The sequence below is a fragment of the Hibiscus syriacus genome, unplaced genomic scaffold (genome assembly GCF_006381635.1).
Source record: "Hibiscus syriacus cultivar Baekdansim isolate YM2019G1 unplaced genomic scaffold, ASM638163v2 tig00111157_pilon, whole genome shotgun sequence".
In the NCBI taxonomy this organism is placed as follows: domain Eukaryota; kingdom Viridiplantae; phylum Streptophyta; class Magnoliopsida; order Malvales; family Malvaceae; genus Hibiscus; species Hibiscus syriacus.
Genome location: NW_024063004.1, coordinates 281,335 through 353,423, shown reverse-complemented (window position 1 = coordinate 353,423; position 72,089 = coordinate 281,335). Strand labels below are relative to the sequence as shown.

Below are 72,089 nucleotides of genomic sequence, written 5' to 3'. Positions count from 1 at the left end.
ATTCAAAATGTTAAAACAACAAGTTTGGAGTTCAAAGCAAAACATTGAATCACATATCCGGATCAGAAGAAGGTAAACGAGCTCGCATAGCGGCCATTTCGTTAGTGAGGTCATTAATACGTGCGTTGGTTGCTTCATTATTTGCACGCATTTCCCGAAGAATTTCTAATTGTTGAGCTCCCATTGTGGATAAATGGGAATCTATAGAAGTAAAGCGCGAATCCATAGTAGCGTATTGAAAATCGAATGTCTCCATAAAGGATTGGAAATATGGAGGCATTGGATGCGTTTGTTGTGCTTGCTCTTTGGGCTGCTCCTCGGGCTGCTCAGGTTCATCTTCGGCTTCATCGATGTCTTGCATTAATTGCTCAAGCTCGAGATCTTCGTCAGCTTCGGGTGGAGCTTGTGAAGAACTAGCTCTCGGAGTATTTTCAGAAGATCGAACCCATTCACCGGTTTGCTTATCCTTAATCCATCCCGCTCTCGTTAAGGAAAGAAGGTTAATTTGTTTATTAAGAGGAAAAACGGCATCTAGACCGACTCTAAGCCCAGCTTTGGAAAACAGATTACTCAAAATACAACTGTAAACAAGAGATGAATAGAGTTTTTTGTTAGGAACAAGATTTACGGTTTCAACAATTTCAACAAAAATAATCTGAGGTAGGTTGATTTTAATATTGTTTTCGAAACAATGTAACCACCAAAGATCTAAGGCTCTAAGAGTAGAATAACAACCTCCGGATGGTCGAAACCACCAAGAAATCATTAGATGAAGAAAACGTTCATGAAGGTCTAGGACACTTGCACTATCTCTTCTTTTATAACGAGATCCTAAAACCTGTTTTTCATTTGAAATCCCATCATTATCTAATCCAAATGTATTGGCTATGTAAGTCGAGTCAATATATAAGAATTGTCCTAGAAGGTAGGAACGAATTCCTATGGTTTCGGTTTCAGTTTGGTCTTTAACACAAACGGCATTAGAATAGAAAATACGAACAAGTTGATGGTAAACGATGGGTTCAAGGTCAAAGAGTTTATCAAATTTCCACTCTTGTAAAAGAGGAAGATATTTAAAATTGATAGCTAACATAGCTTGACGAGAAGGAATACGTTCTTCCCGGATTTTGTAAGAGTCGAAATATTGATAATACCAAAAACGATGATTTCTAGGACCAGGATGATTGAAACACGAATTTTGGATAGTCAAATTAGGATCAATAGGATTAGGATTAGAAATTAGAATAGGTGGAGGATTTGGAGGTGGATTTGGTTGACGGTGTGAACGACTAGATGAAGATCTAGCACGTTTAGGATTGGACATGGTTTAGGAAATCAGAATAGAATTAATAACCTGCAATTTAGAAAACACATGTATGCAATTTAATCAATCTCAAAACTCAATTGAGTCCTCAATATTTAAGGTTCTCTAAATCAATCCTAATGGGCAAAGTTTTTGAAAAACTTTTGAAAAATATGGTTTTGAGAAACAATATATGTATAGTTTTCATAACAATAACATAATTTAATCAAAACACAATAATTTGAAAATTAACATTTTTTTTAATTTCGAAAATTTAAAAAAAAATTGGAAAATTCTTGTGTTTTTGATGAAATTGGTTGTAATATCTAGTTTCTAATCACTAAACAATCAATGCCCGATCTAAAGTTCATCCTAGAACTAATTAAAACAAGTCCTATGTTCAAAATCAATAAAATAGGGAGTTTAGAAAATTTTACCTTGAAGGATGAGATTTAGTGGATTTTGATGTTGTTTGCACGATTTTAATGATGATTGCAAGTTTAGGATATGATATTTGAAGTGAATTCCGATTAAAATCGATGATTTGAGGAAAGAATGGAGATAGGGAGAGAGTTGAGAGGGAACGGCGGAAGAGAGAAAAAAAAAAAGAGATGTTTGAGCAAAAATAAGGGTTCTGCCCGTGTTTATCCAGAACCCCAGGGGGTATCGATTCCCCTGTGGGGGGAATCGGTTCCCCTTCAAAGGGGGAATCGGTTCCCTCAAGTGGGGGATCGATTCCCTCTGCACCAAAATGCTAAAATCCGATTTTAAACACCCAAAATGCTAAATTAATTTCCTCTAGTGGTATTGGCAACTCATATATTGAAAATTAATCATGTTCAAACAATTCAATTAATCTTTAAACGATATTTGAACATAAAATTAATTTTTCATCACGAATCATAAACTCCCCCTAACTAATAGCAATGAATGCAATCAAAAATTGCTATTATAAGCATTTTTCATTTATTATTAAAAGTGCTAAAATTATTTTAAACACTCAGTGAAGGTAGATTGGTCAAACCTAATTTCTCTCCTAAGTGTCCAAAATCGCTCCTTGTCTAAAGGTTTTGTAAAGATATCCGCTAATTGGTGCAAAGTATCAATAAATTCTAGAACTACATCTTCCTTAGTGACATGGTCTCTAATGAAGTGATGTCTTATTTCAATGTGCTTAGTTCTAGAGTGTTGGATGGGATTTTTAGTGAGACAAATAGCACTAGTATTGTCACACTTGATAGGAATGGTACCTACTTCAATTCCATAATCAAAAAGTTGTTGTTTCGTCCATAAAACTTGTGCACAGCAACTACCAGCTGAAATGTATTTGGCTTCAGTGGTAGATAATGCAACACAATTTTGTTTCTTTGAAAACCAAGAAATTAGCATATTTCCAAGGAATTGGCAAGTACCGGAGGTGCTTTTCCTATCTAATTTGCATCCTCCATAATCCGCATCAGAAAAAACATGCAAGCTAAAGCTAGAGTCTCTAGGATACCAAAGTCCTAAACTAGGAGTATCTTTAAGGTATCTAAAGATTCTCTTAACAGCTAGTAAATGTGATTCCATAGGACATGATTGAAATCTAGCATATAAGCAAACACTAAACATAATGTCCGGTCTACTTGCAGTTAGATAAAGTAGAGATCCAATCATTGACCTATATAATTTAACATCTACACATTTACCTTCTTCATCTAAGTCAAGCTTTGTTGAAGAGCTCATTGGAGTGTCATGAGGTTTCCCATTTTCCAGTCCAAACTTCTTGAGCATATCTTTGACGTACTTAGCTTGATTGATGAAGATGCCATCATGCTCATCTCAAACTCACTTTGCATTAGCTTAGAAAATTATTGGCAAAGAACATAATTAGTAGAACCAAATATTATATCATCAACATAAATTTGAACTACTAATAAATCTTTACCTTTATGCTTCAAAAACAATGTAGTGTCAACCTTCCCTTTTGAAAAACCTTTTTCAATTAAAAAATTTGATAATCTTTCATACCAAGCTCTAGGAGCTTGCTACAAACCATAAAGAGCTTTTGTCAATTTTAAAACATGATCCGGAAAATTTGAATCTTCAAAACCTGGAGGTTGTTCCACATACACTTCATCTTTTATAAAACCATTTAAAAATGCACTTTTAAAATCCATTTAATATAATTTAAATTCATTGAAACATGCAAATGCTAATAACATTCTAATTGCTTCCATCCTAAGTACGGGAGCGTTTGTTTCATCATAGTCTATGCCCTCTTCTTGAGTATACCCATGAGCAACAAGTCTAGCCTTGTTTCTCACTATATTATCACTCTCATCAAGCTTATTCCTAAATACCCATCTAGTACCTACAGTAGATTTATTACTAGGCCTTTCAACTAATGTCCATACTTTACTTCTCTCAAATTGATTTAACTCTTCTTGCATAGCCATAATCCAATGTTCATCATTTAATGCTTCTTTAATATTCTTAGGCTCTATGCATGAGATAAATGCAACAAAATTACAAATATTTCTAAGAGAAGATCGAGTTGTTACCCCTTTTGATGGATCACCTATAATTTCACCATCCTTGACATAGTTGTATTCTCTTGGATAAGATACTTCCCTTTCTTCAATGGTTGGATTCTCAAGAGGATCATGAGTTTCCTCATTTTTCGTTTCTTCCTTTGATGATGGTTCTCCAACGTCATGTCTAACGTCATTTGTATTTATAACACCTACATCCTCATTCACACAAGAATCCTTCCTCGGAAGGGGATTATCATCGAAAACAACATGTATAGACTCTTCTACAACTAAAGTTCTTTTATTAAATACACGATAGGCTTTAGAATTTAAGGAATAACCCAAAAAAATTCCTTCATCACTTTTAGCATCAAATTTGCCAAGGTTTTCTTTACCGTTGTTTAAAACAAAACATTTACATCCAAAAGGATGAAAATAACTAATGTTAGGCTTTTTATTTTTGAAAATTTCATATGGAGTTTTCTTTAAAATTGGCCTAATCATTACTCGATTTATAACATAACAAGCGGTATTTGTGGCTTCCGCCCAAAAATATTTTGGCAAATTATTTTCACAAAGCATGGTTCTAGCCATTTCTTCTAAAGTTCGATTTTTCCTCTCAACAACTCCATTTTGTTGAGGGGTTCTAGGTGCTGAAAAATTATGGCTAATACCGTTAGAGTTACAAAATTCAGTAAATCCAAGATTTTCAAATTCAGTTCCATGATCACTCCTAACACTAGTTATAGAGTAACCTTTTTCATTTTGGATTACTTTTGAAAATGTGATGAATTGTTCTAATGCTTCATGTTTAGTATTTAAAAATAGAACCCAAGTATATCAAGAATAGTCATCTACCAAGACAAATGCATATTGTTTTCCACCCAAGCTAATAGTTCTAGTTGGCCCAAAAAGATCTAAATGGATCAATTGTAAAACTCTATTAGTTGATACATCATTAATGGATTTAAAAGAAACTCGCTTTTGTTTTCCTTTAGCACAAGCATCACAGATTTTATCATTATCAAATTTAAGCTTAGGCAACCCTCTTACTAGGTCTCCTTGAATTAACCGTTGCAAAACACTCATACTAGCATGTCCTAGTCTCCTATGCCATAACCAACTATCATGTTCATCCTTAGTAACTAGGCATAAATTATTCATATCAAAAGAATCTAAGTGCACCATGTATATGTTCCCTATTCTATGACCAACAAGCATAATCCGATTAGATGCAATGTCAATGACTTTACAACCATTAATTTCAAATAAGACATTGAATCCTTTATCGCATAATTGACTAATACTCAATAGATTATGCTTTAATCCATTCACATATAAAACATTTTTAATTTGTATGGAAGAGGTATTACATATTGTACCAATACCTTCAATGTGACCTTTTGAATTGTCTCCAAAAGTCACTTCTCCTCCATTTTTGGCGTTAAGCTCAATGAACCGGCTTTTGTCTCCGGTCATGTGTCTTGAGCATCCACTATCAAGGTACCATGAATTTGAATTTGTTTCCTGTGCCTTGTAGCAATGCTCCTTTCCCTACAAACATAGATTAATTTTTGATTTTTGGTACCCAAATTCTTTTAGGTCCATATTCATTAGTTTCCAAAATCCTAGTCCCCCTAGGTATCCATTTGTGTAGGATATTTTTATCTTTAGTAGTAATGAGTTCTTTAGGAACCCACATACTTCTAACGATTTTTCTATTAGAGGTTCTTTGGGGACCTCTATGATTGTAGTTTCTAAAAAATTTTCTAACAAAGTTGGATTTTGAATTTCCACCTTTTTCAAAGTATTTTGTTCCAACTTTATCAAAAGAAGTTTTAAGATCATCAATTTTCTTTTGATGATCATCATTGATCTTTGAAAGTAAATTTTGCAAATCTAAATTTTTCTTTTCAAACTCTTCTAGTTTGATTTGCAAATCTTTGATTTTACTTTCAAGATCGTTGCTGGTTTTGGATATGAGTTTGTTTTCATTTTGCAACTTTGAAACATCATTTTTATATTTTAAAAATAATTTCTCATAATCCGAAGCCAACCCATTATATTCCTCTAATAACTCATCATAGGATAAATCATCAAAATCGGATGAGTTAGAGGTTACCTTAGAATCTTCCCCAAATGCCATCAAGCACAAGTTAGCTACTTCTTGTTCCTCTTCATCGGAACTTTCTTCATCGCTCTATGTAGCCACATGAGCCTTGTGCTTATTCTTTGATTGACCATTTTTCTTCAATTGTGGGCAATCATATTTAACATGCCATGGCTTTTTGCATTCGTAGGAAATGATTGGGTCCTTCTCTTTCGGTTCATTTTTGAGGCCTTCATTTCATTTGAATTTTCTTCCTCGATAAGGTATCATCATTTCTCTGAACCGTTTGGCAAACAACGCCATTTCCTCGTCATCGTCATCGTTATTCGAATCACTCTCATTTTTTGTGGATTTGAGAGCAAATCCAATGTTTTTCTTCTTCTCCTTCTCCTTTGATGTCTCGTCAATCTTGTCGAGGTCCACCTCATCTTCGAACATCATTTCATGAGTGAGGAGTGACCCAATTAGCACTTTAAGAGTTAAGGACGTTAAGTCCTTAGACTCGATGATTTTCGTCTTCTTTGATTGCCACGATTTTGGGAGGGAGTAGACTAACTTCCTCACAAGCTTTTCATTTGAAATGATCTCTCCATATGATTTGAGACCATTGACAATCGTTGAAAATCTATCCGTCATAGCTTTGATATCTTCATTTGGTTTCATCCTGAAATTTTCATAGCTATGCGTTAGAATACTAATTTTAGATTTCTTTACCTCATCGGTACCTTCATGAGTGACTTGAAGTTTGTCCCATATTTCTTTGGCGGTTGTACACGATGAAACTCTTCCGTATTCATCTGGTCCAAGAGCACAAAAAATGATATGGATGGCTTTGGAGTTGAGCTGGAATATTCTTGTCTCTCCTTCACTCCACAACCTTGGATGAGTGAGAGGTTTGATGTATCATTCTTCTACAGCATTCCATGCTCCCATGTCACTTGCTTGAATGAAGTACATCATTCTATTCTTCCAATAGGCATAGTTAGCTACATTGAAGAAAGGAGGCTTTTTGACGGCATCGAGTCGAGACCGGAGTCGAAGTTTGAAGTGGAGGCCATTGATGACTTTGATTATCGATATAACTCTTCCCGAATCGACTCAAGAGGCGATTAAGCCTTCAAATGAGTTAGGCTCTGATGCCAATTGTTGAGTTAATCGATTGACGGAATTGGCCAAGAGGGGGTGAATTGGCAATTAAAAATTTGGTGGAAGCTTTTGCAGAAAATTGAAAGTAATTGCACATCGATTTAGAGTGGTTCGACTTTCTCAATCAAAGTCTACGTCCACTACCTTAGCTATCCACACTAAGGATTTTCCAACAAATTCACTAATTTGTTCTTTCTTTTGAGGCCAAAGAGATAACCTTACAACACCCTCAAGAATATACCCCAATTCTTGAGAACACTCTTTCCCAAAGAGAAGATTACAAATTTGCAAACTTACAAGGAAAACCTCTCAAGGTAAGATGTTTGCAAAATTCTAGAACAAGAAAAGAACACTCAAAGATAATTACAAATGAGCACAAATGGTGTTCTTGAAAGCAAAATGAATATTGAAAGGAAAATTGGCTTGATTTGCACAAACTTGGTGTTTGATGCTTTCTCTCTTGTTTCTCTATAATTTCTTGTTGATCAAGGGCTTCAGTACTTGTTTAAATACACCTTGAATCACTTCTGAACATTGGGGATGATTAGTGAAGATCATATAGCCGTTTTAGTGTGAAAACAATTAATAAAACAGTTTGGAGCGTGGGGGGAATCGGTACCCCCTATGGGGAATCGGTTCCCTAAGTGTAAAATTCAAATATTTCGACCGTTATACAAGGGGGAATCGGTACCCCCTGGGGGGGGGGAATCGGTTCCCTCTGAGCATACTGGAATTCTCGGAGCCAAACCATTCAGGGGGGAATCGGTACCCCCTTGGGGGGGAATCGGTTCCCTCTGAGCAATCTGGAATTTTTGACTTTGAAATGGTTCGAAATACTTTGTAAAATTATTTTGAAATTGTTTTAAGATTAAAACTTAATTTTACACTTTGAGTAAGGATTAAAAATTATCTTTGAAAGATTTGGAGTAATGTTTTGATATTCGAATAATTTATCGAATATACTTAGAAAATCATTTGGAAAATCTTAAAATTCATTTAACTTAATTTGTTATATCGAAATATCAAAATGTTTTCAACAAAAATATTTCATAATAGAGTTCATATTCATTTTCTTTCAAAAATATTAGAGGTTGAATTATTGTAAGTCTTCCTTGTATCATAATAATATAAATGAATAGGTAAGAATTCACTCACCTTAAATGCCTCACTACCAGAACTTTAGCGTTGATATCCTTTACTTGTGTACTTTTTTCTTAGCTTTTGTTTCGCTTTGATCACGCTTTTGTTCAGAATCTATTCAAAAATTAGATTCACAACACATACATTTCAAATCATGTGTTAGTGACATACTAACATGGGTGCATTATAATAACAAAAATCATAAAAATTATTCGATACTTATTCGATACTAAATATACTTCAAACATCAATGTCGACTTAAACATTCTAAAATTTGCACTTCAAGTCCTTAAATATTCATATTCATCCAATAGCTTCCAAACTCAATTCCAATTCCATAATCTAATCATAAAATGAATTCTTTTAGAATTCATCTCAACATTTGTAATTTATTTAAAATGGTCCTTTTTGCCATTTTAAATTCCAAATTCAAGTATCATATGATATAATCAAACTTTCCAACAATGTATTCAAATCCTACTCATCAACTTTATACCAAATTCCAATCCGATCCCATAATTCATACAGTTTGCGATTTGGTCCCTAACATTAACAAACTTGCAAATTGATCCAAAAACAACATTCTAACATCAAAATCAACATTCCAATATTCGTTTTCAGCATAGTACTTCATCTATTGAACATTGAAACTTGAATTCCCAATTTTCCCTAAATACTTGAATTGGTCCTTAAACTTTTACCAAGTTTCAAATTGGTCCAAACAACTTTACAAAGCATGTAGAATCATTCTAATATTAATTATAATCCATAGGAATTTTTTTATATTTTTTCTCAATTTCTTTCACTTAGTCTAAATACTATAGGGTAGGGATTTCATGATTACCAACTTGGTTCAAGCATGAATTCAAGCTATAAACAATGTTTCCATGCAATCTCAATCAAATCCCTATAAAAACAATTTAAATTCAATCTTTTCATAAAACCTAGGTCATGGTCAAATCATTCTCTATGAATTTCTAATTGATTTTAACCATCATACAAGCTTGAAAACAACTCTACAACATCAAAATACAACTTGTTCTTCATCCACCTAACAACTAAACCAATGATCCAAGCAAGAAACCCATGAAATGAAATATTTATACCAAATGATAGAGAATTTGATGTAGATGAACATTGTAATCCAAAAAATGGCTTAAAAATAAAATTAAAAACTTCCTTACCATGATTATGGAGGTCACGAAATACAAGAAAGAAGATGAGCAAATTTTCTTGAAATTCATCTTAAAATATCTATTAATGCTTGTTAAAAATATAATTAAATGAATATAAAATTCATTAATGCTAATGTACCATTTTACCATTACTAAAACGTGATAATTTTCGCTTTGCCATTACCATGACATCATCTTCCTTAAATCATATTCAAAGTCAAACTTTAAACAACTTATTCTCAATTTTCAACTTTATCCTTGTAGTTTTCAAAATTTACAAATTAGTCACCAAAATTAAACAATCTTGATTTAACATGGAAAATTAATCTTAATTCCAATGATCTATGAAAAATTTCACCATTCTAAAGTATGAAAATAATATTTTTAAACCTTATTCTATATTCCTGAAAATTTTCCTAAAATTCCAATTCGATCCAATTATTTGAATATTTTAACGAATTTTATCGTTTTATAGCCTTTATACAAGCTCCATATCAAAAATCTGAAACCCACAAAATGTAACACCCCAATTTAGGGGCTAAATTTTAGAATTATAAAGTGGTGGATTTAATTGGTATTTTGGAAGAAATTAAGGATTAAATTGTAAAATTTCAAAGTTAGAATACCATTTTATAAAGTGCATGAAATTTAGTGACTAAACTCATGATTTGCCCTTTTTCTTTTGGAGAGAATTATAAACCTCTCCCCCGTATGTTCAGTAGAAATTTTTTCATTTTTCCTCTCCCCGGTCAACGATTTTAAACTCTGATCTACTCACCGTTCGGTCACCGTTTGACGAACCGAAACCACCATCGTATTCGTTATCGAAAGATGAACAAAACCCCTCAAACTTCTCGTCGTGAATCGGTGTCGTTCGTCATTAATTTCAATCGGAAGTATCATCGGTTTTAACTCAAATTCGTTGGTTTTTCGTCGCTTCACGTCGATCCGACCACCCGTTTTGTACACCTCCCGTACCATCGTGTTCCTTGCATCGTTCCGAGTGAACCGGTGGCCTTCTCATCTCCGTCGTCGCCGGTGTATGAAGGGAGTGAGGAAGTTAAAATTTCTGACATTTCAAAATCGAGCTCTCCACCGTTCAAAATTGTGAATCGAGCTTGGTAAGTGTCTCAAAATGCCATAAAATATTTTTTAAAAATTTTTCGGACACCGTAGCACTGTTCACGCGCCACCACCTGAGAGTGGGCTTCATCTGGAAGCCTGGTGAGCCAAGCCGAGCCGAGTCACCTGGACCGAGCCGTTTACTATTGACCGTTGACCGACCTTTGACCAACGTTGACTAGGCATTGACTGACCGTTGACCGGACCTTTGACCGACGTTGAACAGGCATTGACTGACCGTTGATTTTTTTCGGGTATACCTATCCTGACGTTTTTCGACATCCTGAGTTCGATTCCGCAGCCCATTTTGCCAAATTTGGACCTAAAAACCTAGAAATTGTCAGCCAAACCCGTTGACTTTAACTTTGACCAAAAAGTCAAAATTTTCGAAATGTCATATTTTTTGTTTTTCGACGTCCTAAATCCGAAACCAAAGTCTGTTTCGTCAAATTCAAACCCGGTAAGCTGGTTTTCACTGATTTATCACCAGATTCGATCTGTTTTACGTAATTAAGCTCTATTTTTTATGAAATTTCTATTGATATGTATCTAAGGAATTATTAGAAGTTGATTTCAAGATCGAGGGCATTTGAATAAAGTTTAATTGGTCGATCAGTATGGCATAAATATCGAGGTAATACATCACTACCTCTTTATGCTTTCTGGAACATGTTAATAATGAATAAATGCATGAATGTATATGATTGGTCTATTATGCATGCTTGATTATGGATGGACTCGAACCAGATACAGTTTAAGTGATAAATTAGTTAAGACTTTATTAAATTACAACTTCTATGATTAAGTGATAAAGGAATCAGTCTCGAATATGTAAATTATAATTTATCTCATTGAAGGTACTTGGATGATAAATTATGAGGATACTTCGATTAGGTAAAATTACTAAAATATCCTTATGATGTAAAAAGACAAGAATTGACCCTGGAAGTTGGATAAAAACTTTGTAAAGACATATTGATCTGATGAAACTACTGATGTGCATGGAAAATGGTAGTTTTGCTTAGAAAATCTGGTAACCGACTTCTAAACCCAAGATTGCTTGTACAAGATACTAGAAGTTTGATAATGAATAATTTAAAGTTTAAAAATTATCCGAAAAAGCGATTAACCCTAGAATTTCTAAATACTAAATATCTATGTTAAGAGTTTTAATACCGAAATTACATGGTTAAGAAATTACAAAATTACCCTTGAGAGGGAAAAGTAGCCCTAATTGATAATGAATGGAAAAAGTACTCAAGAATTCATGCCTAAATCGATGAATTACTAGTTTCATCGTTAAGTTCACACGTTTATACAGAAGTTCTTGATAATCCGTAAATCTTCGAGTTATGAGTAAATACCTGAAGAATAATTTATCGATAGTACTCTTTTGACATAATTGTTCGAAAGAACTAAGGTAAATGATAAATTTAAATTAAATAATAAGATCGGACGAAAGGAAAGGATTGAAATACCCTAGATATGTAAAATGACCAAAATACCCCTATAATGAAAATGACTCAAGAATATCACCAAGCTCAAGAATGAATAGTTATCACCAAGCTTAGGAATGAATATATATCCTCAAGCTTTGAAATGAATGGAAAAAACATTGAGCATTAAAATGACCAAAATGCCCTTATGGCCTATACTAAGTAAATGTCTTGGATTAATTAAGGAATCCAAACAAACATGGGTGTTGTACTACCCTTAAAAGTTATGGAACTCAACTTAAGTGAGTTGACTAACGCTAATGCTATGTCAGTACCTGAATAGCATATTTACCACTCGAATCCTGGTTCGTCTACTCAAGTTTAGATCGATGATAATTCTGGAAGTACTCAGCTCAACTCTAGATAATATTCGATACAAAGAAGTGGATATTCGTTAAACAAATCAACTACGAATACCAAATTGAACTGAACGAAAGTATAATATGTATCAAAATTCATAAACGTTTGAATTACTCTGGAAAACTCTGAAGTAACCAGGATAGACTTGACTACTAAGTGAACTAAGTAAGCTCAATGACTGAGGATTAAATAAGTGACTTGGATGAGTCTAGGAATGCTAATGAACTTACATGATGTACTGTCCTTATGGGTCATGAACTTCAAATCAAGCATGTCAGTATTTCATGATATTGTGGAAGCGTGGAAATGAAATAAAGACATTGGAAGATCTAATCAGCGATGATTTCGAATATGATCTATGGACAAGAATTTGTGGTATCAAAGAGTAAATACCCTGAAGAACAATGAATTGACCAATCGACAAGCATTAGTTCTGGGAACTATTCATCTAAGATTTGTTTGATAATATGATCAATCGACATAGTTTGTAAAGGTCTTGAATCTTCGTTCTTCCATATCAACTCAAATCTCTCTGGTCATGTATGAAAACACAAGTAACTCAGATGTAAAGGATTCTGAATACCCTTTTGATTTCGAATAGCTTCCGAAAAATGTCCGAATAAGATGATCCTGATAAATCATATTCTAAATAACTGATGATTCTGTCAGTTGATGAACTTTCCAATAGTGATTCTAACTTCTGACATTTTATCGGTAAACTGAAGATACGTGTTTCTCTGCCTGATAAGATTATCCAATATCTCTGAATAATATTTGTAAACACTAGTGTGTTCCCTAATCACATGAATGTTTTATCTGATTTCTGATTTGAATTCTGTTCTGATACCTAACCTAGATTTTGTTCTGATTTCTGATCTGGATTCTGTTCTGATAACTGATCTGAATTTTGCTTTGATTTCTAATATCTCCGCTAACTAACGAAAAAATATTTTATTTGGGAGGATTATTGTTGGAGGAATTATATCTGCAGGCTCCTCGGCTTTGTGCTCAAGGCCATACTGACTGTGTGGTTGGGTGTATGGTTCTGGGGAACCTACACATTATGATGTGTAGCGGTTGGAGGGATTATTAGGATTTTTTGAATTTTAAAAAAAATATGTTTTAAAAGATCTGTATCTTTTTACTGGTTTTATGGGAACACACTAGATAACCTAATTCGATCTCCTGAACCTAGACATCCAAAATATTTCCATCTGAACTGAATACTATTTGTTATTACCTGAGATATCAATAGGACCTCATCTCAGCCTAAACAAATATGTAAATATTTGAACCAATAAGGAAATATATGTTTATCTGTATCTACACGTTCTTTAGCATCATCTGGTAGTTCTGTATAACTGATCTTTCCAAAGCTCACTCTATTACTCACCATTGCAGGTTAAAAGAATTGTACCAGTGCAGCTATCAACTTCAGTAAAGGAGTTCTTCCGGTGTTGTTTGTAGAGTCTGCTACATGTGATTAAGGGGCATGTAATTGTATTTTGTTCTATATACGAGTATGAAAATTTGTTTTATTTCTGCATATTGATAAATAATTTTATAAGTTATATATTTTAATAAAAGTTTTATATTTTCCGCTATTTTTGAAGTGGGTTGTTTCAGTGGCCCTAATGTGACACTCCAGATCGAATCGGGTTACTTGTATCGGTCTGAGGGTATTATATTTAGTGGTATCATAGCTATGGTTTGAGTTAAAATTTTCATGATAGACCGGCCGGTCGAATATCAAAAGATGTTTGATCAGTATGTGCCTCTATACTACAATCGTACCTCTCTGAGCCGAAACTCTAAGGTTGAGTCCCTATTTGTAACGAACAAACCGAAGTTTCTATCTGTTAAGGCTCTACCTTTGCAAAAAGGAATACCAGTAACATATGTCTAAATTCTGTAAAGTACCTTACGATGCATGTGAGAGTTACTCATATGAGAAATTCTGATTCAACTCCAGAAATGAAATTGTGATATGTTACCACTCTATAAGCTTATTTTCATAACCAATGTTGAGTTGATTCCACACGGATAAATCTGTTCTGATTCTTTTATTGGAATGAGGGAGAGTTATGACGAAAATGTATACTCAGCTGGTTAAGGACTAGTAAAGAAACCATACTTCTGTAAAAGTTATTTGAAGATGTGAAAGAACTATTGGAATTTTCATTTCTACAATTATGTGACATGAATGAATTTCGAGGACGAAATTCTTTTAAGGGGAGGAGAATTGTAAGACCCCAATTTAGGGACTAAATTTTAGAATTATAAAGTGGTGGATTTAATTGGTATTTTGGAAGAAATTGAGGATTAAATTGTAAAATTTCAAAGTTAGAATACCATTTTATAAAGTGCAAGAAATTCAGTGACTAAACTTATGATTTGCCCATTTTTCTTTTAGAGAGAATTATAAACCTCTCCCCTTGTATGTTCAGAAGAAAATTTTTCATTTTTCCTCTCCCCGGACAACGGTTTTAAACTCCGATCTACTCACCGTCCCACCACAGTTAGACGAACCGAAACCACCATCGTGTTCGTTGTCAAAAGATGAACAAAACCCCTCAAACCTCTCATCGTGAATCGGTGTCGTTCGTCGTTAATTTCAATCGAAAGTATCGTCGGTTTTAACTCAAATTCTGTTGGTTTTTCGTCGATTCACGTCAATCCGACCACCCGTTTTCTACACCTCTCCCACCATCGTGTTCCTTGCATCGTTCCAAGTAAATTGGTGCCCTTCTCATCTCTATCGTCACCAGCACATGAAGGGAGTGAGGAAGTCAAAGTTTTCGATGTTTCGAAATCGAGCTCTCCACCGTTCAAAATTGTGAACCGAGCTTGGTAAGTGTCTCAAAATACCATAAAATATTTTTTAGAAATTTTTCAGACACTGTATCACTGTTCACGCGCCGCACGTGCCACCACCAGAGAGTGAGCTTCGTCTGGAAGCCTGGTGAACCGTTTGAGCCGAGCTGAGCCGCCTGGACCGAGCCGTTTACTGTTGACAGTTGACCGTCGTTGACCGGCATTGACCAGACATTGACTGACCGTTTACTTTTCTATCCTGACATTTTTTGACGTCCTGAGTTCGATTTCGCACTCTGTTTTGCCAAATTCGGACCCGAAAGCCTCGAAATTGTCAGTCAAACCCGTTGACTTTGACCAAAAAGTCAAAATTTTAAAAGTCATTTTATGTTTTTCGACGTCTTGAATCCGAAGTCCGTTTCGTCAAATTCAAACCGTGTAAGCTAATTTTCACTGATTTATCACTAGATTCGATCCATTTTATGTAATTAAGCTCCTCTTTTATGAAATTTATGTTGATATGCATATGAGGAATTATTTGAAGTTGATTTCAAGATCGATGGCATTTGAATAAAGTTTAAATGGTCAATCAGTGTGGCACAGAAATCGAGATAATACATTACTACCTCTTTATGCTTTATGGAACATGTTAATAATGGATAAATGCATGAATGTATATGATTGGTCTATTATGCATGTTTGATTATGGATGGACTCGAACCAGATACTGTTTAAGTGATAAATTAGTTAAAACTTTATTAAATTACAAGTTTTGTGATTAAGTGATAAAGGAATCAGTCTCGAATATGTAAATTATAATTGATCTCATTAAAGGTACTTGGATGATAAATTATGAGGATGCTTCGATTAGGTAAAATTTTGAAAATACCCTTATGATGTGAAAGAACTGTTGGAATTTTCATTTCTACAATTATGTGACATGAATGAATTTCAAGGACGAAATTCTTTTAAGGAGAGGAGAATTATAACACCCTAATTTAGGGGCTAAACTTTAAAATTATAAAATGGTGGATTTAATTGGTATTTTGGAAGAAATTGAGGATTAAATTATAAAATTTCAAAGTAGAATACCATTTTATAAAGTGTTAGAAATTTAGTGACTAAACTCATGATTTGCCCATTTTTCTTTTGGAGAGAATTATAAACCTCTCCCCCCATATGTTCAGCAGAAAATTTTTCATTTTTCCTCTCCCTGGTTAATGATTTTAAAATCTGATCTACTCACCGTCCCGCCACCGTTCGATGAACCGAAACAACCGTCGTGTTCGTTGTCGAAAGATGAACAAAATACCTCAAACCTCTCGTCGTGAATCGGTGTCGTTTGTCGTTAATTTCAATAGGAAGTATCGTCGGTTTTAACTCAAATTCTGTTGGTTTTGCGTCGATTCACGTCGATCTGACCACCCGTTTTCTACACCTCTCGCACCATCGTGTTCCTTGAATCGTTCTGAGTCAACCGGTGCCCTTCTCGTCTCCGTCGTCGCCAGCGCATGAAGGGAGTGAGGAAAAAAAAGTTTCTGACAATTCAAAATCGAGCTCTCCACCCTTCAAAATTGTGAACCGAGCTTGGTAAGTGTCTCAAAATGCCATAAAATATTTTTTAGAAATTTTTCAAGAATTTTTCGAACACCGTAGCATTGTTCACGCGTCACCACCTGAGAGTGGGCTTCGTCTGGAAGCCTAGTGAGCTGTTTGAACTGAGCCGAGCCACCTGGACCATGCCGTTTACTATTGACCGCCATTGACTACCGTTGATCGGACCTTTGACAGGCTTTGACCGGGCGTTGACTGACCATTGACTTTTTCCGGGTATACCTATCCTGACATTTTTCGACGTCCTGAGTTCGATTCCGCAGCCCATTTTGCCAAATTCGGACCTAAAAACCTAGAAATTGTCAGCCAAACCCGTTGACTTTAACTTTGACCAAAAAGTCAAAATTTTTGAAATGTCATATTTTTTGTTTTTCGACGTCCTGAATCCGAAACCGAAGTCTGTTTCGTCAAATTCAAACCCGGTAAGCTGTTTTTCACTGATTTATCACCAGATTCGATCTGTTTTACGTAATTAAGCTCTATTTTTTATGAAATTTCTATTGATATGTATCTGAGGAATTATTAGAAGTTGATTTCAAGATCGAGGGCATTTGAATAAAGTTTAAATGGTCGATCAGTATGGCATAAATATCGAGGTAATACATCACTACCTCTTTATGCTTTCTGGAACATGTTAATAATGGATAAATGCATAAATGTATATGATTGGTCTATTATGCATGTTTGATTATGGATGGACTCGAACCAGATACAGTTTAAGTGATAAATTAGTTAAGACTTTATTAAATTACAAGTTCTGTGATTAAGTGATAAAGGGATTAGTCTCGAATATGTAAATTATAATTTATCTCATTAAAGGTACTTGGATGATAAATTATGAGGATACTTCGATTAGGTAAAATTACGAAAATATCCTTATGATGTAAAAAGACAAGATTTGACCCTGTAAGTTGGATAAAAATTTTATAAAGACTTATTGATATGATGAAACTACTGATGTGCATGGAAAATGCTAGTTTTGCTTAGAAAATCTGGTAACCGATTTCTAAACCCAAGATGGCTTGTACAAGATGCTAGAAGTTTGATAAGGAATAATTTAAAGTTTAGAAATTATCCGGAAAAGCGATTAACCCTAGAATTTCTAAATTCTAATTATCTGTGTTAAGAGTTTTAATACCGAAATTACATGGTTAAAAATTATGAAATTACCCTTGAGAGGGAAAAATACCTGAATTGATACTGAATGGAAAAGTACTCAAGAATTCATGCCTAAATCGATGAATTACTAGTTCCATTGTTAAGTTCACACGTTTATACATAAAATTCTTGATAATCCGTAAATCTCCGAGTTATGAGTAAATACCTCTTCTGACAAAATTGTTCAAAAGGACTGAGGTAAATGATAAATTTGAATTAAATAATAAGACCAGACGAAAGGAAATGATTGAAATATCCTAGATCTGTAAAATGACCAAAATACCCATGTAATGAAAATAACTCAAGAATATCACCAAGCCCCGGAATAAATAGGTATCCCCAAGCTTTGAAATGAATGGAAAAACATTGAGCACCAAAATGACCAAAATGCCCTTATGGCCTATACTAAGTAAATGTCTTGGATTAATTCAGGAATCCAAACAAACATGGGTGTTGTACAACCCTTAAAAGTTATGGAACTCAACTTAAGTAAGTTAACCAACGCTAATGTTATGTCAGTACCTGAATAGCATATTTACCACTCAAATCCTGGTTCGTCTCCTCAAGTTTGGATCGATGATAATTCTGGAAGTACTCATCTAAGCTCTAGATCATATTCGGTACAAAGAAGTAGATATTCGTAAGACAAATCAACTACGAATACCAAATTGAACTGAACGGAAGTATAATATGTATCGAAATTCAAAAACGTCTGAATTACTCTGGAAAACTCTAAAGTAACCGGGATAGACTTGACTAATAAGTGAACTAAGTAAGCTCAAAGACTGAGGATTAAATAATTGATTTGGATAAGTCTGGGAATGCTAATGAACTTACATGATGTACTGTCCTTTTGGGTCATGAACTACAAATAAAGCATGTCAGTATTTCATGATATTGTGGAAGCGTAGAAATGAAATAAAGACATTGGAAGATCTATTCAGCTATGATTCCGAAGATGATCTATGGACAAGAATTTGTGGTATCAAAGAGTAAATACCCTGAAGAACAATGAATTAACCAATCGACAAGCATTAGTTATGGGAACTATTCATCTAAGAGTTGTTCGATAATCTGATCAATCGACATAGATTATAATGGTCTTGAATCTTCGTTCTTCCTTACCAGCTCAAATCACTCTAGTCATGTATGAAAACACAAGTAACTCGGATGTAAAGGATTCTGAATACCCTTCTGATTTTGTAGAGCTTCCGAAAAATGTCTGAAAAAGATGATCCTGATAAATCATATTCTGAATAACTGATGATTCTGTCAGTTAATGAACTCTTCCAATAGTGATTATAACTTCCGACATTCTATCGGTAAACTGAAGATCTGTGTTTCTCTGCCTGATAAGATTATCCAATATCTCTGAATAATATTTATAAACACTAGTGTGTTCCCTAATCGCATGAATGTTTTATTCGATTTTCGATTTGAATTCTGTTCTGATACCTAACTTGGATTCTGGTCTGGATTCTATTCTGATATTTGATCTGAATTTTGTTTTGATTTCTAATATCTCCGTTAACTAACGAAAAAAATGTTTTATTTGGGAGGATTATTGTTTGAGGAATTATATATGCAGGCTCATCGGCTTTGTGCTCAAGGCAATACTGGTTGTGTGGTTGGGTGTATGGTTCTGGGGAACCTACACATTATGATGTGTAGCGGTTGGAGGGATTATTAGGATTTTTTAATTTTAAAAAAATATGTTTTAAAAGATATGTATCTTTTTACTGGTTTTATGGGAACACATTAGATAACCTAATTCGATCTCCTAAACCCAGACATCTGAAATATTTCCATCTAAACTGAATACTATCTGTTACTGCCTGAGATATCAATAGGACCTCATCTCAGCCTAAAACAATCTGTAAATATATGAACCAATAAGGAAATATATGTTTATCTGTATCTACACGTTCTTTAGCATCATCTGGTAGTTCTGTTTTACTGAGCTTTCCGAAGCTCACTCTATTACTCACCATTGCAGGTTAAAAGAATTGTACCAGTGCAGCTATCAACTTCAGTAAGGGAGTTCTTCCGGTTTTGTTTACAGAGTATGATACATGTGATTAGGGGGCATGTAATTGTATTTTGTTTTATATACGAGTCTGAAAATCTGTTTTATTTTTGCATACTGATAAATAATTTTATAAGGTATATGTTTTAATAAAAGTTTTAAATTTTCCGCTATTTTTACAATGGGTTGCTCTCATGACCCTAATGTGACACTCCAGATCAGATCGGGTTACCCGCATCTATATGAGGGGGTTACATTTAGCAGTATCAGAGCTATTGTTTGAGTTAAAATTTTCATGATAGACCGGCTGGTCGAATGTCAAAAGATTTCTGATTTGTACATGCCTCTATACTACAATCGTACCTCTCTGAGCCGGAACTCCAAGGTTGAGTCCTTGTCTGTAACGAGCAAACCGAAGTTTCTATATGTTAAGGCTCTATCTTTACAAAAAGAAATACCAGTAACGTTTGTCTAAATTTTGTAAAGTACCTTACGAGCCATGTGAGAGTTACTCATATGAGAAATTCTGATCCTACTCTAATAATGAAATTGGGATATGTTATCACTCTATAAGCCTATTTTCGTAACCAATGTTGAGTTGATTCTACAAGAATAAATATGTTCTGATTCTTTTATTGGAATGAGGGAGAGTTGTGACGAAAATGTATACTCAGTTGGTTAAGGACTAGTAAAGAAATTGTACTTCTATAAAAGTTATTTGAAGATATGAAAGAACTGTTGGAATTTTCATTTCTACAATTATGTGACATGAATGAATTTCGAGGACGAAATTCTTTTAAGGGGAGGAGAATTGTAAGACCCCAATTTAGGGGCTAAATTTTAGAATTATAAAGTGGTGGATTTAATTGGTATTTTGGAAGAAATTGAGGATTAAATTATAAAATTTCAAAAATAGAATACTATTTTATAAAGTGCAAGAAATTCAGTGACTAAACTCATGATTTGCCCATTTTTCTTTTGGAGAGAATTATAAACCTCTCCCCCCCGTATGTTCAGCAGAAATTTTTTCATTTTTCCTCTCCCTGGTCAATGATTTTAAACTCCGATCTACTCACCGTCCCACCACCGTTCGACGAACCGAAACCACCATCGTGTTCATTGTCGAAAGATGAACAAAACCCCTCAAACCTCTCATCGTGAATCAGTGTCGTTCGTCGTTAATTTCAATAAGAAGTATTATCGGTTTTAACTCAAATTTCGTTGGTTTTTCGTTGATTCACGACAATCCGACCACCCGTTTTCTACACCTCTCGCACCATCGTGTTCCTTGCATCGTTCCGAGTCAACCGGTGCCCTTCTCGTCTCCGTCGTCACCGACGCATGAAGGGAGTTAGGAAGTCAAAGTTTTCGACGTTTCGAAATCGAGCTCTCCACCGTTCAAAATTGTGAACTAAGCTTGGTAAGTGTCTCAAAATGCCATAAAATATTTTTTTTTAAATGTTTCGGGAATTTTTCAGACATTGTAGCACGCCGTACGCGCCACCACCAGAGAGTGGGCTTCGTCTGGAAGCATGGTGAGTCGTTTGAATCGAGCTGAGCCGCCTGGACCGAGCCGTTTACTGTTGACTGTTGACCACCGTTGACCACCATTGACCGAACCTTTAACCGGCGTTGACTGACCGTTGACTTTTTTTGGGTATACCTATCCTAACGTTTTTCGACGTCCTGAGTTAGTTTCTGCACTCCGTTTTGCCAAATTCGGACTCGAAAGCCTCAAAATTGTTAGTTAAACCCATTGACTTTGACTTTGACCAAAAAGTCAAAAAATTTTAAAAGTCGTATTTTATGTTTTTCGACGTCCTGAATCTGAATATTAAGTCTGTTTCGTCAAATTCAACCCCGGTAAGCTGATTTTCACTTATTTATCACAAGATTCGATCCGTTTTATGTAATTAAGATCCATTTTTTATGAAATTTATGTTGATATGTATCTGAGGAATTATTGGAAGTTGATTTCAAGATCGATGGCGTTTGAATAAAGTTTAAATTGTTGATCAGTTTGACACAGAAATTGAGGTAATACATTACTACCTCTTTATGCTTTATAGAACATGTTAATAATGGATAAATGCATGAATGTATATGATTGATCTATTATGCATGTTTGATTATGGATGGACTCGAACCAGATACAGTTTGAGTGATAAATTAGTTAAGAGTTTATTAAATTACAAGTTTTTTTTGATTATGAATGTATATGACTGTTTGATGAAACTACTGATTTGCATAGAAAATGTTAGTTTTGCATAGAAAATCTGGTAACCGATTTCTACACCCAAGATGGCTTGTCAAGATACTAGAAGTTTGATAAGGAATAATTTAAAGTTTAGAGATTATCCAGAAAAGTGATTAACCCTAGAATTTCTAAATTCTAATTATCTGTGTTAAGAGTTTTAATACATAAATTACATGGTTAAAAAATTATGAAATTACCCTTGAGAGGGAAAAGTAGCCCGAATTGATACTGAATAGAAAACTACACAAGAATTCATGCCTAAATCGATGAATTATTGGTTTCATCATTAAGTTCACACGTTTATACAGAAAATTCTTGATAATTCGTATATCTCCGAGTTATTAGTAAATACCTGAAGAATAATTTATCGATAGTGCTCTTTTGACAGAATTGTTCGAAAGGACTAAGGTATATGATAAATTTGAATTAAATAATAAGACCAGACGGAATGAAATGATTGAAATACCCTACGGAATGAAATGATTGAAATACCCTAGATCTGAAAATTGACCAAAATACACCTGTAATGAAAATGACTCAAGAATATCACAAAGCCCAGGAATGAATATATATCCTCAAGCTTTGAAATGAATGGAAAAACATTGAGCACCAAAATGCCCTTATGGCCTATACTAAGTAAATGTCTTGGATTAATTAAGGAATCAAAACAAACATGGGTGTTGTACTACCCTTAAAAGTTATGGAACTCAACTGAAGTGAGTTGACCAATGCTAATGTTATGTGAGTACCTGAATAACATATTTAGCACTCGAATCTTGGTTCGTCTCCTCAAGTTTGGATCGATGATAATTCTGGAAGTACTCATCTCAACTCTAGATCGTATTCGGTACAAAAAAGTGGATATTCATTAGACAAATCAACTACGAATACCAAATTGAACTGAACGGAAGTATAATATGTATCGAAATTCAGAAACGTCTGAATTACTATGGAAAACTCTGAAGTAATCGGGATAGACTTGACTACTAAGTGAACTGAGTAAGCTCAATGACTGAGGATTAAATAAGTGATTTGGTTGAGTCTGGGAATGCTAATGAACTTATATGATGTACAACCCTTCTAGGTCATGATCTACAAATCAAGCATGTCAGCATTTCATGATATTGTGGAAGCGTAGAAATGAAATAAAGACATTGGAAGATCTATTCAGCGATGATTCCGAAGATGATCTATGTACAAGAATTTATGGTATTAAAGAGTAAATACCTTGGAAGAACAATGAATTGACCAATTGACAAGCATTAGTTCTGGGAACTATTCATCTAAGAGTTGTTCGATAATCCGATCAATCGACATAGATTGTAAAGGTCTTGAATCTTCGTTCTTCCTTATCAGCTCAAATTACTCTGGTCATGTACGAAAAAACAAGTAACTCAGATGTAAAGGATTCTGAATACCCTTCTGATTTCATAGAGCTTCCGAAAAATGTCCGAATAAGATGATCCTGATAAATCATATTCTGAATAACTGATGATTCTGTCAGTTAATGAACTCTTCCAATAGTGATTCTAACTTCCGACATTCTATTGGTAAACTGAAGATCCGTGTTTCTTTTCTTGATAAGATTATCCAATATCTTAAAATAATATATGTAAACACTAGTGTGTTCCCTAATCACATGAATGTTTTATCTGATTTTCGATTTGAATTCTATTCTGATACCTGACCTAGATTCTGTTATGATTTCTGATGTGGTTTCTATTATAATATATGATCTAAATTTTGTTTTGATTTCTAATAACTCCGTTAACTAACGGAAAAATGTTTTATTTGGGGGGGTTATTGTTGGAGGAAGTATATATGCAGGCTCATCGGCTTTGTGCTCAGGGTCATACTAGTTGTGCGGTTAGGTGTACGGTTCTAGGGAACCTACACATTTTGATGTGTAGTGGTTGGAGGGATTATTAGGATTTTTTGAATTTTAAAAAAAATATGTTTTAAAATATCTGTATCTTTTTACTGGTTTTATGGGAACACACTAGATAACCTAATTCGATCTCTTGAACCTAGACATCCGAAATATTTCCATCTGAACTGAATACTATCTGTTACTACCTGAGATATCAATGAGACCTCATCTCAGCCTAAAAAAAATCTGTAAATATCTGAACCAATAAGGAAATATATGTTTATTTGTATTTGCACGTTCTTCAGCATTATCTGGTAGTTCTGTATTACTGAGCTTTCTGAAGCTCACTCTATTACTCACCATTACAGGTTAAAAGAATTATACCATTGCAGCTATCAACTTCAGTAAAGGAGTTCTTCCAACGTTGTTTGCAGAGTATGGTACATGTGATTAAGGGGCATGCAATTGTATTTTGTTTTATATACGAGTCTGAAAATATGTTTTATTTCTGCATACTGATAAATAATTTTATAAGTTACATGATTTAATAAAGGTTTTAAATTTTCCGCTATTTTTACAGTGGGTCGCTCCTGTGGCCTTAATGTGACACTCCATATCGGATCAGGTTACCCGCATCGGTCTGAGGGGGTTACACAAAAAATCATTCTTGGGGGTGAACTATTCATTTACAGGGCCAAATTATATAACTTTTGAAAATTAATCTTTAGTCTCTAAATTTTTACAAAGTTTATACTTTAGCCACTAAACTTTCAAAATTTACATTTTAGTCACTAGCCAAATTTTTGGATATTACAATAAAATCTTGTTTTACTGAAATACATATTTATAATTTGGAACTATATGTATGTTTTCTCTGCACTTATATAACACACTAAACTCTTCAACTAAATATCTGAGATCTATATCTGTCTAACTTTTCTTATCTAGATACTTCCCGACTGTTACTTTGAGGATCAATTAATAAATTTTCAAGACTTTTCTGGATCTTGTAGAAACTTGTATCACTAAGTAAATTTTCATGTATTACAATATATTTGTTTGTCCTTTGGCATCTTTTGACAGTTTTGTATTACTGAGCTTTCCCAAAGCTCACTCACTCTATCACTTACCATTTCAGGTTAAAAGAAATGATTTTGTGCTTTTATCGACATCAGTTTTAGGAGTTCCTTTGGTGTTGTTTATGGAGTGTGACACATGTAATTAGGGGCATGTAGGTTACAATTTGTTTTCATATTAGAGTCTGAAACTTGTCTTTATATTATGTATTATTGAATTTTGTTTTAATGTCGAAAATATATATGAACATATTTATATATTGATATTTTTTACAATTTTAAAATTTTATTGGTTGAAATTTTGTTTTTCCTAGATTTTCAGAGTGGGTTGCTCTAGTGGCCCTAATGTGGCTCATTGGATCAGATCGGATCACCCGTATCGGTCCGAGGGTGCTACAGTATGACTTATTTGGTTCATTTTGAATCGAAATCTTGAATAATGCAAATAATTGTTTTACCCTTATTGGATTAATTTAGTAAGAATTCTTCAAGAATCAAAATGTCTAAAATGCCCATAATAGCCTAATCCATGAAATCACTCTTGTGTTATACTTGAGTATTAAAAATTCTGATGTAAAAGTTCATGAATACCTTTCTAATGCACTTAAATCCTAAATGGTATTGAATCATCAATTTTTAAATTTTTGATTATATCTATTAGTAATTGAACCCTTTTCATAGGGATCTCGTATATAAAATCCAATCAATTTATAGAAGTTTCATGTTTTCCCTTCCAGATAACTACCAAGTGTCTCAGAGAAATAATTGGATCCTCTAGTGTGTTCCTTGTGTACTATATGACTACTTTATATGTTCTGAAATATAGTTGTTTATTTGATTTGATTTACAAATGTTTTATCTGATCAAAATCTTGATTCCAGATTTACTAATACATGTTCTCTGGTTATTGGTTTTACTGGAAAATATAAATATGTCTAATAGTAATGTTTGTTATATGAAATTGTTTTAATGGGGTACTCTCTAGGATGTATTATGGAGTTATGTAGGTTCAACTCTGATCAAAATGGTAATTTCTTACGGATTTGTAGTATCCCTCAGGTTGGCACCTACACCCAATGGGCATAGGGTAAGTCTTTATGGATACAGTTCTGAGGGACTATATTTCAGTGTACAAGTAAAGGGTATTTATATGATTTAAATAAACATCACTGTCACTTTTATGATAATTTACTAGCTCTCGATTTTTTATATTACTGTTTACAATTTAAGTTGATTTATATTGGGGTCCTACATGGGATCAGTTATGGAGTCTCTATATGTTCAGATCTGAACAATCTAGTAATTCTTTATGGATCTAAGGTATCCCCTTAGGTTGTCTCCTACGCCCAATGTGCATAGCGTAAGTCCTTATGGATGCAGTTCTAGAGAATTGCATATCGATGATCGATTGGAGGGTATTACTATAATTTTAAACTATATGTACACTTATTTACGGTTTTATTGGAACACACTAGACACCCCAATTCAATCTCTTAAATTCTTCTCTCTAAATGTTTCCTCTGAACTATAGGTTTCATGATTGTTACTTGAAGATTTCATTAATGAACCATAATTCATCAGTAGAACATGTATAAGCCTGAATCAACAAGAAAGTTTTATGCTTTGCCATATATTTACTTGTCCTTTAGCATCATCTGGTAGTTCTATATCACTAAGCTTTCCTATAGCTCATTTTGTTACTTACTATTTTCAGGTTAAAGGAAGCGACTCTGTGTTGTTTGCCGTTGGTTTTGGTTCCTTCGGTGTTGCTTGCGGAGTACGATACTCATATAATTATGGGGTATGTTGGTCACATTTGTTTTTATGTTGAGTCTGTAACTTGTATTGATATTTGACATTATTTAATTCTATTTTAATATTTGAATGATTTTTCTGAATTTTTTTATTTATAAATTGTTTTACAATTTTAAATGGTTAAACAAATTTTTTTTTTCTTGAATTTTTATTGTGGGTCGCTCCGGTGATCCTAATGTGACATCACGGATCAGATCAAGTCACCACTATCAGTATAAGGTTGTTACAATATTAGTATTTATACTTTCTTGAATATATAGTGGTGCTACTCGAAGACTTGGACCTATTTCCCCAGCTAGTGGAACAAGAAAATCATGGTTCTATAAAGGATTTTCCCCAACAAGGAATTATCCCTGCTTTGTTTTCGCTCTGTTCGTCTTTGAAACTCCTTGTAGTAAAGCGATATACCAAGAAAAAAATGATTCATAAAGGGCATGAAAACCATAAAAATGAAAGCTAGTTACTAAAAAAAAAGTAGAGCCATAAATACTATCTGAAATACTGAAGGCTCCGGTGGTGAGGGGATGCAACGATGGAATGATTTTAAAGGCTGGTGAAAGGCGATGGTAACGGCGATCGGTGGTTTCGCACTAGTGAGGAGGTGGGTGGTTGATAGTAGGTTTCGTCGATGGTGGGAGGTGTTCACCAATAAAGACAAATGACGACGGTTGGCGTGCATATAAAAATTAAAATTAGTGTTTTAAAATTTTAAGATTTTTTTTAAGATTTAAGAAAATTTTAGGGTTTTAATATAATTTTAAATACTTTGTTTTAAATAATTTTTTAAAGTTATATAAATTCAATGTGTGTCACTTAATAGAATTTTTTAATGATTGTTATGGTTGAGTCACCTAAAATGATAATGCGTATAACGTTATACATCTAAATTGATCGAAAAAATTTAAACACCTAAATAAAAAAGAAATATAGTTTAAATATTTTTATATTAAACTAAAACTAAATAAACCATGAAAATAAAGGAAGATTTAATTTTATTAATTAAAAATAAAGAAATCTTAAAAATAACTACATAAAAATTTATCAATTAAGATATAATTTTATTATTTTAAGTTGAACATAGTTTTAAAAATTAATTAAAACAAAAAAAATAACTAAAAGGTAAATGTAGAGAAATTAGAATAAAAAAAAACAATTAATCAAATAAAGGAAGATCCCAGACCATGGACACTTGTATCATCCTTCATAAACCTGCCAATCATTCTCATTCCAAGCAAACTCCTGCAAGCAACCGACTCTCTTTTCTCCCTATTATCTTCTATTGAACTTTTCGATGCACAAATTTAATTAATTAATTTTAATATTATTGATATTAGTTAAAGTTTAAGATTTAACATAATAAATTGCAAAAGTTAAAGTTTAGGATACAAGATTTTAACTTTAAAGATTTAAAATTTAATATAAAAAATTAAATGAGTGTTTTAATGATAAAAGAAAGTGATGCTCTCTTTAAAAGTTTCAAGTTCAAAAAATTATATTTATAGAATATATGTGTTGTCAATAGATAAAAAAAACTATTTAAATATATATTGTCATATAAAAATTTAGATTATTTAAGAAAATTAAACGTAAAAATTAAAAAAATTAACTTTTGCTTTTGAAAAGTGTTTTTTAAGTTAAAATTACAAATTTATTTTTCACTTTGTTATCTTATAATGTGTTTATTTATGACTAATAAATTATTTTTTAGTATAAAAATTTCATATCTTATCCTGTCTATTTTTTAGATAAAATTATTTTAAATTATATATGTTTACGGACACGTACAATTATTATAAATTTATTTATTTTAATTTATCATAATTTAAATTAATATATAAAATATTAAAGAAATTAAAAAATTATTTAGATATACTTTTAACGTAAAATATATAAAATTATCATTTATTTTTCTTATAAGTATTTTTTTAATAGTAATACTATATACATAAAAAATGCTCGTCAAAATATTTTTTACTATAATTCTAACAAATAATGATAATTTATCTGTATATGTATATATAAATACCCAGTTTAATACATGTAATGTCCACAAATAAATTTTATTTATAATATAATGTATAAAATAGTGTGAAATACTTAGTTTAATATATGTATATATAAGAAGAAAATTATTATTTTTTTATCCTTGTGTTTGTTAAAGTGTCCAAAACAATACCAACTGTACTGATTTTGCAGAGATTGTATCAGATTCCTGGATTCATGTTTAAAGAAAGGGTTTTCAAAAAAACAGTTTTAAGAAAGGGTTAATTATATGATTGATCATTTATATTTGTATTTTGTCTATTTTTTATTGATTTTAAAAAAAATATAATATATAGTCATTTTCATTTTTATTTAATTAAGATGTGGTTACTAACGGTTAACTATCGTAAGATCATTAACGATTTGCTGAGCTGACACAGTAACAAAAAAAAATAGAAAATACATCATCTCCACGTGGATTAGGTTAACTACATGATTGATCACTTATGTTTTTATTTTGTCCATTTTATCTCACTGATTTAAAAATTATATATATATATATATATATATGTCGCAGTCGTCTTTCGGTTGGTCCCGGAATTGGGCTTCGACTTGGATAATTGGGTTAGAATCGCCACCGATCATTTTAAAAACAAATTTTAGGCTGATCAGACACCATCTTACCTGATCTTCGTTTTACCAGAAATGTGTCAGGTTCGGGAGTCGGTTACGGTCAAGGAAGGATTAACACCATTGAACCGCCCTTTTGGTACTAATTAATTTGTCGGTTATCTTAGTTGCTAAAAGTTAAAAATTTAAATTAGAATTTAAATTACCCGATTCAAATTGTTTACATTTGATTAGTTGGAATCACTACTAAAAAATATGTTAGATGACAAAATAGAAATAAACAAAAAAAGAGAAAAATGTTAATATAATAATGATAATAATATAAAGAAAACATATAAGTAAAAATAAATAAAACTTAGTAAAAAGAAGAATAAGAAAAATAAATAAGAAAAACTAAAAATAAATAAATAAATAAAAATGTTAAGAAAATAAATATTAGTCAAAAAAACCAAAAAATAAGTAAACAAAACAAAATAAGGAAAAAAAGGATCAAGATGCAAGAAACTTAAAATAACAGTGGCTAAATCACAAAAAGAGAAAAAATAGTGACTAAATTGAAACATGCACGAATTCCTAGGTCAGATTCAAATAAAAATAAAAATTAATGACTAAAACGTAAGCATAATAACATTTGAAATCCAAATTAAAAGTTGAAAATTTAATTCAGTGACTAAACTGTAACAAATACAAATTACAGGACTGAGGATATAATTTACATACAAATTCAAAACTCAGAACCCCTCCAAAACGACGTCGCATGGGGTATTTATAGCCCCAAAAACCGACCTTCTAAAGCCATTCCTCTCATTTTCCATTTTCCCCCTATTTCTCTAGAAATAAGATAACAACATTTCCTCTCGCCTCTCTCTAACCCTCCCTCATCGGAGGGAAACAGGCAATGGCCGGCCACCGTCAGCCCAAAGCACCCTCTCAACGTCCCCAACCCAAAATCAAATCCCAAACATAAAAAAAAACCCACCGGCGTAGATCTAAAGAAAACCGTTCGATTTTCTTACCTTTTCCGAAGTGGCTCTCCGACTCTCCGAGGACTTCTTCGGGTTGTTTTCTATGATTTGATATTGGGTTTTTATTATTTTGGGTTTGTTTCTTGTTTTGGTTGTTCTTACTGTTCTCGGGTTGCTTGTGTTTTTCGATGTGGCTGGTTTCGTTGCGATTGTGTTTGGTAACTTGTTGTCACCGTGGTTTTGTGTGTTGATGTTTGTGACTCGATCTTGTTGTTGGTCCTCTGGTCCCGTTGTGGTGGGGTATTTATACCCACCACCGATTGTTTTTCAGTTCCGCCCTCAACGAGTTGTTCCATTATTCTCGGCACCATGGGTTGTTTGTTTGACCGAATACCCCAGGATGGTTCAGTCCCGGGGATCTCGGCCAGAAAATGGTGGTCGTTTGTGCACATGGCCGCCACGTGCGTGACCCCTTGACTCCCTCCTGTGCGCGCCATGGAACATTACGTGAGAACCCTAATTGGTTTTTGGGCTGGGTCAAGCCCACCCAATCGGGCTCCTACTGGACTTTGGACTTAGACTCATTAGTGAACTTGAAAAAAATAAAAGGCATTAATAAAAAAGAAAATAATAAAAACATATAATAAATAAAAATAAATAAAATAATAATATTATTATTATATATAAAAAAATTAAAAACTATATAATATATATTTTCAAAAATGTCTTTAAAAATTATATAATATATATTTTCAACAATGTTTTAAAAACTATAATATATATATATATTCAAAAATATTTTAAAATTATATATTATATATATTTTCAAAATGTTTTTTAAAAACTATATATTATATATATTTTCAAAATGTTTTTCAAAAACTATATAATATATATTTCCAAAAACCGTTTTCAAAAACTATATGTTTTCAAAATGTTTTCAAAACTATATATTATATATTTTCGAAAACCGATTTTTAAAAAGTATATTATATGTTTTTCGAAAACCGTTTTAAAAAATATTTTCAAAAATCATATTATATTAATATATATATATATAATAATAAAAACAAGATAGAAATATATAAAAAGAAAATAAATAAAAAATAAATTCGGACGAAAATGAGTGTCTACAGCTTCTCCTTTTTGTCCCTTTTCGTGGAACGAAAAATAGGACAGACAAAAGGACACAAATTTTCGTTCGGTGGAGTTGAAAATTGACTATGATACTTCAATTAAGAATAACTCCCTGTCAAATTGAGTTACGGATGACTCCTCCATCCCGAAGTCGAGTTCATCTTGAAATGATATGAAATTGAAGTCGTAGTTCGGAATTTGAATCAGAATGTGGCTTCTTGTTGCCAAATTATAGTCAACTCCGGTCTTCTTCTCGGTTTAAAGACCTTGGTTCAAAATTCGACTGAAAAAAAGTTCTTGGGCTCCACCGCGTGGTTGGTATGCCCTTGAGCTGAACGAAATCGAACTCAAAAATCTTCGTTGACAGATAACTTTTCTCTACTTAAGATATACTGCTGAAAGATGGTTTCTTGTCACTAAAGCACAACTAACTCAGGTCTTCTTCTCGACTTAAAGACCTGGGTTAAAACCTTAATCCGAAAGTAGTTGATGCGTCATCTAGCTAAATGGAATCGAACTCGAAAGTTTCTATTGACAGATAACCCTTCTCGCCTTAAGTTATATTGTACTAAGCAGAGAGATTGCCTCAGATCTTCTTCTTGACTTGAAGACCTCGGCTTCAACCAGAAAGTAGTTTCTCGATGCTACCATGTGGTTGATGTATCATCGAGCTGAATGGAATCGAACTCGACAGTTTTTATTGATAGATAGCTTTTCTTGACTTAAGTTATACTGTGAATTTGGCATTCCCTTGAGCTGAATGTAATCGAACTCAAAGGTCTTTGATGACAGATAACCCTTCTCGCCTTGAGTTATACTGTAAATTTTACATGCCTTTGAGCTGAATGTAATCGAACTCAAAGGTCTTTGACGATAGATAACCCTTCTCGCCTTGAGCTATACTGTAAATTGGATATGCCTTTGAGCTGAATGTAATCGAACTTGAAGGTCTTTGTTGACAGATAGCCTTTCTCACCTTGAGCTATGCAGTAAATTGGATGTACATTTGAGCTGAGTGTAATCGAACTCGAAGGTCTTTTGTTGGCAGATATCCCTTCTCGCCTTGAGCTATGCTGCAAATGATGTGCCTTTGAGCTGAGTGTAATCGAACTCGAAGGTCTTGGTTGACAGATAACCCTTCTCACCTTAAGTTATGTTGTAAATGGGATGTGCCTTTGAGCTGAGCGTAATCGAACTCGAAGGTCTTTTGTTGGCAGATAGCCCTTCTCGCCTTGAGTTATACTGCAATTGATGAGCCTTTGAGCTGAGTGTAATCGAACTCAAAGGTTTTGGTTGACAGATAACCCTTCTCGCCTTGAGTTATGCTGTAAATTGGATGTGCCTTTGAGCTGAGTGTAATCGAACTCGAAGGTCTTTTGTTGGCAGATAACCCTTCTCGCCTTAAGCTATGCTGCAAATGATGTGCCTTTGAGCTGAGTGTAATCAAACTCGAAGGTCTTGGTTGAATGTGTTTTTGAATCGAGTATCTTACATTTTATAGTCGAAACTTGACTCTAAAAGCTATAAAACATTATGTACGTGAAAAAATAACAAATGCGATGCTCTTAAGTATGCCTGAGATGCATGCAACATGAATTGGCTCTGTTTTATCTTCTGGATGGAGCCTCATTTTGTATGTCACTCTTGTACTCGACATCGACCATGCCCCAATTTCTTCTCGGGTTTCAGCTTCAAGGACCTTTCATATTTGAGACTGTCCTTTTTGAAAATGTTTTTCTCATTTCTCTTATTTTATAAGGGAAAAAAAGAAAGATATAAGAATTATGTAAAACATTGCTCCCTAATTCAGGCTTGCAATCGAATCGAATCATAAACATGAGTTCAAAGTATATCAAATGAATCAATAGCTCTTTTAATGCTTTCAGAGGTATAGCTCTTTGACAAATGTTCAAATGGATGAGTTGGCTTTAGGTTGGCTTCCTATTTTCTAAGGTTCCAGCCATCAAGAAATGTCATTTTTTCTGTTTAATATTGCAACATGCCTCTTTCTTGGCTTGGCATTTTAATTGGATGCGAACAAAATGATGTAACTAGCATGATCAATTACTAGACCTTCTATTTCGGTTCTCTGAAATCTTCCGTTTGTTCAAGCTTTGTAGGCTACTCTAACAAAGGCAGTGTGGAAATATCTATCTAAAAATAAATTCTTGGGTACTCATGTGAAATTGATTATAACAGGTGTTCCTTAACTCCCTTAGTCCATCATTACCGAAAATTTCTTGATTAGATAAATTTGATTTAATTTGCCATTGTCTAGCTAGCCGAATCCATAAAGCTAGGGCGTTTTAGTAATTGCTTTAGAGGGACAGTTTAATATTATAATCATTTTTATCAGGTTAATTGAAGGGTTCATCACATCACAAAGTCTTTGGCATGACAATAGTAGTGGAGCAGACACCGAGTTGCCAGGTGTTCGAGCAATGTCATGGTTTGAATGCAATCTATTCATAAAGCCAGGGCTTTCGAGTTTCCTCTATAACCAATTGCCTTAGTGGAATATCTCAGATTTACGGATTTAATTTCTTAAGATTATCAAGAAGAACCTGTTATAGTCTAGGTATTTGTTGAAGGTCAGAAATTTCATCTTTAGAGTTTAATTTCCAAGCAACTGACCTAAACTAGATTCACCTACTCGACTATTACATCTGTAAAGTTCATGATCATCATTGAACGTCTTAAGCAAAAAGTATAGTAATGTCATATGCAAAAGATGTCCCATGTTGTCCGCACATATGCACATCTAAATACCAAGCCTTTTTTTCATTCCCTTATGAGATGAGACAACTATATTGGTAATTTACAAGAGAAGGATATGGTGTTTGAGCGTATCATGTTACTTTGTCAATGATCTGTAACTCTGAATCATTTACCGAGTTTTTTAATTTAGTTGATATTCAAAGAATTTCAAGTTTCCCAATTTGATTCATTGCTCGTCATCTTTAAAGTAACCTAAATATCCTTACAAAAAACTTGAGAAAAGATGAAAAAAACAAATTCAAACAAAATGCCTCAAATGATGAAATCATCTTCCTCCTCACTTGGATGCCCCTCAGTTATTGAAGTCGATCAAGTTCTTGTTACGTATTTTCTGCACGATTCTCTTGAATGCGTAACAGTTCTCAATAGTGTACCCTGGGACATCGCCATGATATTCGCAATGAGCGTTCTCGTCATACCACTTGGTGTATGGGGGCTTCATTGGCTCCACCGGATACGGTGACACTACGTGGGTGTCAAAAAGTTGTTGGTAAAGCTCATTGTAGGTCATGGGAATAGGGTCAAAATGCTCCATTTCCTTCCTAGGTTCTCTGAAATCTTAACTAGAAGTACCTGACGGTACAACTACAGTTGATTTCGATTTGGCGATTGTAACACCTTTATTAGTGTTGTAGGTGTTGACATTGTTAATTTCTCCATCCCTCTACTTCATAGGAGGATTCTTGCTTGCCTCCCCTTCTTCAATCTTACTTTGTTTTATGGCCGACTCGATCATTTCTCCTGCCATAACTAAGTCTAAAAAGTTTCCTGATGTGATTACAACCAGGTTTTTGAAGTACAGAGTCTTCAGGGTTTGTACAAAAAGCTTTCCGGTTTCTTTTTCATCCAAGGGTGGATGAACTTGCACAACCAAAACCCTCTATTTCTGTGCGTATTGCCTGAAACTCTCATTATGTTTCTTTTCCATCCTTTGTAGCATAAATCAATCGGTCCTCATACCATTGACGTGCTCGTATTGTTCCATAAATGACTTGGCTAAATCCTTCCAAGTCTTGATATGGGATCTTCTTAGCTGATTATACCACTGGATGGCTGAGCCTGACAGACTCTCCTAGAAGCAGTGGATCAGGAGCTAATCGTTTCCTCCATATCCTGTCATCTTTCGAAAGAACATGGTGATGTGGGTGGATGGGCAACTGTTCCCATCGAACTTCTCAAATTCCGGGGACTTGAATTTCGAAGGAAAAACCAAGTCTAGGACTAGCTGAGTTATGCGGCATCGACTCCATGGTGGTCATGGTCTCCTTTAACTACCTTCATTTGGTCCTTCAATTGCTTGATTTTCTCCTCCATCTTTTTTGCTTTATCCTCTTCGTCTAAATTCGGTATATGGTAATAACTCGGATTGTTCTTAGGGTTAAATACAGTGGTCTGTATCTTTGCAGTAGATGTGGTTTTTGCCTTTGTAGAGGATAAGCCCTCTTGAAGTTCGGGTAAGATTCCAGGTGTGATAACCACTTGTGGGGTACGTGGTATAATTACCCCTTTCGATGAACCTGTCCCAAGTGTATTCGCTTGATGTAGACCAGATAACTTGGCCATAATTTGATCGACCAATGACTCTTGGCTTTTCATGATTGTATCCAGAGTACTCAAACTGCTTTGGTTTATCTTATCTTCTATCTCTCTCTGTAACTTCAGCATATTTTCCTCGAGTTGAGCAATTTTCGCTTTCATCTTCATCTTTTTTAAGTGGGTTTCATACGGATGGGGTGTGTCCAATGCTTGAGGAGGTGTATCCAGTATTTTTTTCCTTTTGATGAGACATGCTTCTGTTAGTTAATATGAATATAAAGAAAAATAACAAAATGCAAAATATGTCTAACTGTATGATGCATGAAATGTTCGAGGCATTGATCAAAAAATGTGTCTGTTATTATAAATAATCCTTATTGGGAAAAAGTGTTATTTCTTTAAGGGACGAAAACCCTTAAAGGCACATTCTGAATAAGTCTTCTATACCCCGAACAACTTCTGACAGGTTGACTTATTTTCTGCCTTCATCTGTCACCAGCTGAATATCGTGTCGAACTGCTCCGGTTTCTCTGGGTTTCTTTTTGTACTTGTGTCAGGAAGTCTCGAATGGATGCATCTCTGATTTTCACTCTCTGTTGAGTATGTTCCCTAACGGAAACACCATTGGAGGAACTATCCGAAGCTTGTTTCTTGAATTCGTCAGCAATGGCCTCCCGTCTCAGCCATGGTTTCTCCATCTTGTTCTTGTTGTCATTGAAGGGACTCCTCAGGTCAATAACATTTTCTCGTCTTGCCCCTACAACCTTTGCCAACCCGTTTTGGAAAAATTAACTTTTGACGTGCTTGATGTAAACCTGGTCCATTATGAGTCGTTTCTCACCATAGTCAGACTTCTGAGCTTTTCACATCTTGTATTATAACCCCTTTATCCATTAATGCAGATTATTTACGTTTAACGAACACGTTTTTAGTGGTTCAACACCTCTTTTGAATGATGTAAATGATGAAAATAAAATAAAAGAGAACAACAATGAAAAGAGTTAGTGAGGTAAAGATAATAATCCAAACAATCATGAAAATAAAAGTCCTACCCCACATGATATCTACCCCACATACTTATTATTCCTACTCGGACATGATCTCTATCCCACATGTTAATTTTGAATCAATCCTAACCGCATAAATTTCTAGTTCACATGTTTTGAACATAAAATAAAGCAAGAAATAATATCAAAAGTAGCCTAGGGTTGAAATGAGGTTTTGGGGTGGGGTCTAATTCTCTATAGTCTCCATGTTTAGGTTCTAAAAAGGTACCCGAGTTCTCCTTGTTGGTGCCCCCTTGGGTTGCCAGACCATTAGTCCTAAGCATATTACAAGCTTATGTGGACTAAGTTAAACTCGAGAGGATACATTCCCTTATGCACATACGGAGAATAAATTCACACGAAGACATAAGGTATATGAATCCCGAAGGTTACTTGCTAGGCCTATACGGAGAATAAATTCCCACGAAGGTGTCTCTTTTACCCACTTAAAGGGTTTGGAGCTTGGGTATAGAGCCAAAGATGAAAATTTTGAAAATCTGAAATTATTGAAAAAAAAGTCAGTACAACTATTTATTTGAAAAATAATCAAGGATAAATAATTAGAATCGAATAAATAAATTTATATTTAAATTTGTAATTTTCGCTAAAAACAACTTAAAATTAATTTCGGCCTGACTCACTTACCTGTCCCCAGCAGAGTCGCCAAGCTGTTGCGGCATTCTTTCGGTTGGGCCCGGAATTGGGCTTCGACTTGGATAATTGGGTTAGAGTCACCACCGATCATTTTAAAAAAAAATATTTAGGTTGATCGGATACCATCTTACATGATCTGCGTTTTACCAGAAATGTGTCGAGTTCGGGAGTCGGTTACGATCAAGGAATGATTAGCACCCTTGAACCACCCTTTCGTTACCAATTAATTTGCCGGTTGTCTTAGTTGCGAAAAGTTAAAAATTTAAATTAGAATATAAATTACCCGATTCGAATTGGTTACCTTTGATTGGTTTGAATCACTACTAAAAAATATGTTAGATGACAAAATAGAAATAAACAAAAAAAAGAGAAAAAATGTTAATATAATAATGATAATAATATAAAGAAAACATATAAGTAAAAATAAATAAAACTTAGTAAAAAGAAGAATAATAAAAATAAAGAAGAAAAAAACTAAAATAAATAAATAAATAAAAATGTTAAGAAAATAAATATTAGCCGAAAAAACCAAAAAATAAGTAAACAAAACAAAAAAAAAGGAAAAAAGGATCAAGATGCAAGAAACTTAAAACAAAACGTAAGCATAATAACATTTAAAATCCAAATTAAAAGTTGAAAATTTAATTTATTGACTAAACTGTAACAGATACAAATTACAAGACTGAGGATATAATTTACCCACAAATTCAAAACGCAGAACCCCCATCCAAAAACGACGTCGCATGGGGGTATTTATACCCCCAAAAATCGGCCTTCTAAGGTCATTCCACCCATTTTCCATTTCCCCCTCTCTCTCTTTAGAAATGAGAGAACAACATTTCCTCTCGCCTCTCTCTATCCCTCCTTCTTCAGAGAGAAATTGGCAACGGCCGGCCATCGTCAGCCGCCGCCAGCAGTGGCCAAAAAATAAAAATACCCCCAAAGCTCTTTCTCAACGTCCCCAACCCAAAACCGAAGCCCAAACACCCAAAAAAAACCACCGACGTAGATCTAAAGAAAATCGTTCGGTTTTCTTACCTTTTTCGACGTGGCTCTCCGACTCTTTGATGACTCCTTCTCTGAGGACTTCTTATGGGTTGATTTCTGATTTTTTTTGTGTGGTTTGATATTGGGTTTTTGTTATTTTAGCTTGGTTTCTTGTTTTGGTTGTGCTTAGTGTTCTCAAGTTGCTTGTGTTTTTCGATGTGGCTGGTTTCGTTGAGATTGTGTTTGGTACCTTGTTGTCACCATGGTTTTCGTGTGTTGATGTTTGTGACTCAATCTTGCTGTTGATCCTCTGGTCCCGTTGTGGTGGGGTATTTATACCCATCACCGGTTGTTTGTCAGTTCCGCCCTCAACGAGTTATTACGTTATTCTCGGCACCGTGGGTTGTTTGTGTGACCAAATACCCTGGGATGGTTCAGTCCCGGGGATTTCGGCCAGAAAATGTTGGCCATTTGGGCGCGTAGCCGCCACGTGCGTGACCCCTTGACTCCCTCCTGTGCGGCGCCATGGAACATTACGTGGGAACCCTAATTGGTTTTTGGGCTAGGTCAAGCCCACCCAATCGGGCTCCTGCTGGACTTTGGACTTAGACTCATTATTGAATCTGAAATAAAATAAAAGGCATTAATGAAAAAGAAAATAATAATAATAAAAAACATATAATAATTAAAATAATAATATTATTATTATATATAAAAAATTAAAAACTATATAATATATATTTTTAAAAATATTTTTAAAATTTATATAATATATATTTTCAACAATGTTTTAAAAACTATATAATATATATATTTTTTCAAAAATGTTTTAAAAATTATATATTATATATTTTTTCAAAATGCTTTTTAAAAACTATATTTAAAATGTTTTTCAAAAACTATATAATATATATTTCCAAAACCCGTTTTCAAAAACTATATTTTTCAAAATGTTTTCAAAACTATATATTATATATTTTCGAAAATCGATTTTTAAAAATTATATTATATGTTTTTTTGAAAACCGTTTTAAAAATATTTTCAAAAATCATACTATATTAATATATATAAATATAATAATAAAAACAAGATAGAAATATATAAAAAGAAAATAAATAAAAAAATAAATTCAGACGAAAATGAGTGTCTACAATATATATATTATTTGATTAAGATGTGGTTATCACAGGTTAATTGTCGTTAGACTAGTAACAATTTACTGAGCTGACATGATAATTAAATAAAATAGAAAATATATCATTTTCATGTGTATTATACATGTATTACGTTTAAAAAATAAAAAAGTAATTGAGATAAACGTGAAATAAAAAGTGTCATCAACAATCCTTTTTCTTCAAATCCCTAAAACAAAGTTCCCTTTAAAATGATTTTCTTCAAATCCGTAAAACAACACTCTTATGATATCCCTTGCAGCCCTTAAAATCCTAAAAAGAAAAAGACATGTCAACAAAGAAAAATATTATGGAATCAAGCAGTGACGATTTCAACTCGTACTCCACAATGAAAAATGGATGTTGTTTTAGTATACTGGTTCTCCACAACTCATTTACTCATTTGTCATGGAGAACAAGTTGAAATTGTCACTACTTGATTCCATAATATTCTTCTTTGTCGACGTGTCTTTTCTTTCTTTCTTTCTTCTTCTTAGGATTTTAAGGGTTGCTAGGGATACCAAAAGTGTCTTGTTTTAAGGAATTTAAAAAAAAGTATTTCAAATGGGACTTTATTTTTGTTAGGGATTTGAAGAAAATAGATAGTTGGTGACACCATTTTATTTCATGTTTATATCAATTACTTTTTTTTAAACTTAATCCACATGTAATCCACGTGGAAAAGAGGTATTTTATATTTTACTTCATTATCGTGTCAACTCAGTAAATCGTTAATGGTCTAAAGACAATTAACCCGTGGTGAGCACATCTTAATTAAATAAAAACAAAAGTGACAATATATATTATGTTTTTTTGAAAAATCAATGAGGAAAAATGGATAAAACAAAAACATAAGTGATCAATCATGTAGTTAACATAATCCACGTGGAAATGATGTATTTTCTATTTTATTTAATTACCATGATAGCTCAGTAAATCGTTAATGGTCTAACGACAGTCAACTATTGATGGCCACATCTTAATTAAATAAAAACGAAAGTAACTATATGTTATTTTTTTGAAATAAGTGAGGAAAAATAAACAAAACACAAACATAAGTGATCAATCATATAGTTAGCCCTTAGAGAAAGTATTGGTATTGTATTCAACACTTTTATTTAATTCGATAAATAAAATAAGAGTAAATTATAGAATTAATCACTTTTGTTTAATTTTTGTAAATTTTTTATTAAATTTAATATATATATAATAGTTTGTCACTTTCATTTTTATTTAATTAAAATTTGGTCAATTTCATTTTTATTTAATTAAGATGGGACCACCGAGGATTATTTGTCATTAGATCTTTAATGGAATGCAGATATGACACAATAATTTTATAAAATTAAAAAGGGTATATTAAACAAAAGGTCTCTAATGTTTGAGTAAGTTTCATTTTCCCAATAAAATTTCAAAAGTAACAAATTGGTTACTAAAGCATCAAATATGTCTTTGAACAATGATTTTATATCTAATTTATCCCAAAAAATTTTCTATTTTTTTCAAATTTTCCTATATATATATATATATATACTTTTAAAATTTTAAAAATAAAACTTAGAAATTCACTTTTTTAGACATGAAGTAATCAAATATTTTGAACACTAAATAAAAAATTAGATAGTATTTGAAATAAATTAGATATAAAATCATTATTTAAGGACCTATTTGATGTTTTAGTGACCAATTTGTTTTTTTTTTGAAACTTCAATAGGAAAACACAAACTTACTCAAATATTAGTGACCATTTGTGTAGTTTTTACTTTTTAATTGGCATAATGCTAAAATTAGCCCCCTAACGCTTACAAAAATGGTCAATTTGTGTCATATTTTAATTTTTGGAGCATTTTGGCCTCAACGTTTCATTTTGGGAGAAAAACCCCTAATATTTGACATAATAATCAATTTATCCCTTGTTTTTTTTACTAATGATTTTCATATACTAAGGGAGCTTTGTACCCGCAAAGTGAAACGATAGAGGCCAAAAGGCTAAAAAAATAGGGATTAAAATAATCATTTTGATAAACATTGGGGCTTTTTTTGTATTATAATTTTTTAACTTTATAAACTTATGTGTCACGCCAACAATCCGTTAAAATTCTAACAATAGTTAACCCTTAATGATCACATCTTAATTAAATATAAATATAAATTATCAATTTTTTATTAAATAAAAATAAAAATTATTAAATATTATATTTTTTAAATCAATGAAAAAATTATAAAATTAAAAAAAAAATCAATTATATAGTTTACCCATAAAATAATTATATTAAAGAGACCTGAACTTGGTGTTAGTACCTTCTAACTTGGAGGACAAGGTATTCTGTAGGTGGGCCACACTAACTTTGCCTTCCTCTTCCAAGGATAAGCTCATCAATGTCGTATTTAAAGGTTTAATCTTTCACTCCATTACTGAAAATCCCACATGTAGCAACCCATCCTTCTTTTTTTTTTTTTTGATCCAATAATTCAACCCTCCACTTCATCTTCATCACTAAAAATGATTCACCCGGAAATGGATATTGATGAGTGGGTTTTCTTGCCGGAGAACAACAGGTTCCTGGAAATCAATCAAGATTCCGAGAAGAAGCAAATCCATGGAGGGAACCGTCTTTCTGATCTCGTTCTATTCACCAATTATTTCGACGAAAACCACCCATTTCAATTGGAACCCAAAATTCTCAACGATCCGAGAAGGGTACCCATCGATTTCAGTTCCACGCCGTCGATGATCCTGGAGAAGATCAAAGAAGCCGGAATCGAATCGGTGGAAGGCGATCGGGAAGTGAAGACACAGGTTTCGTTCAGGAAACCGAGTTACAACAACAACGAATCAGTCGACATGACCAACAAAATGGACTCGCCCAGGTCCACCACTAAAGGGTCCATCCCTCAACTCGACGCAGCGGGTACGTTTGATTTCGATGATGACGACGGTGAGACTGCGCAGAACATGCGCTCTCCAAAACTCAAGCAGTCGATCGAAAACAACGAAGCCAACTGGGAAGAAAACTCCGGCGGGATTTGGAAATGGAGCTTGACCGGCATCGGAGCTATTTGTTCCTTCGGTGTTGCTGCCGCCACCTTTTGTATCATCGTATTCGGAACTCAACAGAGGCAAAAACAGCATCAACTGAACCAGAAGCTGCTGTTTCATCGTTACACCGACGAAAAGGTAATAATATTTCACAGGGAATCTGTGCAAATTTTTGAAAATTCTGGCCCCATTTTTGAGGAACTTTTGTGATTGCAGAGGATGAAACAAGTGGTTCATCAATCAACAAAATTCAATGAAGCGATCTCAGCAGTCAGAGGTGCTCCAATCACCAGGGCTCACATAGCATTCGGTGGTTACTATGACGGTATTTAAAGCCGTCTCCTGGAGAATCATCAACCGCTGTCCATCTCTGTTTTTTGTTCATAAGAAAAAAGGTATATGATTGTTATATTATATGGATTCTGAACACTGAAAATTCTATATTTTTGTTGTGTTTAATTTAGCCACTTGAAGCATGATTTGATCATATATGCAAGTATAGCTTTTTATACTGCGGGAGTTGATGTTAGTGAAATGCCTGCAAATTCTGCACTTACTAAGGTATATACGATCTCAGTTGGAATAGTTTCTAGTGCAAGATTAGTGCATACCTAATAGATTTATATAAGAATTTATAGTTTGTCTACAAAAAGATATAATGATAAAATTTAAATTTGACCTTATAAATTTAATTTTTTGTATTTCAATCACTTGTATTAACACTAATTGCTATTAAATTATATTTTGATATGTAAACCAAAAAAAAATATTTTGATATGTATTGAAGTCGTTTCAACTTGAATTCTATTTATATGTGATGATGTAATATTTTAAAGTTTATATTTTTGAAAATTAAAGTGATGATACAAGCAAATTTACTGATATAATAATGGTTTAAAATAAAAATAATGGCTCATATTTTTTAATAAAATTGAAATTTAAAAATTTAAATAATAATTAAAAAAAATTAAATATAGTCTTATCGCTGTCAAAATTTAAAACCCCATGACACATTCGAAAGATATTGTAATAAAAGCATGTATCTTTTTATTTAGGGTAAACTACAGAGTAATCATCAAACTATGGTCATCAATCATTTTGACCATAAATATTTAAAAGCAATCAAACATATCATCAAACCATTAAAATAGTTCAATCAAGCCATTGACTGTTAATTTTTAGCACAGGCGATGATGTGATCGTTAATAAAATTGACATAATTATATATTTTCTCCTTAATATTTACATATTGTATCAATTCAGTCACTATTGTAATTCAATTAATTAAATTTAATCCTCCAATTCGGAGGCGTCACATGTCACTATATAATTGGAGGGTGAATTTAATTGATTTTAATATAAATAAATTATATTTCACATATATATTAAATTATAGTCAATGTAAGACTTAAAAATAAAAAAAGAGTTTCTATTTTTATTTTTTAAATTAAATTTTTTTTATTTTTTGATTTGGATTCTCTAAATAATTTTAATATAATTTTATTTTTAATATAATTTATATATTATTTAAAAATACTTGTAAAAAAATAAATAAAAATATTAAACTCATTTTTTATTTTTAAGTATTACATTGACTATAATTTAATATATATCTGAAATATAATTTATTTATTAGATTTTTTTAATAATTTAATATGTATATATGTATGTAAAATAATTTCAAACAAGACATATAAAAGATTATGCACTTTGGAACCAAATACATGAGTTTGGCCCAGTGGCAAAAGCTTGCCAAGGAACCCCCAAGGCCCTTTGAATCCACCCAAATACACTTTTATTCCAATATGTTTTCCCTTTACACATGTGGTGACACGTGACACCTCCGGATTGGAAGACTAAATTTAATTAATTGAATTAAAATATTGACTAAATTGATACAATGTGTAAATATTAAAGATCAAATATATAATTATGCCAATTTTATTAACGGTCACGTCATCACCTCATTGACTTGATTAAACCTTTTAAATAGTTTGGTGGTATGTTTGATCGCTTTTAAACATTGGTGGTGAAAATAGTTGATAATCATAGTTCTGTGGTCACCCGTGTAGTTTACCCTTTATTTATTTGGGTGGATGCTACACAAATCAAACTAAAACATAGTGCATAATCAAGTCTTTTATCTTCTTTGAAATTGATTTTCTTCAAGAACACTTATCCACAATTCATTTGAATATTTTTTTTATTAATTTCAATTTCACAACAAAAAGACAGTTCCTTTTCCTATTAAAATATCTGCCTTGGGTGAGTTTTAAATCAAAATGCAAGCCAAAAATTGGATCAAACTTAAAATCCACCCAATTAGCTGTCAAATGAATTTTATGCCCCTACTTAAAATCAAATGAAGACATTTTAACAAACAATGAAAATGATTGATTGCACAACAAAACAGATAAGAGTTATTTAGTAATGTTCCACCTCAGAACAAATTGTCTGAAAGTTTTATAAAGAAGGGTAAATTATGTATTTAGTCATCCAATTACTTTCATTTTATTTCGATAATTTATTATTAAAAAAATAACTATTGACTTGGTAATGGCGAATGATAACACTTTTGTATCATCATTAAATTTGTAATGGCGAATGATCAAAACGGACCAAAATAATTTGATGACTAAAACAAAATTATAAAAGTAATTAAATGACTAAATACATAAATTCCCTATTAAAAATTGGGTTTAGTGGAAGTTGAATGATGTGATTGAGTCTCGGAGACTGAGAATCATTGTAAGTTGTGGGTGAGTTGGGGTTGCCATGCGTAGGCCTAAACACTTGAATAATGTTCATGCAAATTTGGTTTTTTGTTTTTGAATAGAATCTTGAATTATGAGTTTTATTGCCAATTGGCCATGTGAATTTAACGAGTTTTGGGATGGCAAAGAAACATGCATGCTGGTCAAATAATTTTATTACCTGTAATTTGTAATGCCACCATTCATGGACCACTTTAACTCGTTGCTCTCCCTGGTTACGTTAAGATTTGGTCGAGAGTGACATTATTATGGCGGTACAACAGATTAATTATATTCAGTGAGGATGAAGTTTATAATTAGTCTAAGGGTATTCTTTTTAATATTCTAAAGTGATTGTAAGGTAATATATGTTCAGAATTTTCTTAATGTATTAACAATGTACATATAAGGGTGAGCAATACTCGACTCGACTTGAAAAATTAATTTTATTTTTCAATTTCAAGTTATTCGAGTTAACTCGAATTATCAATTCGGTTTTTGGGTTCGAGTCGACTTGAAATTTTGAATTTTCGAGTCATTCGAAAAATCGAAAATTTGTCTAAGTATTCTAATAGTTTTATGATTTAGTCCCTGATTTTATTATTTTTTTAATTTCTCCTTTTTTTAAATCAATTTTCACCAAATTTGAACCATACGCTCCTAAATCATTGTAGATATATATATATATATATATATATATATATATATATATATATGTACTTTCAATTTCTCTTTTTGATAACAAATTTTCTATTATTTTATTTAGTCCCTCAATTTTTAATAATTTTCTTATTTCTTCAATTCATACTTTATTTTCAGTTCGTTTTTATCAAATTTGAACCACATGCTCATATATCACAATAGAATACCTATGTAACTTCAATTCTGATTTTTTTTTACTAAAAATGTACTCTTTTTTAGTCCCTTAATTTTGTATTTTATTAAATTTGGTCTTTAGACTATAATTGTTTGCAAATTCTTTCTTCATATCAATTCTTTGACTCCTTTATACTCTAATCAATATTTTACTCTCAAAATACTTTTTTAAAATATAAAATTATAAATATATTTTATAATTTTAGATTGTATTTGATATATTAAATGACATTATAATATGTGCGTGTATGTGTATATATATATATATATATATATATATATATATTATATGGTTAAAGAAAGTCAAAAAATTGAAACAAATCCTTTTCATAATACTATAAATAATTATAACAAAATTAGTATAGAAATTCGAATAACTCGACTCGAAAAAATTTCAAGTCAAGTTCGAGTTGAAAAATATGACTCGTCAACTCAAATAACGAGTAATTTTTTGACTCGTCTCGACTCGATCAAATACTCACCCTTATATACATATACCTTGCGGATGTAGTTTCTCGAACTCATAACCACTAGGAAGAATAACTTTTCCTTTTAAATTCGAAATAAGAGATTCGTTTTTCTTATGTATCATGCGAGTACAATAAGTCCATAAATTATCTGATAAAAGTTAGGGTATACTACTCATTTAGTACTTAAATTATAAGTTTTGATTCGTTTTAGTACCTTAATTTTCAGTTTTTTCAAAATCATACCTAACTTTTAGTTTTCATTTCATTTAAGTACTCAATCGTTAAAAATTTAACGTGTTTAGCACCTAAACTATCAGTTTTGGTCTGTTTTAGTACCTAAACTTTCAAATTTTTTCAAAACTTAACGTTAAATTTTGAACAGGGGAATTAAAGTTTAACAGTAGGTACTAAAATGAAACAAAAATTAAACTTTATGTATGATTTTAAAAAATTAAAAACTTAAGTACTAAAACAGATAATTTAAATACTAAATGCATATTTTACCCTAAAAGTTAATAGAAGCAATCTTATTGGGCTTCGATAAAAAGCATCTCCCCTTATGATTCATTAATTTTTAGCGTGGATATTTTTTTTGGTGACAAGAAGATGGGAAAAAAACTAGCAGTAACTAGAGGTTCCTCTCCAAGCCTGCTGGTAAGGAAAGCTTCCATGAACGAATGCGGTGTTTGCCAATGCGAGAGGCCTGATCCCACCTCGAAACCATGGCGAGCGAGGGCATCAGCTGTGCCATTTACATCTCGAAAAACCGTCTTAAACGTGACTGACCAGCTGTAGTTCAAAAAATTCTGAATCCGTCTTACGATAGTTGAATTATTACTCGGACTCGGGTTCGTAATCAGCTTAATAGCCTCCACGTTGTCCATCTCGATTAGGATCCGTCGAATGCCATAATCCCATGCTAAGCGAAGGCCATCCAGCAAACCCCACAGCTCGGCATTGAGGACTGAGCAGCATCCATATTCCTGTTGTAGCCCACAATCCATACGCCATCAAGGTCACGAATCAAACCACCACTCGCAGCGTCCATAGAAGGTTGTTTAACAGAGCCATCCGTGTTTAGTTTGAAGGTTTCGGTACTCGGTGGTAGCCAATGAAGGTTCCTAGGCTATCGACTGGAAGGTTGGGGAGACTTCCTCGATCCGGCATAAAGGATCTGGGCCCAAGCGGGAGCATGATGAATTATGGCTTCCGACGACCAGCATTCTTCGCTGAAAATTAGATTACACCTTTGCTTCCAAATACGCCAGATCAGAATATCAAACACATGATCTTACTTACAATTACCATCATCAATGCCTGCATTGTTTTTAAATTATAATGTAACCAATCTTCGAATCAATGTTTCAGCGTTGATTCAAATTATAAATGAATTAATTAGGTCTTTTTTGTTTAAAAGACAGATTTTAGAAAACGATGTCAGCAAAACGAATTATATTTTTTAGAAAACAATTTTTAAAAATCATTTTAGGATATTTGGATGAAGTTGTGTAAATCATTTTTCACCGGTTGATAAATTTTTCAGAAATTATTTATTTTAAATGTTGAATACAATAAATAATATTATTTATTAGAAAAATTAATTTTGTTATTTTTAATTTTAAAATAATTTATTTAATATATTATTTATCTTAATATTATTATTAAAATATTAATTTTTCTAATTTTATAAATAAAATATTAGGAATATTACATTTTTATTTAAAATAAAAATACTATAAATTATAGTAATTATTTATTAAAATAAGAGTATTAAATTATTAATTATTACAATAAGAATATTTTTATAATATAATCAAATTATATTGTTATAATATTAAAAATATAATATTATATTAGTAAAATTATTAATAAATATATGTTAATAGTTAATATTTTTATTAAAATAATATTAAAATAATATATTAATATTAAATACATAAAATAATATTGTTTTGATTGTTTATTCTTTAAATTGATCAGAAAATGATTTACAAAAATGGAATATAAGTCATTTTACAGAAAATATAAAGAAAATTATGTTGACCAGGAAAATGAATTACATTAATCATTTATGTTCCGTCAATCAAAAACTAGAAAATGAAAAAAAATATTTTTCGATAAACAAATTATAGAAAAACAAACATACCCTTAGATTCATCATACAAACTTTGAGAATAATCGAGTAAAACCTAGGCTCAATAAACCATAAATGAGTATGATCATACAAAATTTTAAAAGGAAAGATGAAGAATAAAAACTATAATTTACACATTCACTAAAATTACGGTTGAATTCTCCTGAGTACAGCCTTGTTTGTAACGTGAAAAATGGAAGGAAAAAGCTGAATTGCATGAGCTCACCCCCCTCATTTTCATCTTCTTTCCTCATCTCGTTATCATAATTTTTTCTCCTTTAAAATACCAGCGATTGAAGAGGGTAAGATCAGGGTTTCAAAAAAGTTCCGCGACCACAATTTTATCCGCGATATAGCGGTTTCACCGCCGTTCGAATTACCCGCTACAGTCGTAATAGCGCTCGCGACGGCCACAATCACGGTAAACCCGAAATGACCGAAAACGCGACCGCAACCGCGATTTGAAACCCTGGGTAAGATTATTGATCAACTCTAGAGCTTTTAGAAAAGCTCATCGTCTTCCTCATAAAATGGTGTCAAGCTAACTTGGGATTTTAGAGGGATTCTTGGTCATGGGTTGTTTCAAGTTACTTTCATCGTGTTTTATATTCTAGATTTATTTTCTTACTCCCTTTTAACTCTTATTCATGTTTGTAATTTATTTTGTGCTTGGTTAATTAGTGAAAGAAGTTGATGAACCTTCTAGTGAAATAGGAAGAATGCTAGTAGTAGTTGAGTAAAAGAGTTTTCTTTTGGGTTTTGCATGAAGGTAGTATACTTTATACTTTAAAATAATTTATATATTTCATAAATTTGATGTTTTATATGCTGGGTGTTTTGAGTGTTAAGCATGTTTTAAAGATATGATTATTTGACATCAATAAGATGGTAAAAATGATGATTTAATAATTCCATTAACTTTAGAAATTATACAGGCTTTAAAATAAGTGTTTAGAGTCGCTTTAGAGTGATATTTTTAGTTTTGTTCTGAGTTTGTTTGGGTTGTAATATTAATATTATTCATATATTGTCGATATCAGATAAATTTAAATTTAAAATTTTAGGTTTATAGGGGTGAGTATTGATATTGATTAATGCTATATTGATGCCCCCTTAGATAATATCGATACTAAACGATTCATAAGATTCCAATGTGCCATTTAATATCGATACTAAACGATTCATAAGATTCCAATGTGCCATTTAGTATCGATACTAAAGATAAAGCAACGTTACCCTTGACTTAGCAGTACCAATACTCCGGAATTAGTGGTATCCATGCCCCCCCAATGTTAAAAGACTAAAAACACCCCCGTCACACCCCAACTTAGGGGTTAATTTTTTTCTTTTATTAATTTGGGGGATTAAATAGAATTTTTAGTAAATCTCGAACCAAATTGTAAATTAGAAAATGCTCAAGGGTCAAGGGCATAATTATGTCATTTTTCAAGTGCGGGGAGTTTAAAACTCCCACATTTCTTGAGAATTCTAAAATGGGTAAGTTTTTTTATCTATTTGTTTCCTTATCCTCTTTTATTTTTCTCTCTCCTCAATAACAATTCATCCCCATTTCGTCACTGATCAATCGTCCGTTGACGACACCGTCAACACCACTATGCTCCTAGCATTAAAAGGAGTTGACCGGTGGTCGTGATATCATCATGGCCATCGCCGTTAATGGAGGTGAGAAAGGGGAAGTTTGGTCGTTTGTAGAGGCTGATTTTCATCGCTCTCCTTCGCTCTCTGTCGCAAAAGAATGCTTGCACTTGAATCAAGTCGATGATTTAAAGATTTAGAAAATTTGATCGTCATCCGACCGCTAAAACCGCCGCACCCGCCACCCTCTGCACGTGGACGTTGTTGCAAGCAGGGGAGTTTATTGAACCGGTTGGATCGATTTGAACCGATCCAGACCGTCCGAGCCGAGCCGCAAGCCAAGTCATCTAGCGTTGATCGATCGTTGACTGGTTGTTTACCGGCGTTGACTTTTTAAAAGACCACCTATCATGATGTTTTTCGATGTTCTGAGTCCTTTTAGGGGTCCGTTTCACTAAATTCAAACCCAATAAACTTTTTTTCAGCATTTTATCTTGCGATTCAATTCGTTTCCCCCGGTTAAGACATGTTTATGATGCAATTCGTTTTGCCATGTATCCGAGATATTTTTGGATGTTGAATTCAAGTTCGAGGGTATTCAAATGGAATCAAAATGATAGACTGAGGTGACTTAAAAAACCGATGTAATAAAATACTACTTTTTGCATGTTTTTCAGTACACGTTGGTATTGGTTTTGCATGAATGATTATTATTAGTCAATTAGGTATAATTAATTATCTCTGGACTCGAGTTGAATTACGTAAAAAGGTTAGTAAATTGAATAAATAACAGATGACTGACATAAGAAATTGGAATACCAATAGGAATAATTGGTTATTCGATTAGCTTCGGGATCTTTAAATTATTATAATCTTGTAAAGGACTATAAAATAAAATAAAAATCTTGGTTATAAACGGAAAAAATTACCCTTGTGAGATAAAAATGACTCGAGTTGATCCTAAAAGTGAAAATAATCCTAAAAAGTCATTCTTGATCCATTGAAAGACTGATTTACCTGCTAAATACCCGATTTGTTTCGAAAAATCCTGATAATTGATATAAATCCTAAATTACTGGAAATGATAATCGATTTTAGATTCTGGGATTGCAAGGGACTTAGAATTTTAGATTCTGGAATAAACATCAGATAACTAAATTACTAGAAATGAGTCATACAACTGAATCAAAGAAAATGACCTAAATACTCTTATTACTTGGATTAAGGGAATGTCTTTAGATAGACTATGAAAACACCGATTAACTAAGTTTTTATTACCCCTTAAAGTTTGGAGCTCGACCCATGCGCGTTGGTTATTTTGGATACTATTACAGTTCAGAAATAAATTAAACAACACTGAAATACCTTTTCGTCTTCTGAAGATCTGTTCAATGTTTATTCTAAGGGAGATTTGTTTGACTGGTGCAGTCATTATTAAGAAGTGAATTTCTGTGAAACATTTCCAGCCCGAATGATTAGCAAGTATCGTAGTGTTGGAATCTTATTAGTTTGAATTGACTCAATACTGATAGTTCGATATAAATCCCAAATAATACAAATTACTGTTTTACTCTTATTGGGTTAATTATTAAGAATTATTCAGGAAATCGAAATGTTAAAAATACCCTTGAATGTCTAAATAATGGAATCACTCCTATCATATTTGGATCTTAAATAAGTCTGATATAAAGGTTCTTGAATACCTTCATGATTCACCCAAATCGTAAATAGTCATGAAACATTAATTTTTAAATGTTGATTAGATATGTTAACGAATGAATCCCTTAATAGGTACCTTGATTATGAAAGCTGACTAATCTATAGAAGTCCCATGTTTTCCCTCCCTAATAACTACCAAGTGCCTCGAAAAAATCTGGATCCTCTAGTGTATTCTTTGTGTGCTATATTTAGCTGTCTTGTTTTAACTTATTTTGAAAGCATGATTCTTTTTACTTTTTTTCTTGAGTTCTGATTTTACTGATCTAAAATTTTTAATTTCATGGTACCTGTTCTCTAGATTAGTGTTACTATAAAATGTCTGATTTATGATATCCTAATTTTATTGGTGCTATCTGAAATTGTTTTTTAGGGTACTGTCTGGGTAGGTGTCTGGAAACTCTGAGGTTCACTTAGTTGATTATTCCTTTATGTTATGATCATTCATATTGGATTCCTAGATCCTAGAGGTTTAGGGTAAATGGGTAAATCTTTAGGGATGCATGTTCTGGGATTTGCATTTGGTGTATGGTTGGAAGGTAACTTTGTGTTTTAAATAAAAATCCAATCTCTGATTTCTAATTTATGATGTATAATATATATGGCTCCCGATATCTGATATAAATAGTTATTGTTAAACTGATTAATAGTGGGGTATTAATTGGGTAGGATTCTGTAGTCTCCGAGGTTCAACTAGCTGGTAATTCCTTTCTGTTATGATCATTCATATAGGACTCCTAGATATTAAGGGGTATAGGGTAAGTCTTTATGGATGTTTGTTATGGGAATTTCATATGGAGTGGAGGGTATTATAGTGATTTTAAAAATCTATTTCCTGAAATAAATTACTACTTTTTTAACTATTTTCTATTTTATGGGAACACACTAGACATTTATTTTCAATCTCCTGAACTTGGTCCTTTGAACGATTCCTCTGAACTATGAGCATCCTGTCTAGTACCTGAAGAAATATCAGTGGAACCTCAGTTCATCACGAAAACCTGTAGATGCCTGAATCAATAAGAAAATTTTTATACTTGCCATTTATCCACATGTCCTTTAGCATCATCTGGTAGTTCTGTATTATTGAGCTTCTCGAACCTCACTCTTTTACTTACTATTTCAGATTAAAAATTAAATCTTTTGCAGTTATCAACATCAGCATTGGGAGTTCTTTCAGCATTGCTGGCGAGTACGATACCTGTATAATTAGGGGCATGTAGGTCACATTTTATTTTTCTATTGGAGTTTAAAACTGGATTTGATACTGAATATTAGTGGACTCTATTGATAATATATGTATGATTTTATAGACTTGTGTTTTTGTTTAAAGTTACTTTACGACATTTAAATGGTTTAATAAAAAATTTAAATTGTTCGTTGTTTTTACTGTGGGTCGCTCCAGTGGCCCTAATATGACACCTTGGATCGGATCGGTCACTGCATCAATCTGAGGGTGTTACATTTAGTGGTTTCAAAGCTTAGGTTGAATCAAGTCCTTTTGGGTAGACCGGTCGGTCGACTGTTATAAGATGTCTGGTCAGTACATGCCATTAGATTATAGTCGTACTCTTCTGAGCTGGAACTCTGATATCGAGTCCTCTATTTCTAATAAGTTTACCTAAGTATTCTGTTCTTTAGGGCTCAACCTATGCATAACAGAATTTCATCAACATTCATCCAGATTTTATAAAGTGCCTTGCAAGTTACAGAGAGTTACTTATTTGAGAAATTCTGACCCGACTCCTTATGTGAAATTGGATTATGTTACCTAAACGTTCTGTGATGTTAAGCTTGTATCCAATCTTATAAGTAAAATCTTGAGGTTAAGAATTGTTACCCAAGCGGATTGAAGAGCAATGTACTTTTTCCAAGCTTTGACAAGGTGATTTCCCCCAAGAGCATTGATGAACTGAACTAAAGAATTTCTAGAACCATTCTTATTATAATTTCCTGAGATTTAAACTCTATAAGTGTTGAGCCTTGCACCTCAATGACTTGATCAATATGGGATTAGAGGAAATTGTTCTTGTACTTGGCAAAAGTGTAAAACTCGAGGTGATTCCATTACGTCTGAAGAAAACAATTATGTTTGCATGTTGCAATGAAGATAAGCAAGTGTTATTCTGATTAAGATTGGTAATTAAGATTTAATTTATTATACCAGAAGAATTCTATTTAGATTTTGGAATTTTGATGAGGAAGATTTCTGACGAGAATGAATATTTTGATGGTTAAGGTTAAATGGAGAAATTATGGCCATGTAATACTAGAAGATGTTGAAGATTTAATTAAAGCTCAGTTGTCGAATTTCTTTCTTTTATTAATTTATGGGATTAAATCGAATTTTTAGTAAAATCTCTAACCAAATCGTAACTTAGGAAAGGCTCAAGGACCAAGGGGAGTTTAAAACTCCCACATTTCTGGAGAATTATAAAATGGGTAAGTTTTTTCTCTTTCTCTTTCTTTCATTTTCCTCTTTTATTTTTCTCTCCTAAAGAATAGTTCATCGTCATTTTTTCGTCGATCAGTCACACATTGACGACACTGTAGACGTCATTATGTTCCTAGCATTGAAAGGAGTAGATCGGTGGCCGTGATGTCGTCATAGCTGTTGCCATTAAAGGGGTGAAAAGGGGAATTTTAGTCGTTCGTAAAGGCTGAATTTCATCATTCTCTATCATGAAAGAATGCTTGCACGTGAATCCTAAGCCGATGATTTATAGATCTAGAAATTTTAATCATCGTCCAACCACCGAAGCCATCGCACGTGCGACCCTCTATGCATGGGCATCGTCTGCAAGAAAGAGAGTTTGTTGAAATGGTTGGATCGATTTGAACCGATCCAGGTCGCCCGAGCCAAGTCGTCTAGCTGAGTCACAAGCCAAGTAGTCCAGTAAAGCTGAGTTGAGTTGTATAGCACTGACTGACGTTGACTGGTCATTGACCGATGTTGACCAACCATTAACTGGCAATAACATTTTTCGGGACCACCTATCCTGATGTTTTTCGATGTCTTGAGTCCATTTTGGGGTCTGCTTCACCAAATTCAAAATTGGTAAATTGTTTTTTAGTGTTTTATCTTGCGATTCAATCTATTTTCCCCCATTAAGACATGTTTCTAATGCAATTCATTTTGCCATGTATCTGAGATATTTTTTATGTTGAATTCAAGTTCGAAGGTGTTCTAATGGAATCAAATGATAGAATGAAGTGGTTAAAAAATCGAGGTAATACATACTACTTTTTGTATGCTTTTCGGTACACGTTGGTATTGATTTTGTATGAATGATTATTATTAGTCAATTAGGTATAATTAATTATCTCTAGACTCAAACTGAATTCCATAAAAAGGTTAGTAAATTGAATAAATAACAGATGGCCGACATAAGAAATTGGAAGACCGATAGGAAATATTTGGTTATTCGATTAGCTTCGAGATCTTTAAATTCTGATAATTTTCGTAAAGGACTATAAAACTGAAAATTCTTGGTTATAAAAGGACAAAATTGCCCTTATGAGATAAAAAAATGACCTGAGTTGATTTTAAAAGTGAAAATAATCCTAAAAGGTTATTCTTGATCCATTCAAAGATTGATTCACCCGTTAAATACATATTTGTTCCAAAAAAATCCTCACAATTGATAAAAATGTTGAATTACTAGAAATGATAATCAATTTTAGATTTTGAGATTATAAACGACTTATAATTTTAGATTCCAAAATAAACACTTAAATAAAATGACCTAAATACCTTTATGACTTGGATTAAGGGAATGTCTTTGGATAAGATCTGGAAACACCAATTAACTAAGTGTTTTATTACCCCCTTAAAGTTTGGAGCTTTACCCATGTGCATCGGTTATTTTGTATACTATTACAGTTCAAAAATAAATTAAACAATATCAAAATACATGCTCATCTTCTGAAGATTTGTTCAATGTTGATTCTAAAGGAGATTCGTTTGACTGGTGCAGTCAGTATTACGAAGTGAATTTATGTGAAGTGTTTCCTGCCCGAATGATTGGCAAGTATCACAATGTAGGAATCTTATTAGTTTGACTTGGCTCAATTCTGATAGTTCGATATAAATCCAGAATAATACAAATTGTCATTTTACCCTTATTGGGTTAATTATTAAGAATTCTTCAGCAAATCGAAATGTCAAAAATTCCCTTGAATGTTTGAATAATGGAATCACTCCTATCATATATGGATCTTAAATAACTCTGATATAAAGGTTATTAAATACCTTATTGATTCACCCGAATCGTAAATAGTTATGAAACATCAATTTTTAAATGTTGATTAGATATGTTAAAGAATGGACCCCTTAATAGGTACCTCAATTCTGAAATCTGACCAATTTACAAAAGTCCCACTTTTTTCCCTCCCTAATAACTACCAAGTGCCTCCAAAATATATCTGGACCCTCTAGTATATTCCTTGTATGCTATATTTATCTATATAGTTTTAACTGATTTTGAAAACATGATTCTATTTACTGTTTTTCTTGAGTTCTAATTTTATTGATCTGAAACTTTTTATTTCCTGGTAACTATTCATTGGATTATTGTTACTGTAAAATGTTTGATTTATGATCTCCCGATTTTACCGGTGGTATCTAAAATTGTTTATTGTGGTACTGTCTGGGTAGGTGTCTGGAGACTCTGAGGTTCAGTTAGCTGGTAATTTCTTTCTGTTCTAGGGGTCTAGGGTAAGTCCTTATGGATGCTTGTTTTAGGGATTTGCATTTGGTGTAGGTTGGAGGGTAACATTTTATTTTAAATAAAAACTCAATCTCTGATTTTTGTTTTCTAATATATAATATATATGGTTATGATATCAGATATTATTGGTTACTGTTAAACTGATTTATAATGGAGTATTAATTAGGTAGGATTCTGGAGTGTCTGAGGTTCAACTAACTGGTAATCTCTTTCTGTTCTGATCATTCATATTGGACTCCTAGATCTTAAGGGTCTAGGGTAAGTCCTTATGGATACCTATTCTAGGGAATTTCATATAGAGTGTTCGGGTGGAGGGTATTATAGTGATTTTAAAAATATATTTCCTGAAATAAACTATTAATGCTTTTTTTGAACTATTTTATGTTTTATGGGAATACACTAGACATTTATTTTCTATCTCCTGAACCTGGTCCTCTGAACATTTCTTCTGAACTATGAGCTTATTGCCTATTACTTGAAGAAATATCAGTGGAACCTAAGTTCATCACGAAAACCTGTAGATGCCTGAATCAATAAGAAAATTTTTATACTTGCCATTTATCTACATGTCCTTTAGCATAATCTGGTAGTTCTGTATTACTGAGCTTCTCAAAGCTCACCCTTTTACTTACCATTTCAGGTTAAATGCAGTTATCGACATCAACATTAGGAGTTCATTCGGCGTTGCTGGCGAGTACGGTACCTATATAATTAGGGGGTATATAGGTCAAATTTTATTTGTATATTAGAGTTTGAAACTGGTTTTGATACAAAATATTAATGGACTCTATCTATAATATATGTATGATTTTCTGGACTTGTGTGTTTGTTTATAGTTATTTTTAATGCTTTTAAATGGTCTAATAAAAAAATTAAATTTTTCGTTGTTTTTATTGTGGGTTGCTCTGGTGGCCCTAATGTTATACATTGGATCAGATCGGGTCACTGTATTAGTTTGAGGGTGTTATATTTAGTGGTATCAGAGCTTAGGTTGAGTCTAGTCCTTTTGGGTAGACTGGTCGGTCGAGTGTCATTAGATGTCTGGTCAGTACATGCCCCTAGATTATGATCGTACTCTTCTGAGCTGGAACTCTGATGTTGAGTCATCTATTTTTAATAAGTATACTTAAGTATTTTGATGGTTAATGTTCAATGGAGGAATTGTGGTCATGTAATACTAGAATATATTGAAGATTTTATTAAAACTCGATTGTTGAATTTCTTTTTTTTTATTAATTTGTGGGATTAAATAAATTTTTTAGTAAAATCTTGAACCAAATCTTAACTTAGGAAAGACTGAAGAACCAAGGGTATAATTATGCCATTTTTTAGGTGTGGGGAGTTTAAACTCCCACATTTATGGAGAACTCTAAAATGGGTAAGTTTTTCTCTCTCTCTTCCTTTCCATTTCCTCTTTTATTTTTCTCTCTCCTAAGAAATAGTTCATTGACATTTCTTCGTCGATCAGTCCTCTGTTGACGACATCGATGGCATCACTATGTTCATGGTATTGAAAGGAGTCGACGAGTGATCGTGATGTCATCATCGTCGTCGTATTTAAAGGAGGTGAGAAAGGGGAAGTTCAATCGTTCGTAGAGGCTGGTTTAAAATGAATGATACCTCGGATTAGAGTCGATTGGAGGCTCAAATGTGACACCTCAGATCGGATCGGGTCACCGCATCGGTATGAGGGTGTTACACCCTTTTAACCGAATGCCTTTAAATCGCTTTAAAATGAATGAATAAGTTTTTTCGGAGGTTCTAATGCCTGGAGTGACTAAAGTACCTTTAAATGATGCGAGGTACTTTAAATGATATAAATTATTAAAATGGCCATAAGTGGAATGCAAAAATGATCAAAGCATTCTTAGTTATGGTAAAGACCATAAGCATCTCAATGTCGTAACCTAGCGAAAAATTGAAAAGTTAATTTTACGGTATTCTTTTTTATTAAAATTGAGTTTTCCTTTTAAAATCTAAAAATGTGATTCGAGGGAGCCGCCATCAATTTTTGTTTTGGATGTGATTGGATCACCCAAAAACTTTTTTTTCATTTTAATAAAATTTAATTATAAATATTATTAAAACAAATTTTTGGTCTGCTTTCAAGAAAAACTAGTACAGAACGATTACATGTGGTTAAGGGTTAGCACCCCACAATGTCTGAAAATGAATACCTAGTCGGTTAATTATTCTCTTTGCAATGGAATTTACGAATTCAAATTGTAATTTAATTAATGATCCCTTTTTAGTTAAAAAATACAATGCTATTTAACCAATTAAAATTTTAGAGAGAAAATTAATAATTTGTGTATTTAACTAGAGAACGTTAACCACCAAATAAAAGGTAGAGCGGCATCCCTCTCATTTCCAACTAAAACAATGAATCACTAATTTTCTTATAAAAAAATTTAAAGTCAAATTGTTAACATCTTAACGTTTCAAACCAAAGGGAACACCACCTAATATAAGGTTCAAAAATTTTAAACTGAAATTGTTAACATCTCAGTGTTTCAAAGCAAAGGGAAACACTACCTAATATAATGTAGAGTGACTATTTCCCCTTATTCAGAAGGAAACAAGAAATATTATGATCATTGTATTCCTTTACTTAAAGTTATGCCACAAACAAAATTCTTATTAATGGAAATTATCATTTCTTTAATATAGATATGTAATATTCAAATATTTATAAGTACCAAAATTAAACCTCCAAATAAGGGCGAGAGACTCACTTTAGATATATTTAAATATGGGAACATTTCTATTTCTATTTCTACCCTCCTGATCAATTTTAAAAGTTATCATATTTTTATGGTTTCACTGGAGGATACTCATTCAGTTTAAATTATCAAATTAAACTACCCAGGTGGATTAGGATAATTGCCTTCGATAATTTAAATTAAATGTGCATTGCCTTTTAATTTATTATGAAAAAGTTTTAGTGATGCGGATGAGAATATCATGCTTATCAGAATAAATAAAGATGTCATGCAATCAAACAACATGCTTCATAGAATATTATATTTAAAAAAAATTAAAGAAACAAATAAAGGAATCAATTTAATTAACATGCTAGAATTATAACGCAATAATTAAAAAATACTTGTATAAAATAAAAAACTATGAACAATTTAAATTAATGAGTGACCAAATTATATTAAAAATAAAGAGGCCAAATTAAAGAGAATATTAAAATTACTTACATATTTGTTACTGTAATACAAAATAAGTTAGAATTTATAAAACAATATAACTAATTTGAGTCTAATGTGCAAAAATAAAGTAAATAGGCCACGGGTATCAATAAGAAAAAATGTAAATCATACATAATATAATAAATTAATACTAAAATTAAATAATTATGAAAAAGTAAAAAAAAATAAGTAAATATAAATACATACACTAAATAAATAAATTGATCATGAATACAAAGAAAATAAAAAAAGGAAAAACTAATTTAAAAATAAAGAAACATTTTATAATATTAAATTAAAAAAGAAGGAGAATTTAAATTATAATAAACTTTTAGTCATAAATTAAAAAATCGGGTATTACAAGTGTCTCTCTTTGCTCATTGGCTTGTAACACGAATAGAGCAAAGATAAAAAAAAATTGTCGATTTTTGTTCGATTGATATAGCTTCGTTCCATGGTGTCACTACTTTCCTTTAATCTTCGGTTGATATGCTCTTCAACTTTTTCTACATCTTCAAGAATGATTGGGCATTTTTAGTCTATTTTAGGGGTTTGTCTACATCTTCAAGTGCATTGGTTTGAAAATCTTTGTCTAGTTCATCTTGGTCCTAAAGTAATTGAATATGTAAAAGTTAACAAAATTATTAGTTAGTGTGCCTGTGAACATTAAAGTTAATTTGGATTATTGGTTTCTCTATCCAAGGAATTCAAGATAAGGTTTGGACGACTCCTCTTTGTGAGTGAAGTCGTGTGAAATGTTCTTTAAGTTGGATATTCTCCGTCATGGAGTTGAAATCTAGCTTGAAAATTTTAACTAGAAACTAGTTCCTCGTTGTTGAGTTTAGCTAGCTTGTAGTCGACTTGGAAATACCTTTGAACCCAATATCATTCGTTATGAAGTTGAAATTGGTTTCAAAGAACTTGACTAGAAGATAGTTCAATGCTGCTGAGTCTAGATAATTTGTAGTCAAATTTGAATGTGTTCTCAGGTCAAGTATTGTATGGCCCGAATCCCGGACTAAGAGTTTAGGACTAACCCGAGATGGGCTTGGGGATAAATACCTTAGCTTATAGAAAGCCTTGACCCAAATTGAGATGCATTTGGGCTTGGGTTGAGCCCAATAGTTGATAAAAAGGTTATTGTTTAAGAGTTAACTAAAGCTTGAAGGACCAAGAAAATAAATATACCATTTTTATTTTTAAAAGTTGAAAACCATTAAGGTTTGATGATATCACGTCTGAAGCATTCCCCATCTCTTTTTCTTCACAAGTGTTTCCTTCTCCTTATTTCCCAAAACCTTCATCTTCTTTCCTTAACATCTCAAGAAAATGTATAAGCTTTATAACATTTCAGAACCCATTCAGCAACATAAAGGTAAGAACTTTAATTCCCTCATTCCAAGCTTCAATTTAAGCACTCTCTTGCAAGATTTGACCTTGGTTTTCAAAAATGGGTTTTGTGGGGGTTTCAGGAACTTGGAGGTTTTGATTCATTTCTAGAGATTGTTAGCCTTAGGAAGTGTTCTTAAACCCTTATTAACCTCTTAATTCAATTAGTAACACAAGTGTTTCATTTCTTGCTTAGTGAGAGAAGTTGGAGAAAGCTCCAAAGCTAGGGGAAAGAAAAACGTGTCTTGGGTTGAGCCTTGGACACTTCCAGTAGCTTAGAATCAAAGGTTACACACTTCTAACTCATCTCTTCCACATGTAGATTGTTAGATATATTTTGGTAGGTTGCATGAGTTATGAAGCATGTATATGGTAGCTTGCATCTTTTGATTTTTAGCATGTTATAAAGCCTTTTTATGATCCCTTTAATCATACATAAGATGTAAAAAATAGTTAGAAACCTCAATAGAGTATTTAGGGTAAAAAGTTAGCATTTTTCGTGCCCAAAACAAGACATTTTAGGGCTTGAGTATCGGTACTGGAAGAACATTATCGACACTCTTCTTACGAGGGGCAAAAACAAGTGAGGTTTGAGTGGGTAGTATTAATACTCATTCATGGAGGATAGATACTGAGGTCCTGCTTTCGAGGCTCACTAGATTGGTATCGAGACCAATATTCTAGTGTGCATTTTTTGTACCAGTACTAAAATAGAGTATCGATACCAAGGGTGGAGTATCAATTCTCCCAGGTATTTTTCAGAACATTAAACCTAATTATGGTATAGATAGTCAAGCCAATATCGATAACCATACCTAGAGTATCGATACTCAGCCAGGTGTATTGATACTATCTTTTCTAATTAGTCTATATCAAACAGTAAGTATTAATAAAAAAGATGGTATCGATACTTAAGGTTCAGTATTTATGGATTTGGATGATTTGGGTATTTATATGGTGTTATGGATTTTTATGCTAGCTTGAATGATTTATGGTATTTGATAATTTAGACATTTCTAATTTTAAGTTATGACCATGCTTATTGCTTAAAGAATATTTATCTGTGTTGGCCATTTAGCTATTGCTTAAAGAATATTTATCTGTGTTGGCTAACCCCATTTAGCTATTGCTCTTCACATCTTATTTATATATTTATCTTGTTTTTATCTTTTTTATTTAACAAAAAAGGGGGAGAAATGTTAGAGTAAGGGGGAGTAAGTCTTAAAAACCTTAAAATTTTTGAGATACCAAAAAGGGGGAAGATTGTTGAACCATGCTTTGTATTTTGATATACCAAAAATGAATATTATTTTTTAAAAAATTAAGATTATTTTATATCCGATTTTCAAGTTTATATTCGATTAAATAGTTTGAATATTGAAATTCTTTTTAAAGGTCAAAAACTCTATTTTTACTCCTTACTCTTCTTGAAAATTAAAGTCATATACTGAAATAATTTTAAAATTAATTTTACAAAGGGTTTCATTTTTCAATCGTGTCAAAACTTGATTTTAAACCCTTCAGTACCAATACTGCAAGAATAGTGTCGATACTATTTATGCAGTACCGATTACATTATCAATACTATTGAGATAAATAGGCAGTAGTATCGATACTCTATATGGGAGTACCGATACTCCCTTTATGGTTTTGAAAAAAACAAATTCCAATAGAAATTTTTTGTACCGATATTGTGCAAGTATCGATACTCTTACTAGAGTACCGATACTCTCCTCTTCCAACGGTCAAATTTTTTGTAATTAATGCAAGTAGTATTGATACTCCAAGCCCAAATATCGATACTCAAGGCGCCTAGGCAGCATTTATTGCGAGAAACTTCATCCCAACGGCTCTATTAACTCCCACAACAACAAAAAACGGCTAGAATTGAATGAGATGGTATAAAAACAAGATTTCAAGTCATATGTGAAGACAAAAAAATTAAAAAATAAAGCCAAAGCAACCACATTGAGCCAAAATCAAAGTCAACATTCTTGAATATTCTTTTTGCTTTCAAAGTACAGTATTGTATTCATTTGTATTATTTTTTCTTGAATTGTGCAAACACTTTCCTTGTGAGGTTTTTCTAAGTTTGCAAATTTGTAATTTTCTCTTTGAGAGCGTTCTCAAGAATTTGGGGTATAATTCCTGAAGGAGTTTTAAGGTTACACATTGTCCTCAAAAGTTGATACAAATTAGTGAATTTGTGAAAATCTTTAGTGTGGATTGCTAAGGTAGTGGATATAGAATTTGGTTTAGAAAGTTGAACCACTTTAAAATTCTTGTACTCAATCTTTCAAGCTTCCACCAAAAAATTGTATTGCCAACTCACCCCTCTTAGCTATTTCATCCTCTTGATTGACTAAACAGAACTAAAGAAAAGCAAGGAGAAATATATATATATATATATACACGTGCGAGAGAAACTATATCACATAAGTGGTAGAAACAAATAATATATATACACAAAGAATAAAGAAACTGAATGTTTGCCAAATAAAAATGTGGAATGCTTCTTTTATTGAAACTAAATGTATGTAGTTTATTCACCCTGACAAAAGATCACTTATTGCCCCAGGTATGAGCAAATAAGGAGAGTTTGAGTATTACTATAAACAAAATTTGAAAATTGCAAGTACCTCTTCAGCAGTCTAATTGTTAGGCACGAACCTTGGTGATAATAGATGGATTTCGGACCTATCAATTCTTTCAACACCATCCTCGATTATGGCATTAACTCCCACTTCCCATGTGATTAGGATTTTACATAACATTTGCGTTTTTTTAAATTGTCAAAATGAATGTAATTTTTATATCACAATCTTTTGATAACCCTCTTAAAGGTGAGACAGTTTTCGATGGAATACCCCAGAGATGCTACCATGATACTCAAAATGTGCGCTTTCGTCGTACCACCTGGGATATGGTGGTTTTAGGGGATCAATTGGATAAGGCAACACCACATGTTTATCATAGAGTTGTTGAAACAACTCCCGATACGTCATCGGAGTATTGTCAAATTGCCTTGGAGGATTAGATGATGCAATAATCGTTAACTTTGGTTGTGAAACAATGATACCTTTTCTAGAACCATTGACAATCACATTGTTAACCTCTCCTTTATTCTTTGGGGTTGGCCTCTTATGGGATCTTCCCTTATTTAATGGTCATCTCAATCATCTCTCCAACCATCACAATATCATCAAAGCTCCCATAATTAATTGCGACCAAGTGTCCGAAAAAAAGAGCTTTTCAAAATTTGTTTTATTAAAAAAATTAAGCTAAAATTAGTGATTTTTATTGTAATAGTAAAAATTGTTAGTGATTTTTCATATTAGTTAAGTTAATTTATTTTCAATTAATCTCATATATGAAATATATATTTTATCTTCTCAAAAGTACTTCTTAATGGCAATATCAAACACTCAAATTTTAAATTCAAATTCTCAAAATAACTTCCAAAATAATTCACTGAAATTTTTCACAACAATTTTTAAATGTAATGTCAAACTGGAAGGTTGGGATTTGAGGTTTCCCCTTTTTGAAGGGGAATAAAAAAGATAAAGTTGATGATGACCAACGATTGATAAGAGGTTAGTTAAAAATCTATTTTTCGGATTTTTTTTTGTAATTAAAAAAAGATTTTTAAATATATTTTTTAATTTTTTTAAAATATAAAATTTTAAAAAGAAAATATAAATATAAAATATATCACTTAACAATTTTTTAACAGTCATTACAATATAAACCCTTAAAATGTGACCTTAAAAACGTTAGCTACGTTATTATGAGAGAACCCAACGTTTAAGGTAACACCGAAAGGACCTAGAGGATAAGTGTAATACCCCAAAAATTTAGACAATGACCAAAATGCAAATTTTGAAAGTTTGATGGTCAAAGTAAAAATTTAGGAAAATAATTTAGGGAATTAAGTGATAATTTCCTAAAAAGAATTTTTATTTCATAAATAGATAGTTTACTCTTGAGAGTAGAGTTTTATAGAAATCATATTTTTGGATTTGGAGTTTTAGTAAGGAAAAACTAGAAAGGGTTAAAGCCGATAAGGAATCGGTAATTCGGATCGAGTTGAAATTTTACGAAAATTTGAAGGATGTTATAAGATGGTTGGAAATATTATTTTAATATTTTGGATCAGATAAATTTGGTTTGGAATTGTGCAATTTTTCAGATTTAACCGAAACAGTGGAATTTAGTGACTAAAACGCAATTTTTGAAAATTTAAGGGAAATTTCGGAATTAAAAGTCAAAATATTTCATCTTTGACTTTGAAATATGATAAGGATGAGTTGTCATGGTATTATGGTAATTAAGAAGATTCATTAAGGGTGATTTGGTCTTATCCCAATTAAATGAATATTTTATTCATTCAAGTGAAATTTAAGGTAAATTAAGATGAAATGTTTTCCACATTTCAACAAAATTTGCTCATCTTCTTCTCCAAAACCAGATGTGGGGTTCTACTAAGGTAAGATCAAGCCTTAACTCAATTCTCAAGCAATTTCCTTAGGATTTTGAGTATGTTGAAAATAGGAAACTGTTATATGTGAAAAAAACTATCTTTTGGTACCAATATTGCATGCTATTGTTAGTGTCCAAGTTCATCTTGAGTTGATGAAAGGGGGATGTTGATTCTTGTGTTTTATGGGTTTTGAAGAGTTAATTTATTTTAAAGAATTGATTGTAAGAAATGATGAAGAACCTAAGAAAGGAGTTAAAGAAAACAGTTTGGATTTTGAATCTGGAAGTAGGTTCGAAAATTCACCATAAATTATATAAAAATAATTTGAAGGTTATTTTTATATAATATGTTCATATATTGATCTAGTTTAGTTTAAAAAAAACGGGGATCAATTTCAAGTTGTATAAAAAAATATATGATTTTTTAACCAATGAGGGGTCAGAAAAATCGGACAGCAGATTCTGCAAAACAGATTATGTTGGTCAACTTTGAAAATTCACCATAAATTGTACAGACTGAATTAGAAGGAGTTCTTTATATGTATAGATTCGTATTTGAGTCTAGTTTTCAATGAAAGAAACGGAATTGAATTACAGTGTGTATATAAGTACAGAATACTGATTCTTTAAAGGTAGTGCAAGTTGTCAGAATATAGAAATTTTAGAAAGTTTGGTGATTGTAATACAAATTTCGAATTGTTGGGAGTGTTATTGTAATTATGTCTTTGTGTACTGGGTTGATAATAATTTCAATACTGGAATTTTTGTATTGAAATTCTAAGTGATAAAATGGTGAAGGACCATTTTATGTAAATTGAAAAAATTGGTTCCAATGTTAAAAGAAAATTATTAAGTTATTTTGATAGATAATGAGTATCAAATACACTACGGAATTATTTTGGGATATGTTTATGTTAGTACAATACTAACATATATATCATTATGAATTTGTAATTTATACAAATTATGATTGATTTGCGATTGAAGTAAATCAAGAGGGTTTATTGTGGAACAATAGTGAGGCTCATATTTTGGCAAATTTATAAATTGTTAAGGTGAGTGCAATACATGCATGAAATTATATATGGATGTTTTATACATCATCGGGAAGACTTGCGATAAGTCGACTGCATGTTATTATGTCATTTTTATAAATTGATATGACATTGAGATGTCATTGAATGAAATTATAATGCTTTGATTATGAGAAATATGATATTTTACCATGAATGTTTTCGGGTATAAACTGCCCCATTGCTAAATTATGATGATATACTTTGCCATGGATAGATAAAATAAAACTGACTATATGCCCAAGTATGTTATTGAGGATCAGTGGTATTAATGGCATGCCATAGAGTCTAGTAGCTGCAATATTAGGTAGTACTAGAGTGTCTAGAGAAGACACATAGTGCAGGCCTTAGTGTCTAATGAAGACACGGTACAAGCACTACGGTGCATTATTAGGTGAGCAAAGCTCGACTTCAGCACTTCGGTGCAATATTTGACTCCTATACCGGGTTCCTCATACAGTTATATTATGGGCTATGATTTATGGTTTATTGGTTAATAAATGGTAAGTATGCAAATAAGCTTATGAGCTTATGAATAATGGCAAGTATATTGATAAAATAAGCTTACGAGCTTATGGAATTTAAATGGTAAGTATATTGATAAAATAAGCTTACGAGCTTATGGAATTTAAATGGTAAGTATATTGATAAAATAAGCTTACGAGCTTATGGAATTTAAATGGTAAGTATATTGATAAAATAAGCTTACGAGCTTATGGAATTTAAATGGTAAGTATTTTGGTAAAAATAAGCTTACGAGCTTATGAGAAAAAAAATAAGAGTTTTTATATTATATTGATCATGGTAAAATATTTGATATATTAGTAAAATGATATTATGGAAGTTTGATTTTGACATTGAAAATCATGCATAAATTGTATTCCACTGTTAAATGTTTAAATTGCCTCACTATGTTTATACTTAGCGTGTGATGATTTTCACGCATAGGTAAAAAGCAAAATAAAGAGTTCAAATTGATATCAAGCATCGAGAGGTATATTTCATTATCAGTAAGACATCCTATGATGGAATTTGATTTAGATAGTGGCATGTAATTTGAAAATGTTCAATTTAATTGTTGAATAAATTTTGGAAATTTTTATAGTGATGAAAGGTTAATTTTTATGAATTTATATGTATTTTCGGAAGTTACTGTAGCAGTTAATGTAGCGTATCGATGCACTGTAGCAGTTACTTTAGCGTATCTATGCATAATATTAATTCGGTGTTTTGATGCATCGATGCATGCACTGTTCACGTACTGTATCGCATCGATGCACTGTTCACTGTTAACAATACTGTTCACTGTTAACAATACTGTTCATCACTATTCATAAAAAATTCGAATTAAATTTGTTACAACAAAACGTAATTGTTATGATATGATAATTTTATAATATCATTTATCATTTTAAGAAAATAAATTTTAAATCGTTTTCGAATAAAGATGGTTTAAAAAAATTCGGGTGACATCTTTAATCTGTATAGGTATAATTATACGGGTTATGGTGTTACAGTAAGGATGGACATGTGTCCGGCTTAGGTCATGTTTCAGTCAATCTGATCCGATTGATTCAAAAAAATTATATCTTTCACTCGACCTGATCCAAAAAATATACATCCTTTACTCAACCCGAACCTGACCAGACTTTTTGAGATAAAACTCAAACATGACTCGGCCCGAAATAATAAAAAAATATTATTTTTTATACAATAAAAATAAAGATTTAATTAAAAATAGTATAGATAGAATATTATTATAATTATCTCTAAATATATAAAGTAAAATTATATTTTTTGAATAAAGTATTTTTACCATAAACCTTTTAAAAATTATATTTTTATCATAAACTTAAATCCGACTTAACATCACATTTTAAAAAACTCGATTCAATCCAAACCTAAATCTTTTTTTAAATTCAACCCAATCTGATCGAAACACGTCGGGTTCGATTACCTTGTGAGCCCAATGAAGTTGTATAAAACACAATTCAAATTTGGCAGGATTTGACGGTGAAAATCATTTAATTTGACTTTTGTAAGACAAGTTAAATTCGCTGGAAATTCAGTGCAACAGTATATTTAAGTGGCTTAAGGAAAATATGAAATCAGCCGAATTGATTGTCTTTTGTTTTCAATTTGGCTAAAATATTTAACGCAATGAATGAAGTGGTTAACACCTATTTAACGAAGCGATGTGAAATAATGCTTTCTTTTCTTTTCTTTAAAAACAAAACATTCCTTAATAGGGAAAAAAACCAAAGAATATTCGAGGACAATAGGGAAAAGGAAGGGAAGAAAACCATTCCTTAGTTACAAATTGTTTCGAGTTTTGATGTAAGCCCCTGTCTGAACCAAACGGCGTCGTATCATAGTCTTAACCATCTGGTTATTCGAGAGGCAATTTACCCAGAAAAAAAAAAAAAAGAGAAGAAGAATGAAAATGTACAAGGCAGCTTGGGGGACAATTGAGAGAGAAGAAAAGAATTCAAGAGTCCCCTCAAAAGGCCTGAATCCATCTATGCCTCCTAACTAAGCCAAATGCAAAACCCAGATTTCACTCGCATGGCTACTCAAAGAGGCAAACAACCACGGAAGAGGCGTTCTAGGGTTTTGAATCAGGTCGATGATTAGGGCTTTCTGGTGGACGCTTATTATAGTGATGGTTTTTCAATTACATGAATGTCCTTTCGTGATTTAGGACTTGAGAAGCCGGTCCACTGGGCTCTGCCTCTGCTTTTCAAAAGACTGTTATGATCAACTCTAATTATAAACTGTTTCGATTCTTTTGAACCATTCTATTGCGTAACTTCAAGTATGATTTTATAAATTTTAAATTCGTTATTTTTTTTGTTAAAATATTGAAATTGTTTAAGTTAAACGTTAATTTACTGATTTGGATATGATAATTGTTTAATATTTTGATATCAGATTTTATCATATATTAGTCAACATGTTAACGTTAAGTTCATACGGTCAATTTTATAATGAAAACTGACGAGTTTGGAATATATAAATAGTCGAATTATCATTTTATAATTTTTAATAGTCAATAGACTCAACAAAACATCGCTATGTAGTCGGTGGGTCATTTTATAACTCTTAATAGTAAAAAAATCTTAATAAAATAGTATCTTATATTAGAGACCGTTTGTTTATTTTACCCTCTAAATTATTGATACAATTTCACCAATAAGATACTATGATTCAATTATTATAATTTTAATTCATTATAATATTGTTTCAAAATTTTTACTAGTTTTGTATATATTATTTTGTAATGATTTTAAAAATTGTTATGACATCTTTCTTTGATTAATTAAGGTAGAAAATTTTCATTATAAAATACATTAACTGATCCTATTCTCATATGTAATAAAGTAAGGGGAGGTATGATAGTAAGTTGTCCTAACGTCAGGTTGAGAGCAACTTCCGTGGGAGACCTCCGGTAGTCAAAATTATAAATTACATACCGTGAGACTCGATCCCACAACCACAAAATTAAGAGCCTTGCACTCTACCAATTGAGCTGGACCGACAATTCTTTCATTATAAAATAAAATAAACATTATTCGTGAGATCTTAATTTATCCAATCTTTATTTAAAGTTACTTTTTTAAAAAAGTGATATCATTATCATAAAATTTAATTTTATATTTAATGTTTCATTCTTAAAGATTTTGGGTCGTAATAGCTATATCGGTAACATATATGTGCTACCGATAAATTACAAACAAACACATAATTCATTAGAAACAAAATGACATCAATTATGCGTTACAATAAGAAAGAAAATAGAAAACAAAATCCAAATAAATAAAAATCCTCAAGAAATAAAGTATAGAAGAAGACAACTTTAGAGAAGAAAGAACTCTACATAAACTCCAATCTTTAAATATCAACCCCTCCCATAAAAAAATAGTACTATTTCATCAAAAGAAGAGACCAAACGCAAGAGCAACAAGGGAAGCAACCACCGTGGGCACGAACGTCGTGGCATCTGACGTAGGGCTAGGGGCAGGAGCATCGGCTGCTGCGACGTTTTGGATTGCGGCCATCAACACGACAACCGTGGCAAAAAATAGTCTCATCCTCAATGCCTCCATTTTGTTGTTGTAATCTCTTGGTAGATTTCCCTAGGAAAAGTAATGCTGCTAAAGAGAAAGGAAAATGAAGACAAAGGGAAATTGAGACGAGCAATAATGGGGTGGCATGAAGGGGGATTTATATACACATGTGATGGGGTTATGGGAACTTTCATGATAGTGCATAGAGAAAATAAAATAATTGATTTTAATATTTTATTAGATATTTTTCGCTGTCGGACTATTGGGTCAGGGTGTCTTTTAAGTAAAGGTATATGTGTCATACACCTGTTTCCGACGGTTTTTGTGGTCATTTCTTTGGATAGGGGCCCTTCGCTTTTGACCAGTTGCCTTAACTACCACTTCTTCTCTGGCACTGTGGGGCAGCTCAATTCCATATAAAACAAACTAAGGATTTATTCGATTCGATTCGGTTTGATATTTTACTAAAAATTGAACGAAACCGAAATAAACAGTTTTTTAAAATTTAAACCGAAACCGAATGATTAAAAAATCGAATTATGTGAAATCGATTTTTTTGGTTTGGTTCGATTAGATAATGAGGTTTTTTCGATTCGGTTCGGTTATGTTAGGTTTGTCGTTTTTTCAATGAAAAATTCACTTGAAACTATAAATTCAAAAAAAAAATGTCTATTCGGTTCAATATG

At 32.3% G+C, this 72,089-nt stretch overlaps 2 protein-coding genes, 1 long non-coding RNA gene and 2 other non-coding genes across 5 annotated transcripts; 1 reads left to right on the top strand and 4 right to left on the bottom strand.

Annotated features, from left to right (window-relative positions):
* Nucleotides 1-21,336: 21,336 nt before the first annotated feature.
* On the top strand, nt 21,337-43,483 carry LOC120154987. Its single transcript, XM_039166586.1, has 4 exons — nt 21,337-21,341; nt 35,568-35,569; nt 42,581-43,061; nt 43,140-43,483. Exons 3-4 carry the CDS (start codon nt 42,615-42,617, stop codon nt 43,254-43,256), a joined length of 564 nt encoding a protein of 187 aa, XP_039022517.1. The 5' UTR covers nt 21,337-21,341; nt 35,568-35,569; nt 42,581-42,614; the 3' UTR covers nt 43,257-43,483.
* On the bottom strand, nt 26,336-42,530 carry LOC120154988. Its single transcript, XR_005518926.1, has 4 exons — nt 42,382-42,530; nt 38,562-38,568; nt 34,826-34,831; nt 26,336-26,349 (listed from the first exon to the last, which is right to left on the bottom strand). It is a non-coding gene; the product is annotated as an uncharacterized LOC120154988 (long non-coding RNA).
* Nucleotides 43,484-69,599: 26,116 nt separating the features above from the next.
* On the bottom strand, nt 69,600-69,741 carry LOC120155021. The gene has a single exon (XR_005518935.1). It is a non-coding gene; the product is annotated as a small nucleolar RNA snoR138 (small nucleolar RNA).
* A 36-nt stretch (nt 69,742-69,777) lies between these two features.
* Nucleotides 69,778-69,879, bottom strand: LOC120155020. The gene has a single exon (XR_005518934.1). It is a non-coding gene; the product is annotated as a small nucleolar RNA U19 (small nucleolar RNA).
* Nucleotides 69,880-71,146: 1,267 nt separating this feature from the next.
* Nucleotides 71,147-71,555, bottom strand: LOC120154998 (arabinogalactan protein 14-like). The gene has a single exon (XM_039166594.1). It carries the CDS (start codon nt 71,440-71,442, stop codon nt 71,269-71,271), a length of 174 nt encoding a protein of 57 aa, XP_039022525.1. The 5' UTR covers nt 71,443-71,555; the 3' UTR covers nt 71,147-71,268.
* Between the last annotated feature and the right edge of the window lie 534 nt (nt 71,556-72,089).

Excerpts from the sequence above, each read along its gene's own strand:
- LOC120154998 (XM_039166594.1), bottom strand. The coding sequence starts at position 71,442 with ATGGAGGCATTGAGGATGAGACTATTTTTTGCCACGGTTGTCGTGTTG.
- LOC120154987 (XM_039166586.1), top strand. The coding sequence starts at position 42,615 with ATGATCCTGGAGAAGATCAAAGAAGCCGGAATCGAATCGGTGGAAGGC. Across the intron at positions 43,062-43,139 it reads ATCGTTACACCGACGAAAAG|AGGATGAAACAAGTGGTTCA; the intron begins GTAATAATATTT and ends TTGTGATTGCAG.